Here is a 72,089-nt window from a genome sequence, read left to right as displayed (position 1 = left end):
GATTAACTGATAATAAAAAAGATAAAGAATAATATGTACATCTCTGGTTCTTTGTACGAAAAAATAAATAATGAGAGGAATCGATATGTATGGTTTTAATCGAAAACGGCAACCAAAACACCAATAGAAATTTTATGTGACTATCCTAGTTATTATTTTAAGAAGTCAAATAAATATTTTATAAATTCTCTTGTTAGTAGTGATGCTCCATTTTAAAATTTTTACCTTTAATATTGCGTCAAATACTTATACAGCAACATACTCTCAGTATGATCTCACAGGTGCGGTCTGAAAATGGTAGATTGTACGCAAACCTTACCCCTATCTTGTGTGAGATAGAGAAGTTATTTTTAATAGACAATCAGCTAAAGAAAAGCATTAACAAAATATATTTGAAAAATATAAGAGTAAAGGAAGGCAATATGCTGAAATTACTGAAGAAAAAAAAAATATTAATAGCAAAAATAGTAAGATAACCAAAGAAAAGAAAACAACCGTAGTAATAGAAATGAAGAATATGACTATAAAAGATTAATAATAATAATAATAAATACGAATAAGGAGAAGAGAGAGCAGATGTGTTCTAAACTAGAACCACGTCCTCCCGCAGAAAAAAGAAAAATCCTTCGACTATGTACTAACCTTTTTGCCCAACCATCGTCGTTCATGCTTTCCTATCTATGATCATGTCCTCTCACTGCGGAAGATGTAAGTCTAATCATTTCTCCCAAATTCTTCATAATATTGCGTAAAATATACTACCATTTTAATTATGTGAAAGGACTAATTTCTACATGGGGACAGTATTACTACTATTAAGAAGCGAGAACAGAGAGGAGCTTCTGGTCAATGTGAGTTTACCAAAACACCACAAAATTCAGTTTATTTCAATTTTACCCCTCAGACTCTCAGATGCTTCAGAGACAGAAAGGGCTTTGAAAAATTAGAAAAACTGCGCTATTCTCTTACCACCGCTTTCCTTTATCTTCGTCTGCGACTGCAGTGGCGACTCAGCTACACCAACTCAAGGTAACAATAGAATAAGACAATTTTGGCAAAATCAAAAACTATTGAACTTTTGGATTTATATTGAAAATTTGTCGCAAGCTTAAGGATTTTAGGATTTTAACCTATTGAATTAAAAGTATTCTCTTTTATTCGATTTCAATATTGCGACGAGCTTGAATTTGACAGATTTGTGGTATGCCTTTTGGAGTAATAAGTTTTTTCTCCATTTCCAATTTGAGGTAAACAATTAGTACTACTTTTTTTTTTTATTTCAGCTTAAATGACAGGTTTTTTGGAGCAGAATTTAGTATACATTGGAAAATTAGCGAAAAATCTTCAGTTACCTGAGTTCTAAAAAGGAGTTAGGGTTGTGGGTTAGGGATTTCTCATGGAAATTTTTTAGAACAAAATGGGATGTTGACTTTCTCCAGCTCTGTTATGAAAAACTTTTTTGAAAAAAAATACTTTTTTTTGGGGTGTAAACTTTTTCTTTTTGTAAACTGGGTTTATTAAGATTTTTAACTTCTGCAGGGTCTTTTGACGGCATAGTGGTGGATAACCTGAGATGGACTCCACTGATTTTCACATTAGAAAGCCCCTTGGAAGAAGAAAATCCGGTCATGTATAAAATACAATGATAAAGAGTATAATAGATGACTAAACTTATAATTAGTTTAGCTACTCAACTAATCATGCTTTGTTAATTCAAGATATTATTCATCTATTGTTGTTTAATGGAGATGCCACACCATTCTTATTGCAGGTACATTTTAGAAAGAAAACTATTTATCCTTTTATTCTTTGAAGTTTAGATTTATTGGTGAGTTTGAACTTTGAAGTTTGTGTGGAGGTAGTTCAATATGTACTGTATTTACAGGAGACGGTACAGAAGTATAAGGCATATCAACCTTGGGGAGCTTGTAGCCTACAAAATTTATGCCATGGGTAAATTCTATACCTACATTTATAACTTCTCTATTGTAATTAATATTGACTCTTCTAAAACAAATTTACTCTTGCTTCAGTTTGTTAAAATATTACAGTTTTACATCAATTAGGAATGATTTGATTAGGTATTTTCATTGTGTAATTATACGCCTACTAAAATTGTACATACTGAATACTTTAAATCCCAACCAAGCTTGGCGGAAATAATCAAGATTTTCAGTGCAATTCTTCAGGGGGAGTTCACGATAGGAAGCGACAGATTTAGCATTCAGAGTACTTACTCTTAAGGGTGAGTAAATTACATTAATTTTAGAGTTTGCAGAATTAAATAAATAGTGTGTAGCCTCTGTATATCTGACAAGTTTATTAGGTGTCTACTGAAGGCATTTGCTTGCTTTTCTTTTGTTAGTCGTTGCATATGTTGCTTTGATGTTTTAAAGGCTATAGTTCTAAGGTAGTGTTCTGTCATAGAATGATGTTGCATGAAGAAATGTGGTAATATCTTGAGTCCCTTATGTATGCCTTTTTTTGTTATGTTAAAGCTTGTGTATCTCTCATTTTATCAGTAATTTGATATTTTTAACAATTGCCATGACTGCTTTATATAATGCTTAAGCCAGCAGGTTGAGTATCATACTGTGAAATCAAAGCTTTCCTTATTTACTTCTTGGGGCCCGGGAGAACTGTGAATCAATTCTTAGCTCACTGGTCTAGCTCACTTTTCTTAATAAACAGGCAGCTTTATATTAATATTGGAGTACCAAAATATCACTACATACTGGAGATAGTAAAATACAACAGCTTGAGAAAATATTTATAAAGAAAAATAGTTTGAAAATAAGAAATTAGTTCGACAAATCTGCTGCAGAATTTATTCATCTATAAAGGCAGAGGGCTTCAGTGCATCACTGCGTCAAATTTGATCCTGGAAAAGTTGAAAAGTTGGAATCTTCGCTCGAGACTAGACACAGGCATGCTTATCGGTCAATTAACTTTGGAGAAGCCTCAAGAGAGGCAAGGACTTGCAGCATTGGAAAATAGTAATGAGGACTTGTGTTAGTCTACTTTGGAGCAGCAATTCGGTGATCCCCCAAAATGATCCTCCGAAACATTACCATGGCAACATACTCAGCTTGTCAAGAGAATGAAAAGAACTCTAGCAGTTACAAATTTGTAATTGAAAGTCTGAAAGTTGGCCATGATGATTGTTAAGGAGCTAATTTTGATAAACCTTGTATTGTATCTCTTATTTGAAGAAAATAACTCTCTTGGTTTGGTCAGTTGAAATGGACTGCATGATCTTATATGCATTAGGCTTGAGAATAATTGATGCAACAAGGATTTCTACTGGATGATCAATGTTAATGCCTTCAAGATCGCAAGAACAGAGCTAAATTATCCAATCTACTGTAATTATTTATGTTGGGCACCTAGTGGATAATATAAACTATAAAGCTTGTCCTCGTTTTTTTTGTTTTTTTTGTTTTTTTTGTTTTCCTAATTTCATCATGGGGATATAAAAAGTTTTTTAAGGAGAGTGATTTTGAATGGAATACGTGACACTAAAGGGCCCATTTTTTGACACTCGTGTACTTTCAGTGGCAGCTCATCTACTCAATTATTCTTCTACCATACTTTTTTTTTTTAAAAAAAAATTTGTAATTATTTTATTGTTTATCCTTCCCATTTCCAAGGCTGAAAAATTCATTGGTCATGCACTGACTACCCCATCACTCAAATCTGGGGGCCAATACGCTATCATTTTATCCTAACGTGAAATAATTGTTTTCTTTAATTACAAGATATTACCTATTTAAAAATATATTTAATCGTAAAAGCCTGATATCGTATAAATGTGTTTACAAAAATAGATCGAAGATAATTCGTTAATATTTTAAAAACTTTAAATTGACAAATTCATAAAATACAATTGTTACGGAACTGATAAAACTACACTAACATAGATATAGTGCTAATAGTTTTTTGCTGCCTTGAACATGTTAAACTAGTTCGTTTAAATAAAAAAAATTATTTTCCGTGAATACTTTTGGACCAAAAACTCAAACATGAATTTACAAACTCTAAACAAACACTAATAAATTTGTAATCATGATTCATGCCTTTTGTTTCCTCTAATTATTCTCTATTGCTTTTGCTTTATTCTCCCACTTGCTAATGGCACTATTTTAAATTAAGAAAATTCTTTTTGGCCCATTGAAAATTCACGTGTATAAACTAAAATAGGCTCATCTCTCGACTCTCGAGGCTCAACTTGGCACTAAATGCTACGTCCACATAAATGAGTAGGGGAGGAGTTAGGCGGCCGGACTAGGGTTCAACCGAACCTTTTTTGTTCGAAAATTACATAAGATTAATTTTTTTTCCAGGTACATAGATTAAATATTGAATCTTTTTAATTTTTTTTACGTATTTACTTTTTTTATTTTTTGAATTTTTTTTAGTGAAGATTCCGCACCTGCCAGGATAAATGAAGCAAGCAAGGAATATGCACAGAGCAGTACAGAATGAATTATTGGTTTTGGTTTGTAGAGAATTAAGCCGTATTTCGATTTTCAGTTACTGCTGTATATCTTTTTCTTATTTTCTCTTTGGCAGTTTTTACGCCCTCCATTAGATTAAAAATCCACTTATTCATCATTTATTTCTTCAGCTCTAACATTAATCACGTGAAAAAACACAACATTTTTCATTAATTTTAATTGCTCATTTTGGATGTTCCGTCGATTGGACAAAATATATGCTTAGTTTTTTTAAAGTTTAAGAATCATATACCATATGCTTAAGATATTACATACAATAAGGATAAAAATAAACCTATCTTCAAACTTAACCATTTGAGTTCAAAACTTAACCTATCTTTACTCACACGGACAAAAAGATTAAAGAAACCAAAACCACAGGCGCCAAAGGCGACAGAGATGGTCAGACTGTGACACTGAGACTCTTGACTCCTACAGATCACTAATCACTAACAATACCCCACACCTCTCTTTAAAATAGATAACAATTAAATTTGAACGCGATTTTAAGAATATGTTGATAGATTCAACACAAGTAATCAAGAATATTAGATAAGCGAATTAAAGATAAAATAAATAACCAAACCAATCGTGACATTGAGTCCGGGCTCGGATTTAAGCTTAGCAATAGTTCTGTTCTCGACCAGACCCTCGATACAAAGCCAAATATATATGAAGAACTATAATTAAAATAAGAACCTTTTTAACAACTTAGAAACAGACCAACAAGTTTGTATTGTTTTGATATACGTGTTACAATGTGTGTATTGAATAGAAAAACTTCCCCTTTATATATTAGGGGAGTTTTACCCATAGTACAATTCTAAAAAAGGTAAAAATATTCCTTGTACGTCAATTACTGATACATTGCCGACATCAGGCGAAATTTACGCCGTGATATCCTGTTGGGTGCGGATTCTCCATTAGCCGTGCGCAACCGTTTGTAATCATTTCCGAGATCTTGGAGCTCGTTTTGGGTTCGGTGGGTGTCGCCTTACAAGGCCCGGTGACGAGCACCCCGTTCTGGTCTCGATCCAAAGAGTTCTCAAATTCAGTTTCTATCTCATACATTCATGCTCCTTTTTCGTTTGACTTACCATGAACTTGGGGCGTGTGCCAACCCCGAGTTCACCCATATACAACATCACATAAATTTTATCATGGGATTTATAGCCCATTTGGATGTGCTTACTTTAAGTAACTTTTAAGTCAAAATAGCTTTTAAGCCATAAGTTAGAAATTCTAACTTTTGACTTTTGGCTTATTTTTGTCATTTTAGCTTTAAAACAAGTGCTTAAAAGTATATTTTTACTTTATCCAAACATTACAAAATGGCTGATAAATGATTTTGGCTTAAAAACACTTAAAATAAGCCAATCCAAACAGCCTCTTAGCCTCCAGATGAAAGAGAACTACATTTTCATAATTCAAACTCGAGAGGTCTCTAATTAAAAGTGAAAGGAATCTTTATCATTTCATTCTCTTCTCATACCCTTTGATGATATTTTTAAAAACTTTTATTGAACGTGTATACACTCATGACGTAAATGAATTTTTAGAATACCAAAATCATTTAAAAGATACTCGAATTAACTAATGGTAACTACTGGTAACAAGTAGAATAAGTAACTTGAAAATAAAACAATCTACTATAACAGATTAAATTAAACTATTGATAAGGGAAGTTGATTTTCTCTGTTTAGTGTACAATAAGTTAAATAATTAACCACGTCAACCTCCATTTTAGTCATTGACCAAAGTTCAAACTAACCATGGTTAGTAAAATAGCTCTTTTCCTTATTCCCCTATTTGTCTCACTTCTTTTTTCTTCCTTACTCTTTGTTTCCACCTTATTATTTCGTCCCTTCTCTGCTAAACAGCTGGTCCAGCCAATTATAATTCGTACTATTTTGTAGTATTATATATTATAGTTTCTTTTCTAATAAAATTGTTTTCCATGTTGGCAGCAAGAGGGAAAAAAAAATTGAATGAATAGATAAGCCAAGAAAAAAGAAAAAGGAAAAATTTGCTAGGTAGCTTCTAATATTTCATATATTTATATACTGTAATTGACTCTTGTTTTCTATTTCAACTGAAGTCTCTTTCTCTCTCTATGGTTTTGTATGTATGAAAAGATAGAAAGTTCTGCTTTTGTGTGGATTGATTCATAGCACCACAAAGAGCTAAGCTACATATGATTTATTTCTTATGATTATTGGCTCTAGCTTCTCAGAAAAGTAAGTTATTCATTTCTTTACTTTTTATTTAATTTTTTGCTATTGGTATGTTGTGTCTTCATGTTTTTTAACATTGGGTATTGGGGGGGGAGGGGGGGGGGTGTTGTAATTTGTGGTATGTAGATATATGCAAAGCACCAGACACCTTAAAGATTTGATTTTTATTTCTGGGTAGTTGTGAAATTTGGATTTTGCTATCATATATTATAAGGTTATATAGATATATGCAAAAGAGAGCACTAGATACCTTAAAAGTTTGAATATTTCTCCCTTGGTAGTTTTCAAGATTAGAAGTGGAGTATTGGCGTCACGGGTAAATTGATGCCCGTGACCACGAGGTTACTAGTTAGAGCCGGTAAAATAGCCTCTCGCAGAAAGTCATGTTAAGATTGCGTACAATAGACTTTTGTGATCCGGCTCTTTTTCGGATCCGTGCATAGCAAAAACCTAGTGAACCGAGCTTTGGTAGTTTTCAAGATTGGATTTTGATATCATATGTTTATATAGATATATTTATGCAAAAGAGAGCACCAGAAACATTAAAGATTGGATTTTTATTTTTTGGGTAATTTTAAGAATTGGATTTTGTTTATCATATAAGTTTTTTTAAAGACTGAAATAGCTTAGTGGGTTGTGAAAAGATTGATGGGAAAGAAGAAAATTTTGAAGAAGACAAAGGAGTTATCAGTAGCAATAGCAGAATCATCAGCAATGAGTGGAGACTCTCAACAACAACAACAACAGATTACTCCTAGAAAAAGAGGAAGACCAAGGAAAATTATTGTAAAAGATGAAGAAGAGGCTACTGGAGAAATAAAGAAACTCAAAATAAATGAAGGTGAAGAATTAGAAAATAAAGAAGCAGCAGAAGGAGAAAAGAAAGAAGCAGAAGAACAATCTGAAGAGGAAAAAAATTTACAGCCACAAAAGCAGCAACCTGTAGCAAAGAGCAGAGCTAGAAGAAAAAGCAAGCCAAGAAAAAGCTGCTAAAAATCACTTTCAAAAATCTCCTTTTTCTTTGTAGGTAATTTTTGAAACAAAGGGAAGTATCAACGCCGAACGTTCTCCGGAAACAACCTTTCTATCTTTACGAGGTAGGGAGGGGTAAGGTCTGCATGCATACTACCCTTAGATTTTATTTGTGGGAATACACCGGGTATGTTGTTGTCTTAAATGAAAGTATCAAAGATGAACAAGTTTATTCATCTATTGGTTTTGTTCCTTTCCTGTTAGTTTTTTGGTTTTAGTATGTCCATTTTAATTGTGAGAAACATTTTGTTAGGAAGGGCAATGGTTAGCTATTATACTCTGGATTGAATTGTGATATTGACTGTAATGACTTTTGTGTAAAGTGTGCTCAATTCAAGAAAGTTGGATAAACACTCTGTATCGACAAAATTTCATGCAGTTTGGCACTTTTGATTAGGATGTGCTCTTCTTTGAAAAAGAATGAGAAAAGAAAAGAAAAAAAGGCAAAATAAGTTGCATGATCAGGATTATCAAGAGTTTAATTTTTATATATATTTCGTGAATAAAAGAATTTTTACACTATACCATTTATAATAAGTGGAGTAACAAGCTGAAAGCGAGACAGGTAATTTGTTATAGATTTGCGCAACTTTTTTTTTACCATCAGCATATATATACTATATAGTAAATCATTTTGGTATATTATACATAGCTTGCACTCTAGTACTTATTTAGCTAATTCTTAATTAAAGAAGATGTTAAAAACTTTGTCCGTTACAATTTATGTGATGTATGTTTTTCGACAAAAAATAATTTTTTCTAAGCACCAAGTCAAACAGTACCACATAAAGTAAGACGGAGGGAGTAAGAACTTTCCTTTTATTGGTTGCAGCTTTTGCTAACGAGCAATTTGTGGGGATTTTGTCAAAAAAATGTAATGCTTTGTTTTTTATTTGATTTGTGGCTCCTTTTCGTTTTGGCAGACGTGAAGCATTTTCCTTCTCTGCATTCTGCAGTGATAAGCTGATCATTTATTGTGTCTGCAATATGAGGCTGTCTCAATTCTCATGTAGCGATATGGTTTCATTCATATTTTTACACAGAATCAGACTTAATCAAATGTGAATTTTTTCTGCATCCAAATTTTTTTCTAAAGTTATTCTAGTCTCTTTTGTTTAGTCTATTTTATGTGATATTGTAGTATTAACTGTATTATACGTACCAATGAAGTTTACAATGAGTGCTAAGGGGTCGTTTGGTACGATGAATAAGTAAAAATAATCTTTGGATAAAAATTTAATACTGCCTTATTCTTTGTTTGGTTACTAATCTTGAGATAAGTTAATCCAGGATTAAAAATAGTACCGGGATAACTTATACTTGCCAGAGGGTGGAATAGTAATCGCACGATAAAGTATCCTAGAATAAAGTAATAAAATTGACAATTCATGATTAATACAACATATCAAATGGTCAAATAAGAAATAATACCAGAATAACTAATTACAATATAACTAATCTCAACATAACTAATCCCAGCATAACTTGTCTTCAAACCAATCGATCCCTAAATTCTTTTCCTGTCAATATTGATGAAGGTGCTAACCAGCCTTGCCTCTGAGTATCAAGTGTTCATAGGAGGATAGAATAGATTATACATGTCTGAAATTTCTGATTTATACTTTCATCTCATATCATATCTTATCTTGCTTATTTCTTGATCAATTGATGTCAATAACCTGTCCCCATTCATATTTTTTAAATGGTTTATTTTCTATACAATTTTTTTTTTTAATGGTAAGCATTTCAATTTCCATAAGACTGGTTAGAATATTTTTGCTTTTGCAATACTAAAACAAGGGAATATATTTCTCTAAATTTCATTTGGTAAAACAAGTTATTTATGTGAAATGATAATGGTTACTCCTTTATCTAACATTTTATAGGAAATCATCAATAAACACAAAGTTATAACCTTAAAGAGTAATACCGATGTTATCCAACTGCATAGAACGAAAGCAAAAAATGAAAAACCGAACCATATTTATTTTGGTATGATATTGGTATAACATTTTTAAGACTGAACCCAAAATACCAAACGACCGATGACCACCACTAATACAAGCTGGCTCTTTCAAGGAGAAATGCAAGGAAAGCAAAATCTAACTCTGTGAAACAAAATTGTAAGCCATCAGAGGTAAAGAAAACTGCTTTGCACTTTCAAGAACCATTTTCTTTACGAGATGATTTGTGGTGTCGCTCTTTTTTATAACGCAATTGCTCTGGATCAAACCCGCCTTCCTCAGCTCCATAGACGGCCCAAGATGGTGTAGGCGCCATGTAATCCTTACTAGTAAAGGGTTTTCCAGACGCGACCTGTGGCACCATAGGTTTAAAAAACATTGATTACGCAAAAGGAAATGGGAATGTTATAGCTATAACCCATGTACTGAAAAGCTTGAACAAGAGAAGTAACCAACCAGGTCATGGAACTTCTCGTAGTCTATCCACGTGTACCACTGACCGTCTATCTTAAACTTATCGACTTTAGCCAGAAGAACACAGCAAGAATGCACGTGTTCACAAGCAACCTCATACCCTCCATTACTCTTTTTAGCCAAGGCCTCAGAGAATTCCTTCACATCAGAGTGCCAAGGGACATTCTCCATTGTCAACTTTGATGTAGCCGACCTGTGTAAAATCCTCCTGATTACTTAACTGAATTCACATGCACTGAGTTCTATAATCAAATCAACCTAGCAGAAGAGGGGGAAAAGAAAAAAAGAAAAGAGGGAGAACTTACGATCCACAGTAAGTGACACCTTTGATTTCAATGAAATCAGGTTTTCCGATGCTGAATAGGTTAAAATATGCATCCACTTCTTCTGCATTCCACCCTTTAACAAGTGTCAAACGATACACAGTTCTTTGCTCCTTCTCCTTGAGAGCTTTCAAGGAATCCTAACAAAATCAGAATAACAGAAAATAAATATTGAGCCAGTCTGAATTGTCGCACACAAATAAGAAAAAACAGAAAATATGGTTTGTTTCCTGTGGCAGCCGAGTCTTTTTAAGCACTGATGTAAAAGTAAGCATTTTAAACTTTCCACTCACTGGTATATCACAAACTACAGTTTGATGCAGATTGCTATGGTTTACTAGAGTGCAGCTGACAACTTTAACTGTGTTTTCGGACTCTGCTTTCTCCTTCCTTTTCGATAGGGTCTGTTTTCCCCTTCCTTTTCGACATCCGTTAACTTAATGGATATTCCTCACATTTCTAGTTTAAATCAGACAAATATATGATACTTACAAGAAAACGCTCCCAGAAGTCTCCAAATAGTGGTCTGTCAATTGCTTTTAAGCTGTCCTTTGTACCAGCATCTACGCTAACATACAACTGTACATTTAAAGATGAAGCGAGATTTAGATATGGAACTCGGATGTTGACATACTTGAGAGATCGATAAAGAAGGACAATAGTACAGCCTTGCAGACCTGTGTGATTGGTTTCAACAACTTAATCTTGTCAGGGAACTGCGCATTAGTTACTAGAAAAGTCGAAATCCGCCTCTTGTGCAGCTCATCTACAAGTGAATTTATTTCTGGATACATAATAGGCTCGCCAACCAGTGACAAGGCGCAATGCCTAGGAGAAAGACCCTCAGACAAACGCTCAGCTTTAACACCTGCAAGGGTGGAATATTCTGGTCAATATCTAAGACGTCCTGAACAGAAAAGTTGATAAAATTATTAATTTAAAGATAATAGCTGATATGGTTCTAAAAGTTTTCAGCTTACTTCATATTTGGAGGGCCAAACAAGCAAAAAGGGTGGAAGGTAGAGGTGGAGTCAATATTTGAAGCTTATTCAGCTCCTTCTAAGTTATTGGATTCTAAATTAATAATTTGTACATATTCAATGAATATTTTTTGACAAGAATGGGTTGCTCTAGTGGTGAGCACCCTCCACTTCCAATCAAGAGGTTGTGAGTTCGAGTCACCCCAAGAGCAAGGTGGGGAGTTCTTGGAGGGAGGGAGCCGAGGGTCTATCGGAAACAGCCTCTCTACCCCAGGGTAGGGATAAGGTCTGCGTACACACTACCCTCCCCAGACCCCACTAGTGGGATTATACTGGGTTGTTGTTGTTGTTGTATTCAATGAATATTTAAAACAAATACAGGATTTGGACTAAAACTACTGGGTTCGGCTGAACCCGCAACCGAAGCTCTAGCTCCGCCTCTGGTGGAAGGGCATCTGTTTTATCGAGGCAGATTAAGCAATTGAGAAAATTCTGTATCCACTTCTACATTTCATGTCCTTAGGGAGTAGGGTAAGTTAAGGAAGATGCAGATGAGGAAGCAAATGGAGAACCAGCAGTTAACTGTATCAGTTTTACCATTTTTTATTTGGAAATAAGAAGGCCTTGCAAAAAAAACACAACTCAACCAAGGTACAATTTCTTGGGTGGACACAACAAATTGAACCAACAGTCATGTTAAATACAATCACCAAAGGATTTCAACCAAACACATTATTTCTCATATGGCTTTACTCAACTTTCCAACATATAAGTGCATGTGCACCAAAAAACAAACCTGGAACGCCTTTCATCTGTTTTATCATTTTGGTATGCAAATCTATAGCTGTGTCCACAATCTCAATGGGGTCATCCATCTTCCACCTCCAGCTCTTCCCAACAGGGTTTGTGTGATGTCTCCAACAAAAAACACATTTGTTCGCACATGCTAAACTAGGAGTTGCTTCCATGCACCTATGCAACAGGCAAAAATGCAAATTCAGCTTTAGAATCAGCATACAGGATAGGAAGTCGATAGATATTGAGCTTACTATATGGGGCACAACATGTCAGTGCAATCGAAACTGATCATGTTTTGTACTTTTTGTTTCTCTTTTGAGGGTTCACTCAGCTACTTCACAGTAGATTTTCTACTGAGGCCCTGTTTGGGACAATTTAAACTGTCATATCATTTTATAGTATATCCAATCAAGTTACATGCTTTATATGCACAATTCATTTTCCATTCTACTCCTATTCCATATAACAGACTTGTCTAACAACACTTTTTTTTGGGATAAGCACATGCAAACATAATCGCAAAATTTCATTCTCTTATTCACTGCATGCTTCATCAATGCTATAGTAAAGATGATCACATCCACCTGTGACCACAGAGCTGCAACTTGGACACAACGAGAATATTGTTGAAAGCTAAAATGCAATCCAGTCAACCGATGACCAAAGAACCAGTACACAACTCATAGATAGAATATAGTAAAAATGTACACGCTATAAACAATCACCTGTGACTCTCAATGCCATAAAACGAGTGCTTATAGCAACCTCCACGCCCTCTAAGTTGTGATTTTGTCCATCTACAAAGTTTCACACCACTATGTGAACCAATTATTTTATAGCCCTGCAATTTCATCACAAAATAAACTATATTAACTTAAATTATCCATCAGAATAATTAAACTAATTAATTTGATAACGACAGAAGTTAGTTATTTGACCACAATACCTGTTTCACCAAACTCGCCCTAATAACTGGAGTTACCATTTCTTTCTCTCCATTCACAATATCACCATTCAACTTCCCATTAACTAATTTATCTCCAACTCCTTTCTTTCTCGAAGGCCCTTTACCCGCAATATCCTCAAGATCAAGAATTTCTGACCCCTCGTCATTTTCTTCGAATTCATCATCATCATCATCATCATCATCATCATCATCGCCCTCACTCACAACTTCATCTTCATTACCATCACCAACTCCATTCACCATATACCCTCCATTTTGCCCTAAATTACTCCAAACCCCAACAACCCTCTTGCTCCACTTACCAAACACCTCATCCAAATTACCTTCATCCACATCACCCTCACCCACCTCTAAAACCTCAACCCCACCAAGTTGCCTCAATTTCTTCGAAAAATCACGCGCCACGGCATTAAATGTTTCACCATAAGAACCACTACCAACTCCAAAGATTGCAAATTTACACTTACTAAGCAATAAAGAACCAACCCTAAAATCATCAACACTCTCATTTAACCAATCAATAAAAAACCCAGCATTTGAAGGGGGTTTCCCGTTTTCCCAAGTGGAAGCTATAATTAATACAAAGCTTTCTTTGTGCAAATCCTCAGGCTCGTAATCTTTTGGGTCAACGAGGTCAAAGTCAAACCCATTGAGGTTTAATAAACTGTGAAGATTTTTTGCTAGGGTTTTAGAAGTGCCAGTTTGGGATATGAAAAAGAGTTTGCCTTTAGGGGTTTTAGGGTTAGGGTTTAAGGATATGAGGCGTTTGAAGAGATGACGGCGGGATTTGTAGAAGAAGTAGACTGTGGTGGCGGAGAGGAGCGTGAGGATGGCGAGGCGCGTGGGGTAAGAAGACAGGGATGGGGACATGGCGGGTATTTTCTGTTTTGTTCTAACAACGTAAAGTAAAAAAGGAGCTTTGATCTGTCCGATGTTACATCTCTGTGTATCAATGGCGGCACATGTTTTTGAGGAAAAAACGCTCTCTTTTGAGCTTCCCTTTCTTTTTTTTGGATGAATAAATAAAATATTTTCTTCTTTAATGGTTATCGAAATTAATTACCAAGCAGGAATACAGTTTAATAAACAAAAAAAAAAAAAAAAAAAAAATTACCGGGTTAGTAATTTAGCTATCTATTTTCAAGAGTAACCTATTGAAACATAGTAATCCTAGTTCTCTCTCTTTTGTTTTATTATCATAATCATATACCCTATGTTTCAATTTAGATAATATATTTTTCTTATTAGTCTGTTAAAAAAAATAATATATTTTTATAATTGAAAATAATTCAACTTTAAACTCTTCATTTTATCCTTGATGAGAAGTTTTTCTAACCACATAAATGTCGCCCCACAAAATTTTTAACTCTTAAGCTTTTAAGACCACAAGTTTCAAAATTCTTCATTTTTTTCTTAAATTCCGTGCCGAGTCAAATTAGCTTATCTAGATTGAAACGGAGTAAGTATTTGCATCATGAATTTGAGATGTTTAGTTAAGGACGAAAGAATCTCATTCCTCCCACATTTTTCTTTCTTCCTATTCACGTGTCAGGTTCATCCGCTATTTTTACTCTTTTCTTAAAGCAACTCCAACCTTGCCTCAAAAATGGGGAAATTTCACTCCAAACCTCCCCCATTTTTTGTCCCCAAAATGGGGAGTGAATAGTGTCTCCCCAAATTTGAGGATACACTATTCATCTCCTCATTTACTATTCTTCATTAAAATATTATTATTTTTATTATTTAATCTTTTAATTTATCTTTTTATATATACTTAATTATGTTTATATAATATATTTACCTAATTAATTTTTTATTTTAACTTTGACATATAATTTTAAAAAATTAACTATCGTGCATCTATTTTTTTAATGTAAAATTGGTAGTTAATTTTATTATGAGTTATAATTGTATGAAAAAGATATAACCATCACAAAAAATGAAAGGTGCAAATATAAAATATTTGATGTTGCTACATGATATAATGACTATATGTATTATACTGTACAACATGATAGTCCAGAATGAGCGTGATCTTAATGCACCAATTCGAGATGATTTGGAAGGTCCACCTCCAACAGTAGAAATGACAGTAGATGAAAATCAACGATTTCAAGAATTTTTAGCTCGACATAGAAGAATTAAGGACAAAGATGCTCATTTTGCACTTCGTAATGCATTAATAGATCATTTATGGGAGAATACTAGAGGTTGAAGTTGAATATTTATGTAGTATTTCGAATGAATTTTATCGTTATGTAATATGTATTTAATTAATCTTGTATCGCAATGATTTCACTTTTATTTAAATTATTAGTTAATCTATAATAATTGCTTACAAATTATATTATTTAAAATTTTATGGAATTGTTTTAATGGAAATTACAAATTAATGAAAATAAAAGATGGAATTTGTTTAATGAAAATTAAAAAATAAAATTGAAATGAAAGATAATAATATAATATAGAAGAGAGAGAAGAATATAAAAAGAATATTCTCTTTTAGGAGAAAAAATGGGGGAATGGTTGGAGTAAGTTGTCCCCAAAATGGGGGTAAAAGTTGGAGATGCCCTCAGGAGAATTGAACTCAATTAAATATTTTTTTGACATAATAAATTTGAGATTCCTTTCCCCAACTAATTCTTGAAAAGATATTAAATTTCATTTTAAACAAAACGAATATAAATTTTTAATTTAATAACTTTACTTGGAAATAGTTATTTCAAAATTATCAATATTTTTTTTGCAAATTGGAAATTTGTTGAGTTTTTGACTAAAATTATCCCTTATCTATAAAAACATGTCTATTTTTGTCCTCCAAATATAACTTAGAGCATTTTTAATCTCTTAACTTTGCTAAAGTAGAGCATCTTTGGTTTCACTAATAGACTCATGTTAAAAACTAACTGGTGATTCCCCTCTAGGTTATGCCTTCTTCATTTTCTTCCTGCCTTATTCGTTTCTTAGGATATGGTTAAACAAATTTGACCTTTATATCAATAGTCAAATAAACCATTCAAGCGTATGATTGGTTCATATAAATAGCAGTTAATTCAGGTGCATAACTTGTTAGAATCCATAATCAAGCAAACCATTAGTTGATACAGCAAAAGAAAAACCAGAGTTATATTCTTGTTCCCGTCAATAAAGCTTTCTCCAGATGGGCTTAGGGCTTTTGGTAAAGGGTTTATTTGGGGAAAATCAAGAATAGATTTGGGGGAATCAGGAATGGAGTTAGTCTTGCACCGTGGGTTCAGTGTTTTACAGTCACGTGAGAGCACCGTTAGTTTTCAACATGGGTCTGTTAGTAAGACCAAAGATGCTCTATTTTAGCAAAATTAAAGGATTAAAGATGCTCAGAGTTATATTTGGGGAATAACGAACACTTGGCCAGTAACCTCTGACTCCTTAAAATGACCAAATTTTCTTTAAACCTTTGTCAATGACTGCTAATACCTATACCGACATTCTTGGTAGAGGATTCATTTCATGCAAATTCTCAGGTGATCAACTAATCATTTATTCGTTAACAATGCAACAAAATAAGTAAAGAAACCACATCATAGTATAAGGTTCATATAATACTCTAACAACAGACATGAGGTTGGAACAAAAACATACTTAAAATTTATGCACAAATGTTCGATTCAATCAATGGTAAGAGCAAAAATAGATTACTCGCGCACCAGTTGCTACAAGACACTGTTACTTTTCCAGTATGTAAAGAGTGAGGCCAAGAAATTGGTACAAGAAATTACCATGTTAGCAATAATGACATTGTGTTACTCAACGAGGTATAGACAATCTCGAACAGATAAACAGCAGATCTTGCAAAGAATGATTGTAAGACTGGAACCATATGTGGTATCCTTCTTTGCTTATCCAAATAATCAAATGAATTGCCTCGATACTTCTGCAGGGAAGATCTGGAAAATGGAAAGCGAAAGACTAGCTCCATTAATCAAGGTCTCCACATGGTTTTTTGTGCACAAAGGATGCCTTCCTTATCTTTCGCGAATGTCATTCGTATCTCCCAATGCAAGCTTCTCAATATACTCTCTAGCGGATCAAGTATTTCGACCTTGTCACGTATAATTGCCCAACCACCGGGCCGCAATATGCGGTCCATCTCAACCACAATCACTATGGGATGCTTGCACCTGCAATGAAAGATCATGAGATCAAACCACGTCAGCTCTGCAGAAAAATTTAGTCTGGAAATGGAAAGTTTCGAGCTTTATTCCCACTTCTGCTTTCAGAGAAGGTTGTAACTTCAGATGCAGAAGTAATTCTAAAAGCTTGAAATGTTTATTTACCATTATCATACTTTAGCAAGCTAACACAAAGTTAAACCTATAGAAATTATGTAACTGAATAGTATAACTGATTTAATTTCTTGAGTGTTCCAAAATAGCAAGTGCGTAGAACATCAAGAAAAATGACAAGCAGAATCATATTCTATGGTTAGACTCTGCAAAATCCTATGGCATTCGAGGAAATATCCAGTACAATTAGTGTATGGCGGGATTCCGAAAAAGATTTTGGGTGTGATTCCTCTTCTCTCCTACAGATACTCGATGAGAGAATAAATAAAGGAGTCAAGGGAACAACAACAATTTTGAATAATACTTATCCTAGCTAGTCACCTTTACTCATCTACAATTGACAACGTATCCCTTTCCCTAAAAGCAAATGGATCTCTCTAAATAGTAGAACTTCATTCAGGTGAACATGGAAAACTAGTTCAGTAATACACCTTGAAATTTAGTGACGGCAGACCAAAAGTTTTCTCCTGGGGCAGAGCAAAAGGAGATCCATTGAAATTAGACATAATCAGCAATTACCACTTTTTTTCTGCATCAGGGATAATTACCATATAGTACGTTGCACTACTGAACCCATCTCGAGAAAAAAATATTATGATAATGAGGATGGATGGCTTTGAAAATGGGGAGGGCGCCATGCGATGCAGCCCCCTTGCATCTGCTTGAGTGTGAATCTCCTATCGCGTTAGTTATGATGACTAGGAATGAAATAGTCCATAAGCCTCGTGGATTTAATCCAAACATCAAGAAGTAAGTCGTCTTTAGTATTGCCAACAAACGTTCAATAGAGTAAACAAAATAGTGTCCGGCGAAAATTATAAGCCTTTATGCCAAATATAACCATGTATGCCGAGGCCATTAACAATCATTTCACAGTTTAACTGAAATGACCTACTGCGAACCACATTGATGTCCCAATGATACAGCTAAAGGAACAACTACTTGTGCACTAGGATTGGTGAAAAGAGGAAGGATCCATATAAATAAGTGGAAAACTGAACCAAGTGAGCAAATAAAGGGTAAAATGTCATGCTAACCTGTTCTTAAGCCTTGAGAAGAGATGATCTGCATGTAGAAGGTCATATGATCTTGGATAAGTACCAAAAGCCTCGCACCAATCGTGGTACGCGCCAACAAGTCCTCGTTCAAAGACTATAGGAAGGGTATTTGGTGCATGTACAGGGATCACATTCATCACCCACACCTTCTGCTGCGCAAGCGCAGCTGCGAATCTGTGTATTTTTACTCAGTTGTTAGCATTCTTGTTGTGGCACTAGAATGCAGTGTAATATTACAATCAGAACAAGTGGAAAACCAAAAGCATATTATTGGATAGGAAATGTTTCTTCCTCTTTCATCAGATGAATCAAGCCAGAAGACTTACCCTCCATTGATGGCTTTCATATCCATAACATTCCGAATGTTGGACCAATCAATACCCAAGCCAACTAGATAAGAATTGTTAACAATAGCGTTCCAGTGCTCACTGTCCGCGATCAATTTCTCTCTATTGTTCATCCAGTCTGGAAAAGTTTCAAGTCTCTTTGGCCATTCCTCAGGCCATTCTGTTCCTCGTTGTTCTATGGATTCAGGAATTGTATGCAAGCAAGATTTTATTGGCACATACCTGTTCCGGGCAAATCAATTAAAATTTAACATTTGAGAGTATTAAGAAAGACGTACAGGAACAGTGACGAGTTGTGCACTTATTTTGCCAAGATCACTCGTCTATATGCAGTAGTGGAAGTATGTGAGAAGGAAAGTAACATTGACCAAAGAGCGCAAAAGAGAGACAAGTATTGCAACACAGGCTTTTGCAGCTCACCAGGAAGCATCTGGGTTCTCGTTCGCTTTGCATAGAGGTGGAACTTTTTTCCTTCTCAATTGATACATGTCATTTGCATGTGGTTTTTGGTACAACTTAATCCTGATATCACTGATTTCATCAGTTTTATCAGCAAGGATATTCCAACAAATTGAAGCTGTCAGTGTTGACATAGCTGGAGAAGAAGGTAAATATTATGAGAATGAGTCCTCCACAAAATGGGCTATCTTAAATACATGCTTAGAAAAAGTAGAGCACGCAAAATTGAAAAACTTACAAGGATGAACTATACCATAGATCACACAATGAAGGTTCATCTTTCAAGTTTCACACACGGAAAAAAGAATATCAGAAAGTTATTATTAGCAAGACAAGAAGCTTGAGATTGAATGTGAAAATGGAGGGGAGGATTTCATGCTTCGACAAAAGTATCCCGTGACAGTGGAGGGCAAGTGTCCACTGCAAAATGGGTTTTCTGTAGGAAAATACGGTGAGCTAAGGGCATGGTCACCATTCAAGAAGGAAGGTATTTACTAGTTGGACTAAAACGTGCAAAAATGTAATTAAATAGCCTTTAACTAACCCAGAAAAAAAAAACAGAAAAGAAAAAGCTGTTCTCCCTGACATAAATAGAGGACAAACCTTCTTCAACTTCAATGCTACTGTGCTTTGAAGACAAAATAAAATAACCTCCAGGCCTCAAAATTCTGTTCATCTCTATAAGATGCTTTCCCCCTGAAAGTAAACTAAGTTAAACCACCGGATATTATGGATAGAAGAAACAGAAACAGGAAAAAAAAGAAGCTCTAGCCTAATAACTTTAACACTAACCATTAGAATGCCAAGAAGCACGGCAGTCACTACAGTGAATAGCATCAAAGACGCCACTAGGAAAGGGAAGCCTCCGAGTTCCGAATGGGGTAACTACTGCTGGAAACCCACGCCCAAGCGCAACTTGTGCTAGGTCCACTAGGTCATCTTTTAAGCCTAGAGTAAGTGTTAATACACCTTTCTCAAGTACAGAAGCCGAAAAGCTTGAATCTTTACATCCAATATCCAGCACTACACGGATGTTCTTCCCCCATTCAATGTCTGGTACCATCTACCAATCTCCAATATCAGTTCACATATCAAACACAAGTAGAGATTTTGCAATTAAAATTTCAACTGACATCTAAATTAGTAAATAATCATACAACAGATAACAATATTATCTCAAACCACCCAGAAATACACCTTGATTCTGAATCTAGCAACTTCAACAGAAGAAAAATAATTAACAAAGATTTAATTACACATGGTCAAGGGAAGTTATCTTTATCTTCCCAATTAAGGGAAAAACATCATAACAAGAGAGTAAAGCACCAAACTCCTCTTTTTCAACTGTAGTATGAAATTCCATAGACAATGTGGACTCTGTCACTTCAATCATAAGCATGGATTTTGTTGTATAAGATAATCATGAGATCTTTGAGCACCAGAACTACTACAGATACATGAGTCGACAAAATGCTCACCTCTTCTATGAAATCTAGATAATGTTGAATTCCACCTTTGGGCATAGATTGGTTCAATGGAAAAGTGAGATATTCGCCAGACTCCACCACCCAGTTTTCTGTCTTAACAAACGCCGCTAATTTCGGGTGTGCCACATTTTTATATAGTATCTGTAAATATTATGAACTTAACACAAGCAAGAAAGAAAGAAAGAAAGAAAGAAAGAAAGAATTAAGCAGTATTTAATGAAGATGGGCTTGAGTTCTCATACCTTTGACTTACTTTCAGGCCAGCTTACTGGAGTCTCATAACCGTCAGGAGGAAGGGGAACAAGACACATTTGAGGTGCTTTAGGACAACTTCTTTCGTGATGCCGAAAATTACGCAACTTTCCACTGACACTTTCAATGTCAATGCAAGGAATGTAATTGTGCTTGCTTCTAGTACTACAGAAATTCCAAGTATAATGTGCTTTGGGATCAAATATTGGTCCTAAATTCTTCTTCATTTTCTTCTCAGTATCTCTAGATTTCTCATCCTCATCTTCCACTTTCTCAGCAACCTCTTGATCCAACTGCTCAGAATTAGTCAATTCACCATTACCTTCCCTTTCCTCATTATCATCTCCTCCTCCTTCTTCATCTTCTTTATTAGTTTCTGTTTCCTCTTTCTCTTTACCATTTCCTACTTCTTCTTCTTCTCCTTCTTGTTTATAATTTTTTGATTTTTCTTTAACATTCTCTTTACCCTTAACTACTTCTTTTTCTTCTTCTTGTTTCTTGTTTTCTATTTTCTCTTCCTCATTCTCTTTCTCCAACTCCTCAGTTTCAGATCCTTCCAAAAATTGATCTTTTACCTCATCAACTTTTTTGGGTAATTTCAGATCCTCACCCTTTCTTTTTCTGTCAACTCCACTTTTCTCATTTTTATGCCAACTACTACCAGATTTTGAAGGCAAAGAACCATCAAGTTTTTTCTTTTTTTCACCTGAACTTGATCTATGTTTCAATTTCTTATCTTCTTTATTAACTACATGACCTTTATGGGGTTCTGATTTTTTGGTAGAAGGAACTAAAGAAGTGACCTTTTTTCTATTTGCAGCTGAAATGGGTTCTCTAATATCATCAAAGTTTTCTCTTTGATAAGTTATTGAATAAGAAGAAGGTGAAAAAACAGACCAAATGAAAACAAAACAAAGACCCAAGATTACTACTGCAGCTAACTTTACACCTAGTCCATAAGATTGATATGAACCCCTTACCTTACGCCCAAATCTTGTTAAAGTTGTGTGCTGCTTCCTCATTGAAGTCGATGGAAATTCAGAGACATTCCCAGAATTTTAGCATATTTGCAGGAGTTGAAAAAACAAGAAAAGAAACAATCTTTTTCTGACCCAAACAAATCTTGGAAGCTGAAGAGAGAAATGATAGTGAAGTTCTAACTAGAAACTGCAGTTAAGTGAAGTAAAAGCAAGATTCATTAGTAGATAAAAAAATGTTTTTCTTTTGTTTGGAATTAGAAGAGCAGTCATTTTTGGGAACAGTCAGTATCTTGGTAAAAGGATAAGTTTAAACATAGAGTAATATTACCCTAGTTCACAATGTAATTAATGTTTATCATGCTGAAAAAAGATGGTCTTTAACTCTTTATATGGAATTGTTACTATTTGTTGGTTCTGTTATTATGTAGTATGGGATTGTCATTTACTTAGTTAAAGAACAAAATCTTTTTGGGTTTCAATATTTTTGCTAGTTAAAAAGAGAGGGGGAGGGAGTTTTATTAGTTTGTCGGAGTCCCACATGTGACGACATATTGCCAAATCGAGAGTGTCGTTCAAATTATTATTTCTTCCGTTTAGTTTTATTTGTTCACTGTATTAAATATATATTCTTGCTTTTATTTGTCTCCTAAATAAAAAATAATAATTTTTTTTTCTGTTTTACCCTTATCATTAATTATTCATTTTCAAACTTATTTTTCAAGACTTTTTGAAAGGCTATTATTAGGGTATGAGTGTATGGTAAAATACATACTATATTTATTATTTTTTAAGGGGCGTGAAAGATTCAAAGTGGACAAGTAAAAGTGAACGGAGGGAGTATTTTTTTTGTTGATGTCAGTTTAAGGAGTTAATTTTTTTTTTTTATACAAATTTTAAAAGGGTAAAAGATGATAATTTACTACGTATTTTTTACATAAAATTTTAGTACATAAATTTCGGGAAGAGATGAAGACAATGTATAAATTTAAACTTAGAAATATTGTCTCTTGTAAAAAAAAATCCCCGTTATTTTTTAGGAGTTGTTTTGGTATGATGGATAAGCAAAAATAATCTTAGTATAAAAATTTAGTACCGTTTTATCCCTTGTTTGGTTACTAATTCTGAGATAAGTTATTCCAGGATTAAAAATAGTGTCGGGATAATTTATACCTAGCGGAAGGTGGAATAGTAATACCAGAATAAGTTATCCCAGGATAAAACAGTAAAATTGACAATCTCGAGATTAATACAACATACCAAACAATCAATAAGAAATAATACCAGGATATAATCTCAATATAACTAATCACATCATAATTAATCTCAGTATAACTTGTCTTCAAACCAAACGACACCTTAGGATAAAAAAAATACAGTAATAAAAACCTGTAAATCATTTTGCTTTAAAGTAGCGTAGAATCGAGTATATTGACCTTAAATGACTCGTTTTCCGAGCTAGGTTAATATAGTTTATAAGAAATTGCTGTCAAAAGATGCAAATTTTGAATGAATTTTGACTTGTTCTATTAATGTCAAAGCTACCAAGTACCAGCCATTATTTCTCTTATACAGAGTTAAATTAATCATTTCATCAACATCTCTGGCTACAATGTGAAATTTTCTGCAAAACCAACTTTAAATTTTAAATAAAGAAAAAGAGAATAACAAGCTTTTAAGGTTTAGAGATCCAAGAGGTAGGCATTTACCACTTCCTTCCTTTTCTTATTTTGGATGTATAGGTAGGCATATGTCACTATGTCTAACTAATGTATTCTGGCAACAGTTTCCCCTTAAATGAAGTCATTCTAAAAATTTAATCACATTAATAGAAATAAACAAGAAGTCATTAATAAGCTGTTTATTTTAGATATAGTAGATAGAAACAACACAAACCAACTTTCACACAACTCTCAAGATTCATTCATCTTTTACTACTCTCAAGATTCATTCATCTTGTACTAAGCTTACGCTATGCGTGAGGTCCAGAGAAAGGCCTGACCATAAGGGTCGATTGTATGCAAGTCTTACCCTGCATTTCTGCAAGAGGTTGTTTCCACATCTCGAACCTGTACCTCCTGGTCACATGACAACAATCTTACCAGTTACGCCAAGGCTCCCCTTCAAAGGCATCTCTTCCAAGTGCAGATTAATTTGTATTGGATCATAAATTATCACATTATTGTAAACAAGCGCCTAATGATATTGTGAGGAATTCAACTTCTAAAAAAGTTCATCAAATGACACACACATGGAAACTGATTAGGTTCTCAGTAATTGAACTTTGTATGTCTCAAAACTCTAGCAGTACACTGCATTACAATCCAAATCAATTTTCTTGTTGAATTGGCAGCCTCTTCCTCTGTATAGGACTATACTATACCTCAGCGTTCGCGCTCTATAGGACCAATCTAATCTAAGTTAAAATAATCATACAAAAATACAGGAACAAGGAACTGCTATAGTAGATTTTTCTTAACAAGTTTACATTGGAAACTATACATGTAACATGTTGCTATACTTGAGGTAGCTATTGAGAGATAGTGATTGAACAATCAGAGGGTCTCTAACAGCTGAGTTGTAGAATTCTGCTCCGAAAAGTCTAGTGAAGAATTCATGTTCACTTTTATCCTGCAAAGAGTAAGTTGATAACAAGTGATGTACAACTAAATGGTGGCTCGAAATAGAACGAAAGAGTGTGAAGCTGGCACTGCCAAATCAAACCTGTTGTGGATGTTAACATATTCGTCGGTTTCATCCAATATCTCCTCCTGGCATAAAGAATGAAATAAGAGAAATCAGTAAAAATGAGAAAGTAGTATAGACATAGGTCGTGCCAGAATCTTTAAATCTTGTGGAAGTGCATAATCATGTGACAAAGTTCAGATGTGAAGTGCGATACTTTGGAAAAAACATTCATAAGTTCACGTCTCGGGGGTGAATCGATGAATACAATAGCACGAAAAGGACAAAATTACTAATGGAAGTCAGAATATTGTGCACCTGAAGAAGCTCCTCAATAACATCTTCCATGGTAATAACACCAACAACTTCTTGATCGGGAGGGATCTCAGGGATTGGAGTGTTTTCCAAATCCAAGATACAAAATGAGCAACCTCTGTGTCTCTTCTTGAAAGCAGGAGTAGGGGGAGGAGATTTCTTTGTGACTTGGTCATCGTCAGCCTTATGAAATCCGGTCTTAGTATCATGCAAGTTAGATTTTGATGCTGCATTATCAGCATCTGCAATAAGATGCAACATGACAGGTTATCAGTTCATACAACACTTAAAGTAACTGAGTCAAATCAATGTCAGCAATGTAATGGGATATTTAACCCAAAAACTAGGATAAGTAGCTACAGAGTAGAAAAAAGATTTGTTCAAATACCTTTATCATTTACTGGCGTATCTTTCATCTCGTTCAGATCTTTATATACAACAGCAATGTGGCTATGGCCCTTCTGAAACTCATTCAGAATGTCATACAGAGGCATGTTTTCAGAAACCCTGAAAATACCAATGCTGCGCAATTAGCTTAGAATAAACGTTGCATGCTAAATATTATCCGCTTGAGCTGTAAATTTTTCCCTCCTCAAATATGAACTCATATTACACTTTGCAGAATCCAAACTGCAGATCTATGAAAAGGTTGGGATTAATCTAGGAAACACTTTACAATAAGTAAATCCTTAGAAATTCACTAGAGGATAGCTATGCAAAGTTTTCTTGTGTAGAGAAAACACAGTAGGATAATTGGATCAGTCAGTAGGCTATAACGAAGTTCGATAGAATTTAACAATAAATTGCAAAAGAAAGCTTAACATTTTTAAGTATAAAACCAAGACGCATGAACTATAAAGACGACGATCAACTGCTTCCCCTACTCTGGCTACATGCAGGTGAGTTCTACAAGTGCAAGGGCCATCGTGGAATTCTGCTAAACAAGTTGCTAACCCACAGCACCCTCAGTCAGTTTTTTCAGTAAACTTCAAATTACTGTATTTGGACGAACGAATTACATGATTATATCAGACCACCAGAGCTGGATGACTTAAAGACTACAATAAGTATAATTATTGCAACTGAAGCAACAAGGATGTCAACCATCAAAAGTATAAGGTTATATAAGGAAGAAACCAAGGGACATTAATGGACTTTGGATAACATAGATGCAATTATATTTCAGAAAGCTTTGTTTAATTTTGCTTTTTTTCTTTTCTGAGTGTCTCCTATTTCCTTTGAAACAAATAAGTATTATTTAGATTAATAGCTGGAGGCTTAGTTGATTGATTGATTATAATATATAAACATATACATTTAGGAAACGGTAAAACTGCTGCACTTATCCTTGCCTTGGAATTTTTCTAATCATCATTTTCCTCAGGGGAACCGACTCTCCGGGGTGAACTGCCAAAAGATTTTTAACCTGCCCATGAAATATTTGAAGACGGGTACAAAGAGCAAGCACAATACCAGTTAGTTACCGACCCACACACTTGTGCAGAAGTAACGAAGAAAAGAAAATAAGAACTCATGATAAATGATCTTGAGAATTAAACTTCAACTCAATAAGTGAAACCCACAAGGTAAAAGTTGAGTTCTGCATGGAAAAGACATAATTACCAAAATTAGTCCAATAATATTTGTCGGCTTTCTGTAGTAAACAGGAACTCTACTATGCCCCATTGTCATTATAGCATTTAGTGTTTCCCTGCATGAGATCATAGGAGAGAGAGCGGGGGGTATTAGAACATAACAAGTTTGTGAAAGCTTGAAATCAGATCAAACAGCAAGTTATAAACCCACAAGTTAAGTGTTCCATCCAGATCAAGAGAAAAAGCCTTTGATATTGGAGTCATAGCATCGTTTGCAGTTTTTTCGGTCAACTCAAGTGCTCCAGCAATTATTGTTGTTTCATCATGTGTCAAATCCCCTCCTTTTCCAGCCTGTCATAGCAATAGGAAGCAAACAAGCTGAGACATACAATAATAAAAGGAACAAAGAGAATTTGAAAAAGGGGTTCAGCTCTAGCACCTAATCTTGGTGAGCTGAACTTGTTCGTTTAAGCAGCGACAGTATTCATGCATATATACGAATATTGCATGTTTAAAGTATATTTAAAAGTTGAGGAGTAGAGACTACTGATTACCTCATTGCCATGGAAATCCATAAATGTTTTTAGCTCAGCTCTTCGCAGAAGGGCAGCATGCCCCTTACCTAACATCCAATCCAAGACCTAGAAACAAAACCAAGGATGCATCTATAAGATCCTTTAACTAGAGAAAGCAGCATGAACAAATTTTCTCAATTTGATGCATTGAGGTCTTGGCGTTGGTTTCGTTTATCTTAACAAATAAAGCAATAGATATTCTATATATCCAATTATTAGCATGAGAAGTTTCTCTTTTATGGTAAAGATTAAAAAGAGATAGAGAGAGAGGGGATGCAGTTAACTCTGATATTATTACTATAACCAAGTAGAGCAGAATAGCAAATATATTGAACTCCTCTCTTTAAATTTATGATGCATTCTTTCCATTTTACTGCAAAAGCTACAGAAAAGGAACAGCTCATACACTTAATTTGAGTCCAGAACTATCTAATGGCTGGAGAAAACTTTACTATATTAGTGGATTCATGAAGTTTTATTTCTTAACCCCGTTATTTAATCTGTATCATAAGTACACATCGGCAACCAAAACATACGACTGGTGAAGCATTTCTCTCATCAAATAATACCACATTATAAGTGACATGGAAACTTAAAAACTCTACATGAGCCAATTATAGGATGTGATTGCGCTTTATACCTTACTAATTGGATAAGCAATGGGAAAGAATAACCAGAGAAGAAGCTGAACAAAGGGGGCTACTGTGGCTCCAACTGTCAATCCATAGCGAGTACAGATTGCTTGAGGAATTATCTGCAATTGTAAAAGCAACAACGCCTAGTTACAGAACAAGACACGAGCAAAGGCCATAGCTAACAAGCTGAAAGATTAAGTTGATGAATAGAATAGACCACCTCTCCGAACATGAGAATCAATGTCACAGATACCAGTATTGCTGCCCATGAAGGTACAAGCTTGTCCAAGAATATAGGAAGAGACTACAAAGTGAAAGGAGAAAAGTAATAAATTAAGTCAGCACGGGTAATAAAAGGAGAACTGCAGCCAAATAAGTAATGTTACACAAACCTCCATTGCTAAAGAGTTGCCGATCAAGAGTGTGCAAAGCAAAAGGTGTTGATTTTTTACCACTGGAAGTATTTTAGCTGTCAAAGAAATAAAGAACTTTAAAAAAGCCGATTCAAGCAGACATACATACAACTCATATTGTGAGAATATAAAACTGCTCCTCTTCTAACTTATCCCAGTGCAAGCCATATTTCGATATAGGCGATTTATTGCTTGAATTATAGAATCATGATACAAGAAGTGGCTTAACTTTCTTTTTTGTCCATTCCAGGTATTACAAGAAGCATGTGCCTCCTTCTCCTACTCTTTCAAATATTCAATTACCTTCGTTCGGGTACATAGTCGACACATAATTTCCTTACTTTACGCTTTGCACGGTTAGTTACCACATCAAGGTTACTGCTAGATAATTCATTCAGTTTCTTAGTCCAAATTTACTCTCTTTTACTAACAACAACAACAACAACAAACTCAGGGTAATCCCACCGGTGGGGTACGGGAGGGAAGGTAACGTGTACGCAGACCTTACTCGTTGTTTCACTCTCTTTTACTAACTCGTGATTTATAGACACCTTGCTTAAGTCAAGATTCAACCTTTTTTCACTTTCTTTAGAAACAATTAGTTCTGGGATAGCCAATTCTATACCTTAACTTACCCAGCTGAACGATTGAAACAAGAAGAAAAAAAAGAAAGAAAAAAGAAGCTTGAATACAGCATAAAATTAGTAAGAGAAAAGAGAACTCTAAGAATTGATCATATAGAAAAGTTCACAACTTTATAACAAAGGTAGCAGGTAAAGATTAGCCAATCAAAACTACTGACCATCAATATAGCTAGCAGATAGATAAATAAAAACCCAAATCAGCAAACTTTAGCACTTTCTAATAAAAACCCAAATCAGCAAACTTAAACATATTCTTCATAAAAATATATAGAGAGAGAAAAGAGAGTAAATTTACAAGCATGAAGACGATCTTGGGGACGGCCAGATTTGCTAAGAACTTCAAGGTCGACAAGTCCAAGAGACATAAGACCAAGTGTAAGACCTGCCATTAAACCAGCAAACAACACCAATCCTATCACTGCTAAAATATACAGAGAAAATTTCGTTCCACAACACGCCACATCAGCTGCCATATTTTACAAATACTCTATCCTCAAGTTCAAAGAAAGTCTTGAAATTTGCTAAAGTTTTGATTTTGTTTGGATTTTTGTAACTAAACCTCGATTTGATCAGACCCCAAATCGTCTGTTACCTAACTTAGAAAGTATTTATACTGATTTTTCTTTCTGTGTATCCTTGTTGTGTGAGCTGTTTTTTCCCATTCAAGAACTGTCTTTTTCCTCCCCCTCCACCCTCCCCACGTCCCTATATTTATACTGGTCCCTTAAAATAATTTTTTCAAACCAAGCTGTTGTGTTTGATGATAATGTAAAAGGCCATAACTCATAAGGAAGAGGAATGGTCAAAAAAAGATTTTTTGGCATAGGTGTATGTCCAATGTGATGGAAGAGCACTTATTCCCAGAATATTACTTTACTAATCAGTGAGTTACATTGTTTCTTCCGATGCTAAGAGGATTTTGCTTGGGTTATTTTTGTAACGGTAGAATTACGGGTTTATATTCTTGACGCACATGTTCTTTGTGAAGATGAGTGCACTGAAAAACTTTAAGATGTCACTCGTGCAATTGACATTATTTTTGTTACACTTTATTTTGTCTCACAACAAAATAAATTAATACATACTTCACACATCCTCACGTTAATCTTTTAGTTAATCATAATAAACTAATATAATTTAATGTAAATGTGCGGATAAATTTTTTTATACATACTTCGTTACATTTTTTCTTATAAATGTTGAGACCATTTTTTGCATTTGAAGCTCTTTGATTTTGGCATTCATATTCAGTAGTAGTATACAGTTTTCATTTTACAATTAATGATATGCTCGTATCAGGACTAAGGTAACATGTCAAAACATACTACAATCTTAAATGTACTTTTAGTATGAAATACATATGTTTAATTTGAAGTCCTCTTATACTCTATAAAACATAATAATCTATCTAGACAACGACACACGAAAATCTGGAAATCGTCATGAATTCTTATTTTATGACTTTAAAATTCAAAAAACGAGGAATGGTCATGGCGAACTGATGATTATTGTTCATTAGATCGTTTTTTATGGGTCTAGAAAATTTTAGAAGATTCATGGCCGGTCGCCCGAATTCATGCAGATAGTGTGGACTATAGCATACGAAAATCTGTCAATCGTCATAAATTCCTGTTTTATGACCCTAAAATGTCAAAAAACGAGGAACAGTCACGGCGAAGCGATGATTATTGTTCATTACGTCGTTTTTTATGGGCCCACAAAATTTAAGGAGATTCGAGGCCGGTCACCCGAATTCATCCAGATGGCGTGGACTATAGCATACAAAACTTTCGAAATCGTCATGCATTCTTGTTTTATGGCCCTAAAATGACAAAAAACGAGGAACAATCATGGTGAACAAATGACTATTGTTCATTACATCTTTTTATGGGCCCGCAAAATTTTAGGAGATTTAGGGTCGGTCGCCCGAATTCATATAGATGGCGTGGACTAAGCACACAAAATCTGGGAATCGTCCTCAATTCCTGCTTTATGGCCCTAAAACGCCAAAAAATGAGGAAAGGTCATGGCGAAGCGATGGCTATTATTCATTAGGTAATTTTTGATGGGCCCGAAAATTTTTAGGAGACTCGGTGTTGGTCGTTTGAATCCATGCAGATGGCATGGACTATAACACATAAAAATTTGAGAATCGTCCCGCATTCCTGTTTTATGGCCCTAAAATGTCAAAAAATGAGGAACAGTAATGGCAAAGTGATGGTTATTGTTCATTAGGTCTTTTTTTTTTGGACCCGTAAAAATTTAGTAGATTCGGGGCCGGTCGCCAGAATTCATGCAGATTGTGTGGACTATAGCACATAAAAATTTGGGAATAGTCATGAATTCTTATTTTGTGGCTCCAAAATGCCAAAAAACGAGGAATGATCATGGCGAGGTGATGACTATTATTCATTAGGTCGTTTTTATGGGCCCGCAAAAATTTAGGAGATCCGGGATCGATCGACCGAATTCAAGCAGATGGTGTGGACTATAGCACACGAAAATGTGGAAATCGTCCTAAATTTCCATTTTATGGTTCTAAAATGTCAATAAATGAGGAACGATTATGGAGAAGCAATGACTATTATTCATTAGGTCATTTTTAGGGCCCATAAAATTTTAGGAGATTCGGGGCCGGTCACCCGAATTCAAGTAGATGGCATGGACTATAGCACACGAAAATCTAGGAATCGTCCTAAATTTCGTTTATGACCCTAAAACGCCAAAAACGAGGAATGGCCATGAAGAAACGATAACTATTGTCAATTTGGTCATTTTTAAGAGATTCGGGTCTGGTCGCCCGACTTCATGCAGATAGCGTGGACTACAACATGCAAAACTTTGGGAATCATCCTGAATAGGTGCTTTATAGCTCTAAAACGCCAAAATTGAGGAACAGTCATGGAAAAATAATGAATATTGTTCATTAGGACATTTTTATGGGCCCAAAAAATTTGAGATTTAGGGTCGGTCGCTCGAATTCATACAGATGGCGTGGACTATAACACACAAAAATCTAGGAATCGTCTTGAATTCCTGTTTTATGGCCCTAAAACGCTAATAAACGAGTAACGGTAATGACGAAGCGGTGGCAATTATTCATTAGGTCATTTTTATGGGCCCGCAAAATTTTAGGAGATCATGGTCGGTCGCCAGAATTCATGCAGATGGCGTGGAGTATAGCACACGAAAATGTGGGACCGTCTTGAATTCCTGTTTTATGGCCCTAAAACACCAAAAAAGAGGAACAATCACGGCGAAGCAATGACTAATTTTCATTACGTCATTTTTATGGGCCCGCAAAGTTTTAGGAGATTCGAGGTTAGTCGCCCAAATTCATGTAGATGATGTGGACATAGCATACTAAATCTAAAAATCGTCCTGAATTCCTGTTTTATGGTCCTAAAATGCCAAAACATAAGGAACGATCTTGGCGAATCGATGACTATTGTTCATTAAGTTTTCTTATGGCCCCACAAAGTTTAAGAAGATTCAGAGCCGGTAGCCCAAATTCATGCAGACGGCGTGGACTATAGCACATGAAAATGTGGGAATCGTCCTTAATTCTTGTTTTATTTGCCCTAAAATACCAAAAAACGAGGAACAGTCATGGCGAAGCGGTGACTATTGTTCATTAGTTTATTTTTTATGGGCCCATAAAATTTAAGGAGATTGGGGGTCGATCGCTCGAATTCATGTAGATGGTGTGAACTATAGCAAACTAAAATTTGGGAATCGTCATGAATTCCTATTTTATGGCCCTAAAATGCTAAAAAATGAGGAACGGTTATGGCGAAGAGATGACTATTGTTCATTAGGTCATTTTTTTATGGGTCCGCAAAATTTTAGGAGATTCAGGATCGATCGCTCGAATTCATGCAGATGGCATGGACTATAGCACACCAAAATATGTGAATTGTTTTGAATTCCTGTTTTATGGCCCTAAACACAAAAAAATGATAAACGGTCATAAAAAGCGACCAGATTAGAGTTGATGAAGTTGAGGGGGCTATGCGTAAGATGAGCAGGCAAAGGGACCAGGCTAGATGAAACCCCGGTGGAGTTTTGGAAGAGTGCGGGCAAGGCAGGCTTGGAGTGGCTCACTAGGTTATTTAATGCCATTTTTAGAAAAAAAAAAGATGCTTGAAGAGTGGAGGTGGAGCACGATGGTTTCTGTATATAAGAACAAGGGTGATATCCAAAATTGCAATAACTATTGGGGTATCAAACTGCTTAGCCATACTATGAAAGTTTGGGAGAGAGTGGTAGAGCTAAGGGTGAGGAGAAATGTGTCTATTTTCGAGAATCAGTTTGGGTTTATGCCGGAAGGTTCAACTATAGAAGCCATACACCTCTTTAGGAGATTGATGGAGCAATATAGGGAGAGAAAGAAGGACTTGCATATGGTGTTCATCGACTTAGAAAAGGTGTACGATAAAGTTCCGATGGAGGTTTTGTAGAGATATTTAGAGGCTAGAGGTGTACATGTTGCCTACGTTAGGTTGATTAAGGACATGTATGATGGAGTAAAGACCCGAGTGAGGATGGTGGGTGGGGACTCAGATAACTTTTCTGGTTATGATGGGGTTGCATCAGAGGCCTGCACTCAACCCTTTTTTGTTTGCTCTAGTGATGGACGTACTGACGCGCCATATCCAAGGGGAGGTATCGTGGTGCATGCTATTTGCAGATGATATTGTATTGATTGACGAGACGCGAGACGGTATCAACGCGCAATTAGAGGTATGGAGGCAGACCCTGGAATCTAAAGGTTTCAAGTTGAGCAGGACCAAGACAAAATACTTGGAGTGTAAGTTCAGTGGCGAGACTCAAGGAGGGGAAGGGGAGGTGAGGCTGGACTCGCAGGTCATCCCTAGGAGAGGGAGTTTTAAGTACCTTGGGTCTATTATTCAGGGGGATGGGGAGATTGATGAAGATGTCACATATCGTATTAGGGCGGGATCGATGAAATGGAGACTCGCTTAAGGTGTTTTGTGCGATAAGAAGGTGCTACCAAAACTTAAGGGTAAGTTCTACAGAGTGGTAGTCAGACCAATAATGTTGTGTGGGGCTGAGTATTGGCCAGTCAAGATCACTCATGTCCAGAAGATGAATGTAGTAGAGATGAGGATGTTGAGATGGATGTGCGGGCACACCAGGTTAGATATGATCAGAAATGAGGTTATTCGCGACAAGGTGGGTGTGGCCCCTATTGAGGACAAGATGCGGGAAGCGCGGCTTAGGTGGTTTGGTCATGTGAGGATGAGGAGCACAGACGCCCCGGTGAGGAGGTGTGAGAGGTTGACATTGGAGGGCCTACAGAGAGGTAGGCCAAAGAAGAGGTGGGGAGAGGTGATTAGGCAAGACATGGCTTAGCTTCAGCTGACCGATAACATGACCCTTGATATGAAGGTATGGAGGTCGAGGATTAGGGTAGTAGAGTAGGTAGTCTAGAGTGTTCATAACAGTAGTATTGGCACACAGTCTTGCTTTCTGTTGGTAGTAGGTTTTTATACCTAACCGTTATTTTCTTTCATTGTTGATCACCTTACTGTCTTGTTATTTTTATTCTACTTTTATATGGCTTTTTGGTACTGTCCCTTCTTTTCTATATTTTCATTAATGTGTTACTTATACTTTCCTGAGCCGAGGGTCTATTGGAAATAAACTCTCTATCCTCACAAGGTAGGGGTAAGGTCTGCGTACACACTACCTTCCCCTGACCCCACAATGTGAGATAATACTGGGTATGTTATTGTTGTTGTTGATCATAAGAAACGATGACTATTATTTGTTAGGTCATTTTTTATGGGCTTGCAATTTTTTTAGGAGATTCAGGGTCGTTCGCCTGAATTCATGCATATAGCTTTGACTATAACATTGGAAAATCTAGGAATCGTCTTGAATTCCTTTTTTATGGTACTAAAACGCCACAAAAAAAGGAACGGTCATGGCTAATCGATGACTATTGTTTATTAGGTCATTTTTACGGGCTCGCAAAATTTTAGGATATTCGGGGTAGGTCGCCCGAATTCATGCATATAGTGTGGACTAGAACACGAAAATCTAGGAATCGTCATGAATTTATATTTTATGGCCCTAAAATGCCTAAAACATAAGGAACGATCAAGGAAAAATAATGACTATTATTCATTTGGTCGTTTTTTACGAATCCGCAGAATTTAAGGCGATTTGGGGCCAGTCGCCCAAATTCATGCAAATGACGTATACTATAGCACACGAAAATTTGGGAATCGTCATGAATTCCTGTTTTATGGCTCTAAAACGCCAAAAAATAGGGATTATTTATGAAAAAGCGATTACTATTATTTATTAGGTCGTTTTTATGGGCCCGCACAGTTTTAGGATATTTGGGGTCGGTCGCCCGAATTCATGCAGATGACGTGGATTATAGCATACTAAATCTTGGAATCATGTTGAATTCCTGTTTTATGGCCCTAAAATATCAAAAAAAATAGGAACGGTCGTGACAGAGCGATGACTATTGGTCATTAACTCATTTTTATGGGCCCACATAATTTTAGAAGATCCGGGGTCGTTCGTCCGAACACATGCAGGTGACGTGGACTATAGCACAGAAAAATCTAGAAATCATACTGAATTCCTTTTTTATGGCTCTAAAATGCTAAAAACGAGGAACGGCCATGGCGAAGCGATGACTATTATTCATTAGTTCATTTTTATGAACCTGTATAATTTTAGGAGATTTAGGGTCGTTCGCCAGAATTCATGCAGATGGCGTGGACTACAACACATAAAAATTTAGGAATCGTCCTGAATATCCTTTTTATGGCCCTAAAATGCCAATAAACGAGAAACGGTCATGGTGAAACGATAACTATTGTTCATTGGGTTATTTTTGATGGGCCCGCAAGATTCGGGGTCGTTCGCTTGAATTCATGCAGATGGCGTGGACTATAACACAAGAAAATCTAGGAATCGTCTTGAATTCCTTTTTTATGGCCCTAATACGCCAAAAAATGAGGAACGATCCTGGCAAATTGATGATTATTGTTCATTAGGTCATTTTATGGGCTCGCAAAATTTTAGGAGATTCGGGGCATGCCGCCCGAATTCATGCATATGACATGGACTATAGCACACGAAAATGTGGGAATCATCATGAATTTTTGTTTTATGGCCCTAAAATGCCAAAAAATAAGGAACGGTCATAGAAAAGCGATGGCCATCAGGTCATTTTTATGGACCCGCAAAATTTAAGGAGATTTAGGTTCAGTTGCCCAAATTCATGCAAATGACATGAACTATAGCACACGAAAATCTGGTAATTATCCTGAATTCCTGTTTTATTGCCCTAAGCGCTAAAAATGAGGATTGTTTATGGAGAGGCGATTACTATTATTCATTAGGTCATTTTTTATGGGCCCATAAAATTTAAGAATATTTGGGGCCGGTCGCCCGAATTCATGCAGATATCGTGGATTATAGCACACGAAAATCAAGGAATCGTCATGTTTTCCTATTTTGTGGCCCTAAAACGCAAAAACACGAGGAAAGGTAATGACGAAGCGATGACTATTATTTCATAGGTCATTTTTGTAGGGTCCACAAAATTTTAGGAGATTCGAGGTCGGTCACCCCAATCCATGCAGATGACGTGGACTATAGCACACAAAAACCTGTGAATCGTCTTGAATTCCTGTTTTATGGCCCTAAAACGCCAAAAAACGAGGAACAATCATGGAAAATCGATGACTATTATTCATTAGGTCATTTTTTATGGGCTCGTAAAATTTTAGGAGATTTAGGGACGTTAACCAGAATTCATGCAGATGGCGTGGACTACAACACATAAAAATTTAGGAATCGTCCCGAATTCCCCTTTTATGGCCTTAAAATGACAAAAAATGAGGAACGATCATAGCGAAACGATGATTATTGTTCATTAAATCATTTTATGGGCACGTAAAATTTTGGAAATTCGGAGTCGGGTGCCCGAATTCATGCAGATGGTGTGTACTATAGCACACGAAAATCTGGGAATCATCATAAATTCCTGTTTTATGGCCCTAAAATATCAAAAAGGAGGAATGTCCATGGCGATGATTATTCATTAGGTTGTTTTGAATGGGCCCGCAAGTTTTAGGAGATTCGGGGTCGGTTGTCCGAATTCATGCAGATGATGTAGACTATAGCATATTAAATGTGGGAATCGTCTTGAATTCCTGTTTTATGGTCCTACAAAGCCAAAAAATAAGGAACGTTCATGGCGAAGCGATGACTATTGTTCATTAGATTATTTTTATGGGCCCACAAATTTTAAGTCAGAGCCGATCACTCTAATTCATATAGATGGCGTGGACGATAGCACATGAAAATCTAGGAATCGTCCTAAATTCCTGTTTTAAGGCTCTAATACGCCAAAAAATAAGGAACGGTGATGTCGAAGCGACGACTATTTTTCATTGGTTCATTTTTATGGGCCCACAAAATATAAGGAAATTCGGGGTCGGTCGCAAATTCATACAGATGGTGTGGACTATAGCACATGTTAATCTGGGAATCATCCTAAATTGTTGTTGTATGGCCCTAAAATGCCAAAAAGTAAGGAGCGGTCATGGCGAAGCTATGACTATTGTTTATTAGGTCGTTTTTATGGGCCCGTAAAATTTTAGGAGATTTGAGGTTGGTCGCCCGAATTCATGCAGATGACGTGGATTATTACACGCGAAAATTTGGGAATCGTCCTAAATTCCTATTTTATGGTCCTAAAACGCTAAAAAACGAGGAACGATCATGGCGATTCGATGACTGTTGTTTATTAAGTTATTTTTGACGGGCTCGCAAATTTTAAGAGATTCGCGCCCGGTCACCCGTATTCATGCAGGTGGCGTAAACTATAGCGTACGAAAATCTGGGAATCATCCTGAATTTCTATTTTATGGCCCTAAAATGCCAAAAATGAGGAACGGTCATGACGATGACTATTATTCATTGGGCCTGCAAAATTTAGGATATTCGGGACTGGTCGATTGAATTCATGCAGATGGCGTGGACTATAACATATAAAAATCTGGAAATCGTGCCGAATTTCTGTTTTATGGCCCTAAAACACCAAAAAAATAAAGAACGATCATGGCGAAGTGATGACTAATGTTTGTTAGGTCATATTTTATGGGCCGACAAAATTTAAGGAGATTTGGGACTGGTCGCCTGAAATCATGCAGATGACGTGGACTATAACACACGAAAATCTAGAAATTATTTTGAATTCCTGTTTTATGGCCCTAAAATGCCAAAAATAAGGAACGGTCATGGCGAAGTGATGATTATTATTCATTAGGTCATTTTTTATGGGTCCGCAAAATTTTAGAAGATTCGAGGCCGAATACAAAAATTCATGCAGATAACGTGGGTTATAGGACACGAAAATATAAAAATCGTCTTAAATTCCTGTTTTATAGTTAAAGGCAAGATGGCTTGGTAAGTAGACATCAACTATAAGTTCATTCTCTTTTTTTTTTCCCTCTCCTTTTTAATCACGATTTTGTTAGATCATACTACAAGTTAAGTAGAAGGCTAGATTATATCCCTGGTGTAGTTAGGAATACGTTTTGGGGACTGTACAAGTAAAGCTGACCAAGTTGAGCCTCAAAACTCACAAAATATTCTTCCCGCGACTAACAACGGAACCAAAATTTCCATTAAGGGAGTCAATAAAAAGAAGTAAATCAAGAAAGAAGCTAAAAGGTATATATATATATATATATATATATATATATATATATATATATATATATATATATATATATATATATAAAATTTTCTGATAAAATAATGTCGATCCTTGAATTATATAGAATGTCACTTCTTATATACATGCGGCTCCACCACTGCAACTCAAACTTTGTCCATTCTGAGAGAAAATACGTTCTCCCATATATTGATTTATTCAATATTTCCCTACTATTTTACTAAAATCTATGAGAAAACTTAATAACTTTACAAAATTTAGCCATAATAAGAAATAAAAAGTTGTTATGTTAATTACATGTAGTTTTATATGTAATTGAAGCACATTCCTACTCATCATTTTAGAATAAAATAAATATAAAATTATTTTCAGTAGTTAATTTTACGAGAAACCCGATAAGGAATCCGCCCACCTATGATTCCAGAAGTATTTCTTGTAAATTTAAACGTGCAAGAGAAAATAATCTTTTCGTTTAAGTATTGGTAAGTGTGGATTTAAACATTTATTAGTACCTTCTTGTTTTAGTTTTAGTCTAAAAGTGTTGATTTTTGTCTCCAAATCTAATGAAATTGTTTGAATTGCAGGTGCACTGGAGAATGTGATCTCAATAAAAAAATATATCTCAAAGAGGAGATGTTCCAACTAAGATCAGCAGAGAGGAAGTGTGCAAAGAACAGTGTGGTCCGCAGAATTCTATATGTGGCTGCAAAAACAAATGCAGCCCGCAGAAAATGAAATGCGGCCGCAGACGAAGATCTGGAGCTTAGGGGAATTTCGGCAGAAGTGCTATCCGCAAACCAAAAAGCACGGTCACACTTGGTCCGCAAAACAGGTTCGCACTAACGATCCTGAAAGATTGGAGAAGATGCAACCGAACAAAGTCTGAAGCCTCTTCAAAGTGCGTCCTCAGAACTCATCCAACTGAAAGCACTCGCATCAATAACCTAGCAAAGTGCGGACCATATATATAGTGCGGCCGCAAAATCCTCCGAAGGGTATTTTTGTTAGGAATTTAGAAGCACTATAAATAGACGTGAAACACCTTTTTAGGACATCTCTTTGTATTGTAGCATCGACTGGTAGTTATTTTTCTTCTTTTCATTTTTCTATGTCCATTGCTATGCGTAGCTAGATTTTATAATGGTTGTGCTCCAACCCTACTGTGTAATATGTGTTTAATATTAATGCTTGCTATTGATTGAGTTAATGTTATTTAGCCTTGTTTATGCTTTATAGTTAGAATTAATGGTTGCAAAGATTGATTCATTCCTATTTGACTTTGTTCTTACTTGAGAAAGAGGAATTTAGTCTAGAAAAATTTGCTAACAAGAAATTGAACTAGTTAAAGTATCGATTAGTTTAATTAAAGGATTTGAACTAGAGATGGGGATAATCTAACTTGGACTGGTATTCAATTGTTTTGATTGTTACTTATTTGGACTTGAGAGAGCCAATTTAGGCATAATCACTCTTTAACCGAGAGGTATTGAGTGAGTACGTGTGTATTGCAAGTCATAACAAACTCCGATCTATCAAGCAAGCATAGATTTACTCTACCCATTAGGTTTACACCTAGGTTAAGGTTACAACCCTAGGCTTTTCTCTATTTGATAAAACTTCAAAAACATTTCAAACATTACTTGTTCATTAGTTAGTCAAATTTCTTAGTAGTTTAATTTAGAAGAATTGGTTCCCACTTTTGTTTGGAAGCTAAATCTAGTTATTTCGAGTTTCTCTCTTAAGTATTTACCTCAACACCTATTTTAAACTCCGGGTGGATTCGACCCCGACTCGCATTGGGTCTTTTATTATAACGATCGTTTCATATTCCTTAACTGAGGTGTGAATTGGACGTGATCAAGTATATAACTCTTTATTATTGGAAGTGTGAAAAAGGAATGAGGTGGACCTAAAATCATATTGCACCAAGTTGTCTCGAAAAATCTATAGATTCTTGGAATCGATGAAGACTTAGCTAAAGGTATGATACTATGGAAGAGAAAAATCCATATAGATTTTAAAGTGTTCTAGGATGTATCAGACCCTTGTCTAGTAGAGTCTTTCTTATCGTTGGGAAGTCGACCACGTCTATAAGTATTTATTTACTTATTTTTGATTTGTCTATCATGTGCAGTGCAAAAATCAAGAAAAAGAAAATCAGCAGATAAGTGTTTTAATTTTCGAGTTTCTTCATCCTTTTTTTCTTAATGAAGTATGTTTATTCATTTTGATTCAAGTATAGTGTGTTTAATCTGCTGATATTTGCTACAGTAAACTCCTGCTACCGCTAAGTAGCTTCTGTTTTCGTTGATTTGTTACGTTTTAGATCACAAATTAAAGACAAATTATTCGTATAGATGAGTTGTTTGCCACGTACACGTCTATATATGTACCAAGAGCTTCCCAAATGCGCTTTACGTCTTGAATTGTTCCTTTTGTTCGTTACAAAATATATTCGTTGCTTTATAATTAGGAATTTAGGGGCTTAGAATGTCAATATACATGTATATTATAATGCTCAAACTTTTATTTCTGAAATACTACGTCTAGATAGTTATATCAATTTTTGTACAATATTGTGCATTTGTCTCAATAACTTGAACTATAGTTTTTTCCACTGTGTTTTGTGTGTGTGTTTATAAGTGAGTACAGTTATAAATATGAGCTCATGGAGGGAGTGCATATCATGCCAATGCAAAAGTGTTAAACTTTTCATGAAATACACATGATATTGAGAAAAAGACTAGTGAATTCATAGACTAAATATGTATATAACGTTCCAAGAACCTTATCCAAGTCAAAATCTAACTCCAAACAATGGAGCTATCTCACCGTGCACAAAAAAACAGATAACCTATCAAAGACACAAAAAAGGTTCGCATCTAGCAACCAAAGGCAACAAATGAGTACTTGATCATAAGCCAGAAAAATATTGGACCACCTTTCTCTCTTAATAGACCACATGTGGTGGATAATTGCGCCTACCTATTTTTTAATAGGCGTATGCGGTAACGAAACCAAAAATTCTACCAAGAGGATTCACAAAAAAATAATAATGTAAAACCAATATCTAAAAAGATCACTTTATGTAGAGGGGATTCAATCATATGCAAAAGAAAATTGATTTTATCGTACGTGCACAATACAATTTTTAGAAGAAAGGGATTGAATTGGACCTCCTTCTATACTTTAGCTCTGTTATTGGGCATATGGTTAGTATACATATGCATATTATCTCTATTATTTATGAATAGGCGATTGGCCCTAAATTAGTGGTCGTGCTTTTGCACTTACTGCTCAAAAATCTACATCCACCCTTGATGATATTGTTAGGTTTGTGAACAGGTCTCTGAAAGTTGATAAGAGAATATCACACTATATTATGATGCCTTTCGGAAAATCATGTGAGCTTAGTCAAAGCTAACGATATTACACCATATTAAGAGTATATTTGAGTTGTTTTAGCCCAATAACTTGTATCAGAATATAGAGATGGTGCAAAAAAGCCGGCTTATTGTCTTTACTCATTTGCAAGCTGGTATGCTAGCTGTCTTTACCCATTTACTGTCCCGTAGCTTGGAGGCGCACACACAAGAAGAAGTTCATGGCTATCTAGATACGAAAAGCTCGTGGCTTCCTAAATAAGCCTATAAGTTTTGGTGATGGATTATGGTATACTTAGAGAGGAAGATTATTGGATGTGTGAATAAAGTTTTTCCATTTGCAAGTTTATAAGAAAAAGAAGCTATAAATAAGGTGTAATGATACTATTAATAATGTGAAGCTTTTTGGAGAAAACCGTATAAGCTTAGTCGAAAGCGGACAATATTACACTATTATATTAAGAGTATCTTTCAGCCGTCTTAGACCAACATGTTGGATCGAGTATATTTTGTTTTTTTAATTTAAAAAATTCCTAACTCGTTAAAGATACTGTTAAGAGGGGGAAAGAACCAATTAGTAGTACAAAGGCCTGAAAATTGATGGTAGTCGTGGCCTGCTTCTTTACCTTCCTTTACTTAACACAGAGAATAGCTGGACACGATTGAACTATTTTTCTCAGACGTTGGTTGTGTGTGGCTGTCTTTCCTTATCCCTAATAACAACTTTTCTCCTCTCAACACTACTCTTTGTTTCTATTATATACATTGCATGGCTTATCTCTTTAGTTCTTCCCTTCTATTAGTCACTAAAAATCAGCATAACAATGTCTAATCAAGAAAATGGTAGCTTGCCAGATTTTATACTACCTGATTCTTTGTACACTCAAACCATCAGAGAAATTCATTCAAAAATAGAGCAAAATTGGGATTCTTTGAGACAATCGGCACGTCAAACTGCAGCAGGAAGGGCACTATGGAAACATGTGATCAATGATCCATTAGCAGAGTTACTTGCAGGAGAGACATACCTGAAGAAGTTGTATGAGAAGATTAAGAAAGACATCCTCAACAGCGCTAGAGAGGTTTCTGGAGTTATCATTGCTGTTAGGACACTATGGTTTGACAAAAGAATTGAAGCAGCTCTTAATTCCTTTGATGGAGGAGGAGCACAAGTTGTCATTCTTGGAGCAGGTAAGTGATGTTTCAACATGATCTCTTGCGCTGTATAGACCTTGTGACATTTTAGATATAGAGATGTATACTTCTTGCAACTCCATGCCAATTGACTAGTTTTCATTTAGTAATTAGTAGCCAGTGGCAGGGACAAGAGGTGTCCTCCGACACAGCTTCACAACATCAAATTGGGACCGGATGTAAAGCCTTAAAATAACCAGTCCTAAATCCAAATAAACTTACAAGTCTGAAATGTGACAATACACTGATATCGCTTATGCAAAATCCTGCATACACCCCTGTTAGTAGCCAGTCACTGAACTGATCAATTGTCACTCACCCCATTACAGGAAATTAATATGTCAGTGATTCTCCAAAAGTTCTCATCCTCCTAGATCCATATACCAGCTAACGTTAACAAGATGCAACATATTCCAGCTCTGAATCTACAAAATACTAGCCATCAATTGGCAACACACTAATCTTGTCCGATGAAAAAAATTTAATCTTTCATTTAGTAGTCTTTTCATTAGGAGCAACTATGACTATGTTTAGATAAAAGAGTTCTAGAAAAAATAAGTAAACAACTAGGTAATTTGACACATCCATTAATATTAGATAAACAGAATGTTATTTAATTCCTACGAGTTATGGCCTCAATATGGAGATTGAACACTGAATGGACATAGATTGTCCACAACAAGAGGGTATGCATATTTCCCCTAGTATTTTCATTGCTCACCCCTCAGAAGCCATTCGATTTCATTTAGCAAAAATGTTATAGAGCAAACCAGTGATGTCTGTTCTTTTTCTGCAGGTATGGATACAAGGGCATATCGCTTGAGTTGCTTGAAAGACAGTAATATTTTTGAAGTTGATTTTCCCGAAGTTCTGCAAATAAAAACCACTATTTTAGAGGCAGCAGCAGAGGCAACAAACGAGCAAAACATGATGGTAAAATCATTGAACAGAGTGGCAGCTGACCTGAGAGAAAAGGACTGGCTTGAAAAGCTTCAAGAATCAGGCTTAAAGCTAAATAAGAACACAGTGTGGGTATTAGAGGGCATTCTCTACTATCTCTCGCACTCAAATGCAATGGAAGTACTGAAGATTATCGCAAATAACCGTGCCTTTGCTCATACAGTACTCTTAGCTGACTTCATGAACAAGCAATCAACCACAATGTCCAGCTCAAATTTCCATTTCTATAGTGACTATCCTGATCAGTTATTGCCATCACTAGGATTTTCTGATGTTAAACTTTCTCAAATTGGTGACCCAGATGCCCATTTTGGGCTGTTGCATGACCCACTAAATTTGTTCAACAAGTTGCGCAACTTGCCCAGGTCAGTTCAAACCCACCCAGATGATGGAACACCATGTTGTAGGTTGTATTTGCTTCAGGCTTCTGGAGAGCCACCAAATCAAACTATTTTGTGAATATTCTAATAATAGTTCACCAATAAAGTCTAACTTGCTGTTAAGATTAGAAGCACTCCTCATTGATTGTAACTGTCATCTTACCAATTAGCTATATGTGTGACCATGTCATTTAAGCTGTGATTAGTACACTTTATATGTTTTCAAGATCTAGGTGGTTCTTAAAAGGGGTTCATGATATCATGTTTCAAGCACCCTATTTCCCCTCCAACTTCTAACTCTTGCAAGAGTTTAAAAAGAGACAACAGCGCACTATTTGCCCAATCTCACATAAAGTTTGTTCTATTTCTCGAACAACATAGAATCCTTTAAAGAAGCAACTGCTATACATTGAAACATTATGTATAAAACATAAAATGAAAACATCCTTTGGCAGTATGACCAATTGGCGATTAAGAAACAGAGAAGCTCCATAAGAGTGAGCAATTTACCACCTGAAAAACACTTTCTTTGTGCAGTATTGAACTTAGTGACTACTGCCAAACTTGCAATTACCCAGTAGACAGTTAGTGATTCCAGTTCTTTGTACTATTGCTAAAAGTTGAATGTTTCATCCTGTCAGTGGAGGCAAGTTACATACTATTTGCAAATACAATTGAAGAACAGTTAGTCAGCCCTGATAAGCAAATAAGCATCAGAAGAGTATATCATACAAATCATAATTCAGTTGGAAAAGTTGATAGCCCATGTGGAAAGTGGATATATTCCATCAATGCAGTTAAGAGATTCAAATTAAATGCTAATCACTCATTTGTATAGAGTAAATCTCAAGAGTGGCTATTGTCAACTATGACAAAAACTCAGCATAACTCATAGAGTTCACTTTATGTACAAATAGCCAGTTTCTACAGATTTTACTTCTGAAATCGTCGAGCTGACTCTGACATTGAAATGTCCATGGACATGGACAATTCATTATCTTTATAAATTGTTGAAGATGAAACTCTCATATATAACAATTCTCTTTTCTTACCCTATGTACTCAATTCTCTCAGTTCTGTTTGGTGCGCTTAAAAAAGCATAATCCAACTCTCATGATACATATTCTTATCCTATGTACTCAAGTCTCTCAGTTCTGTTGGCGCATAAATAAGCATAATCCAATCCCTCTGTACATACTACTTGGTAGGTATAGGCATTCCTGAAGTTTTGCTTGCATATCATTTCCTGGACTTCACAAGAATCATCTTTACTATATCACGTTGGAAATCTAGTCCCTAAGAGGTCAATGCAGCTTAGATAACTATCATATCAATCTATTGAAGATTTGAGCAAGTTCGGCAAGAAATTCAATAGTCTAATGGTACCACTAACAAATGTTGGACAGTTTTGCCGACACAACCAAGAAGCAAATATATCTAATATTACTGTTTTTTAATAATTATGAATATAGTGCTGGAAAGGGAGAAACTGTAAAGGTATACAATGACAGGCAGTTTTGGACATAAATATGGCTTTCTACAGTGAGCACTATGTGCTCCAAGAAAGTAGAGAAAAAGTCGGAAAATTTTGTGAGAAAAAAGTTACTAATCCCATTGAATACCAAGATTTCTTTCTTCCATACAATACACATTAGCTCCAAGAGAACAACCTTCCAAGCTCTGTTATTTAGTCTTTTACTGCCATTATATAGTTACCACAAAGCCATTATCACATAGACCATCTAATTGGCTAATTGTATCATGAGGCAAGAACTAATATGAACTCAGTCCACTATATGAAGTGGGCAGAATATCTAGTAAAGTTGATGCAGGTTATGTACCTTGTAGAGCAAAGAGCATCAAACTTGTAATACCATCACTTCTTCACATAGAAAAACAATAGCAAAGTTGATTTTATGCATCATAATTTGCTTGTTCGTAATTTCAATGAAAGTGAAGATATGTCTGCTCACTATAACTGATAGCAACTGAGGTAATGTGCATTTAACAGGAGAAAATCAAAACAATGAAAGAATAAACTTGAACATTAAATGGATGTACAACCTATTTTACAATTTTTCTTTTTGCCCTTCCAAACCTAAATGAAAAGCATCTCCAAATTGGCAAATGCAGAATTCATCCTGTTCCTTCTTTGACTTGAATAAGGATTCATCAAACTTCTAGGCATTCCTTGACACCTTGCTCAAGCTTGTCCAGACAAGTGACTGTATCCATGAGAGCATTTGCGACCTTTTGCCTGTAAAAAAGTAAAGCAGGTCCATGCCATAAGACAGGGACAAAGTAAGCATGAAATATTTAACTTTGTTATCAAGTTTGTCAGTCAAATATAAATGAAAAAATTTACTTGAAAAAAACCAACTCAAGTTTTGAGAAGAAACATATACCTATTAGAAGCAACTTGCACATCAATTTCATTTGCCATGTCACTGAGAGAAGCAAAAGACCTGCACAACCATGAAATACAGAAATATTGTGTCACAAAATTTCTGTCAAATCTCTCCAGTCTAAACAAACATGTGCATACATGTCTCATCGTAATAACTCAAGACTAGCTTTTAACGTCTTCAGAGCACGTTAAATATGGCAAACAGGCAGTAAATGTACACATCCTTCGTATCCTTATAGAAACTAAATAGTAAGTAATAAGGATAGTTCCATGGAAACACATAATATGAAATTTCCCCAGCAAGATGTTTTAGCCGCCAGCAGGTACTGAGAGTAAGATAAGCTGCCAAGCTACTAGAACAAAAACATATTCCAGAACATCTGCTAATAAACAGCTAATACAACTTCCACCATGAAATGCACACAGATCAACCCGCTTCTTGAAGACAAAATACGTTTTACAGGCTACCTTATGAGATCAATAAGCTTGGTCTCAGCTGCTAACTTTACCGGGTCCTTGTCAGCAAGCAAAGAAGAAGCATTTTTCACAACCAACCGGAAAGTGCAGACCTGAGAATTAGGAATCTTCCATATCAGCCACGAAGAACATACAATACAACACAGGTCAAAAAGGTATATCAACTTAAAAAAAAGAGTGAGCAATATCACTCTTTTCTTGCATTATTATTCACTTTGTTTCCATGGTTTTTGTCTCCCTATCTTCCACATTACTCTTAACAGTTGCATTACAACAAAACACAATCTAGAAGAGAGACATATTGTTTCACGTAATAGAAATTATTAACATGTCCACACCATTAATGCACTTTAATCAATCAACCATAGCTCAACCCCAAACTAGTTGAGATCGGCCATATGAATTATCTGCAGGGACAGATGTAGCTTATCAGTTACTGGTTTGATCGAATCCATTATTTTCAACATGGAACGTGGATTGTTGATTTTCTCACTGTATGAAGCTCTATCTCACAGTTTATCCATGGAAGTAGAGAGAGGATATTTGGGAGAGAAGCTCACAGCTGTATTGATCTTAACGGAATACACATGTACATCCCTATTTATAATTAAATCCCCTAACTAACCAACTAATGGACAGCTCACATCCAGCTGTCAACTAACTATTAACAACTTAACTGCTCAATCAACTACTAATCTCAATACTCCCCCTCAAGCTGGAGGGTGTAAAATGTTGAGCACTTCTAGCTTGCCTAACAAGTATATGTGCTGAACTTTCCCAAGCCCTTTTGTCAGCAAGTCTGCCTGTTGTTCTTTAGTCCCCACATAATGTGTTTTTAGCTTCCCTTCCTTGATCTTGTCTCTTATAAAGTGACAATCAATCTCTATGTGCTTGGTTCGTTCATGAAAAATAGGATTTGCTGCAATTTGAAGTGCTGCCTTGCTATCACAAAACATGTCTACACGTTACTTGATCTGCACTCCCAATTCTGCAAATACCCCTAAGAGCCAAACTACTTCGTAAGTTGCTCCAGCTAGGCTTTTGTATTCTGCTTCAGCTGAGCTCCTCAACACAGTTTGTTGTTTCTTTGACTTCCAAGAGATCAGGGAGTCGCCAAATTTAACTAGGAATCCTGTGACTGACCTCTTAGTATTGGGACATGCTGCCCAATCTGTATCACAGAAACTAGTGAGGCTATCTGCTGCTCCACTATTCATCATTATGTCTACATATACTAACACTACCACTACGTCACCTTTTTCTCTTTTAGTAAACATAGAATAGTCATGTAAGCTTTGACAGTGTCCTGCATCAACCAAAGCCTCTGACAGTTTTATGTTCCACTGTTTTGAATCTTGCTTTAGACCATACAAGGATTTCACTAGTTTGCACACCTTTGTCTCCCCCCGTCTCCTGAAGCCTTGAGGAAGCTCCATATAAACCTCATCAAACAAATCTCCCTGTAAAAATGCATTATACACATCCATTTGAAAAATATTCCAGTTCCTTGAGGTTGCCAATGCAATGACAGACCTGACTGTCACCATTTTAGTGACTGGTGAGAATGTTTCATGATAGTCCAACCCCTCTTTTTTGCTATAACCTTCAGCAACTAGTTTTGCTTTTAACCTCTCAACTTCACCATCAGCTTTATATTTTACCTTGTATACCCATTTTGATCCAGTTGCATTTTTGCCTTTGGGAAGATCAACTATCTCCCATGTATTATTGTCATCTAGAGCCTTGATCTCCAGTTTCATAGCTTCTATCCACCTCTCATCCTTTGAAGCTTCCTGAAATGTTTGTGGTTCTATGATTGCTGAAATGTTGGCTACTAACTTCCTGCCTTGTGTAGATAGCTTGTGATAAGAAATGTAGTTTGATAGTGGATACATGATGTCCTTTTGCTTTCATGTTGTAACGTAGTCTTCAAGCCATAGTGGTGCTTTAGTAGTTCTCCCATATCTCCTCAGGTTAGTTTCTGTTAAGCCAGCATCAGGAGCTTCACCGGCTTCATTATCAGCTGTTAATACACTGTCAAACATTTCATCCATTTCTTCAACTTCTGCATTGTCAAGGTTTTCAACACGATCAGCATCAACATCAGCTTGATTAGGAACTGTATCAGATGTACTAGGAGCTGCAGTATGCACATCTGCAGGTAAACTGGGATCTGCATTTGTTGCATCTGCACAGGAATCTGCATTTGCTGCATCTGCACTGGAATCTGCATTTGCTGCATCTGCACTGGAATCTGCATTTGCTGCATCTGCACTGTGCACATCTTGATGCACATGAGTTTGTTGATTAAGTGGTTGACTGTTCTGTTGATGAGCTACCTGAGTATCAAGAGATCTCCCCCTATCAGGGGCTGCATCAAACACAAGACAAGAATCAGAAAGGAACAAGTGAGAGGAAACTTCAGGTGACTTAGCAAAGGGAAATATGTGTTCTTTGAAGACAACATCGCGGCTCACAAAAAATCTGTTGCTGCTGAGATCCAAGAGTTTGTAACCCTTTTGAGTAGTAGAATATCCTAAAAAACTGTTGCTCTTGCCCTTGCACCAAACTTGTCATTTCTGACAATAGTGGTGGCATAGCAAAGACATCCAAACACTCGCAAATGATCAAGGGATGGTGGCTTTCGATGCAGCAGTTCATGGGGTGATTTGCCCTGTAGAACCTCAGTTGGCAACCTATTGATCAAGTAGACAACCCCTCTACATATTCTCCTCAGTATCTAGTAGGAATTTGAGCTTGAAACTTCAATGCTAGAGCAATGTCTAGAATGTGCCTGTGTTTCCTCTCAGCTACCCCATTCTGTTGAGAGGTATACACACAACTGCTTTGGTGAATTATGCCATATGAATTGAACAAGTCAGTGCATACTTTGTTAAAGAACTCTGTTCCATTGTCAGTTCTAACCACCTTAAGAACAACAGAAAACTGAGTCTTTATTAATGGGAGAAACATTTTGAGTACAGTAGCAACATCACTCTTCATTTGCAACAAGTAAACCCATGTAAATCTGGTGTGATCATCTAAGATAGTAAGAAAAAAATGCTTTCTATCATGAGTAGGTGTCCTATAAGGACCCCATACATCCATGTGAATCAGTTCCAAAGGTTTATTACTAACAGTATGACTAATAGGAAACAATAACCTGCTTTGCTTTGCTAATGGGCAAATAGAACAGTCTTTATTGATAGCTACATCTAAAATTTTATCCAGTAGGAATGACATGTGCTTCATAGTCTTGATTGAAGCATGCCCCAGTCTTCGATGCCAAAGACTACTATCTACTGTTTTTCCTTGCACCACTGCACTCTTCACTAGATCCTTCACACTGCTTTGATTGTTTCTTTGCCTTACAATGTATAGACCACCTTGCTCTTTACCAATCCCCCCCCACCTTGCCAGTGAAGAGGTCCTGAAAAATGCAAAAATAAGGAAAAAACAGGGCAACACAAGAGAGGCTTTTGGTCAGCTTGGACACAGATAACAAATTGTATTTGAAATCTGGAACATATAGCACATCTTTAGCCTTCATACTTTCAAGGAACTCATCAATTCCTATGCGTGTTATATTGGAAAAAATAAGGAAAAAACAGGGCAACACAAGAGAGGCTTTTGATCAGCTTGGACACAGATAACAAATTGTATCTGAAATCTGGAACATATAGCACATCTTTAGCCTTCATACTTTCAAGGAACTCATCAATTCCTATGTGTGTTATATTGGACTTAGCTCTATTAGGTAAGTGAGCTTCTTCTTTAGAACTCAATTCACTAACATTTGTTAAGGTAATAAGTGAAGCAGTAATGTGGTGAGAAGCACCAGAATCTACAATCCACTCAGTAGTGCCTAAGTCTGCCATAAAAGATGCGGCAATACCTGCCAAATTGGCTTGAGGTGCAACAACATCCTTGTTCCCATTCAACATACCAAGGATCTGGTTGTATTGTGCTTCTCTGAAGAAGTGTCCACCTTTTGCAGATTCACCAGCAGCCTCACCTTCCACTACCTGAGATGTCCCGTCTACCACATTGTTCCCAATTGCATTATTGACAACAAACTTCTTCTTTGCCTTAAAGTCAGCCGGATAGCCAATCAACTTATAACAGTTCTCCTTCAAATGCCCCTTCATATTGCAATACTCACATTGCATATAAGGCTTATTTCCTTTGTATGGTTGTCCACGGCCTACATGCATAGCTATGGGGTCAATCTTCCCTGTTAAAGGTGGAAAAGGTTGTGACCTTTGACTCTCATCCTCTATAATCATAGCATATGCTTGATTCAAGCTGGGTTTTATTGTCTTCATGAGTATTTGCCTGCGAGCCTGCTCATATGATTCATTTAGACTACTGAGAAATTAGAGTAATCTCTGGCGCTGCAAATGCTCAATGTAGTCCCTTGACTTAGGACAATCACAGCCAGGAGAAGGAACAAGGGCATCATACTCTGTCCAAAGTTCCTTCAATTTGGTGAAATATGTTGCTACCAGTCAGTCCCCTTCGAAATTGTGGCAATCTCCCTATGTAACTGGAAAATGCACACACGATTCACCTTATCAAAACGTTCCATCAGATCCTTCCAAACCAAATGAGCATTTGATGCGTACACAATTCCACTAAGCATGTCCGGCGATACAGTGTTCATGATCCAAAACAGGACAATTGCGTTGCAGGTTTCCCAATCCTCATGCAATTTAGTCCTAAATTGATCCTTTCTACACATACCAGTCACAAACCCTAGTTTTCGCTTATCTTGGAGTGCAATTCACATTGACCTTCGCCAAAGCCCATAATTCTCAGATCCTGTTAACTTCATCGGAATTAGGATCGAACCAGTTGTATCAGAAGGATGGACGTATAATGGATGTGTGTGATCAATTTTTTCTTCGACTTCATCATCATTCGCCATTATCGCAGAACAGAGAAATCTCGTAGTGAAGAAGGAATTGAAGAATAGCTAAACACGAAATTGATTACTGAAAAAAAACCTCGCAACGAGTGTACGATCGAGTCACCGCTCTAATACCATGTTGATTTTCTCACTGTGTGAAGCTCTATCTCACAGTTTATTCATGGAAGTAGAGAGAGGACATTTAGGAGAGAAGCTCACAGTTGTATTGATCTTAACGGAATACACATGTACATCCCTATTTATAATTAAATCCCTTAACTACCAAATAACCAACTAATGGACAGCTCACATCCAACTGTCAACTAACTATTAACAATTTAACTGCTCAATCAACTACTAATCTCAATATATGTGTGTGCACGCGCGCAAAACACTAATATTTTAACAAATGATATTACTCATAATTTTAGAAGTATAATAAATTTAATGCTAAAACTTCTAAAGGTTGAACCCATCAAGTTCAAATCATGCATGTTCCTCAGATCATGTGTATGCATGAAACTCAATTCAATTTCATATTTAAAGGATTTCTAGTTGGATCTTTTTTACATTATCCATCAACCTACTACATCCTTTTCAATTAATAATTCGGGGCCGGCTATGCTTTGCAAAATTCTCAATACACAAAGTGAAACCACTTGGTTTAGAACTAAGTATCTTAGCAATTTTAAAAATAAAATATGCAGTAGCGAGTTAAATGTGATTAAGAAGTCCATCAAAATCAGCAAGAAGCCGGTAAATTATTTTTAAATCAAAAGTCAAAGCAGAGGTCAAACCTCAACTCCAGTGTTTGATTGAAACTGAACAAAAGAATTTCTCTCTTGAGGTACACAATCCCTTGCAGCAGATCTCAACAAGCTCTGAACTTCTTCAAGTTCTTTTTCACCAAAATCAGATTCAGTTCTCGCTGTCAAATATAAAGCAATTAATCCAGTTCATGAATTGCAGAAATATGAAGGAAAAAAAACAATTTCCAAACAAACAGTATGTTAGGATGTACTGAGTAAGAGATAAGCGGAGCCGAGGATGTTTCTAGAAGCATCGATTGGAGCCAAAAGGTACTTGGCAGTCTTCTTCTTTTGATCTTTTAGCCATTCTTTTGGTCCTGCTGAGAACATTTTTGCAAAATAAGCAATTCAGTTAAAATTTAGGCTAAATTTCATTGTTTTCAGATAAATTATTCTTAATTTTAGGTTGAAGAAAACTAGTGATAAGTACATATGCCGAAGGAGAGAGCGGAGGCAGGATAAGTGAGAGGAGCAATGAGTGAGAGCCAAACGACGGCGTTCCTGCGACTGAAAAGCTTGGTTTCGAGCGACGGCAGTTGTGGCTGTACAACCGGCGGCGGTTTTAGTGGTTTCGGAGAGACTGTGGTGGTGGAGGAGGACGGGATAAGGGAGATACTCGGCGGCGTCATGGTGGTGATGATGACTCTGGAAAAGCTAGGATGAGCTGACGGTTGAGGCGTAACGGTAATGATTGTTTACCCGTCCATTTACGAGCAATTGATAAAAAAGGATCTCTATGTTTAAGGATAGGTATAAAATGGTCCCTTAAAATATACTTCTGATCATTTTTTATCCTCTAAGTTTTTCAAAGTGAACCTTAGTTTTTCTTAAATTTTATTGTCCGTTAGATTTAGATTTAACAAGAATAGTGAAAAAAAGATTTAACCTAAATCACAAAGAAAGTTTCGTCAAATCCTAACAATTGAAGCATAAAAATTGTAACATACACTAAAATAGATAAAATATGATAGAGATTGCATTTCAAAAACTGCATTAAACATAAAAGTTTGTAAAAATTGCAAATATTGCACCTCCATTCCTGTTAATTTTTTTTTTGCAGTTCCCGTTAGATCGAACAATATGAGTTTATTAAATATTTGACAGGCCAAAATATGTTCCTTTTGACAAAGTTAAAGCACTAAAACTTCTTACGAATATATCTAAGATACTATTTTCGACCTATCCAAAAAATAAGTGACAATTTTTGTCATTTTCTCATTCATTTGCTAACATATCATCGGAAAATAGAAAAATAAAAATAAAATATGGAGATGCGCGAGGTCAAACCGGGGACATATCACATATGTGATAAGTTATGTGTCATGTTATGTTTTGATAATCTAACAAACTTAATGTTAAGGACCAGATGGGGAACCTGCTCCACATCCTCAAATTGCTCAAGATCAACAAGTTTCAAGTCTGGGACATGTTCCAATACTCAGAGTTCAAAGAAATAACAGAGGAAACAGATAGACATTAGTTCCCTTGCTGACTTTACCAGTCAACTCCCCACAGCTATAAAGTGGTTGAAACTGTGCCTCAGCACACACACAACAATGCATACAGTGCACCGGTCACTTTATGGGGAATGCCCTTGTACCAAACATACTTACATCATTCGAGTGATGTCACTTCTGTAATATTAACATGAAGCAAAGGAAAAATATTACACTTGCCCATTCCAGAATTCATCAAGCTTCCTCTCAAGTGTGTTGCCAACTTGTAAGTGACATTCAAGGCGTCAAGAACAAATAACAACATAACGAAGGATATATTTTCTGCATTGAGTCATTATATGTCCTTAGTTGTGTTGTACCTTTGTCAAAGTGATTTACTTGTAATTCCTACTTAGCTTAGTTAGAAGCATTGTGTAGGAAACCTTTTGTAAAATCATAAACCTTGTGTTTGTGTCTTGGCTAGAGTTAGTCGAGTTGTAAGCTTTGTAATAGAGTTATTACAAAGTGGCTTGTAATAGAGTTATTATAAGTTAGTGAGGGATTAAGAGGTTAATTCCTAGGTTACAATAGTTTGTAATCTAAAGTTTGCTCGGTAGTGAAGTTAAAATCCTACGAGTGTAGGTCGTGGTTTTTAATCCCGCGAGCTGGGAGTTTTTCACGTAAAACTCTATTGTGTTATTTACTTACTGATGTGTGTTATGTGGGAACTAATAGAGAACCTGGTTCTCTATATAGTTTGGTAGATCCTTAGTTTCTATCAATTGGTATCAGAGCGGGTTCTTTCTATCAAGCTAACACCTAGAAAGGATCCTCATGGCTGCTCCACCAAACTTCGAAAAAGGTTAATCCACCTACAGACCACCAAGATTCAATGGCCAATACTACGGATGGTGGAAGATAAGGATGCATGATTTTATCATGGCTGAAGATTCAGAGCTCTGGATGTTATCTATGATGGTCCCTTCGTTCCTATGAAAACCATTGGGGAACCAGCAGTGACAGTTTCCAAGTCTAGGAAGGAATACAATGATACTGACCAAAAGGCTATAGAGAAGAACTTTCGAGCAAAGAAAATCCTCGTCTGTGGCATTGAGCCAGATGAATACAACAGGATTTCTGCCTGTCAATCTGCCAAAGAGATCTAGGAAACTCTCCAAACAGCACATGAAGGGACAACTCAAGTTAAGCAGTCGAAGATTGATATGTTAACCACTGAGTATGAACTCTTCAGGATGAAGGACGATGAGTCCATTCAGGACATGCACACTCGCTTCACCTCTATCATCAATGAGCTCCATTCTCTGCGAGAAATTATTCCAAGGAGCAAACTTGTTAGGAAAATACTCAGCGTATTACCTGGTTCCTGGGAAAGCAAAGTAAATACTATCACGGAGGCAAAGGATCTACAAAAGCTAACTATTGATGAACTCATTGGTAATTTAAAAACTTATGAAATGAAGAAGAAAAATGGTCATGAGAGAAGAGAGCCCAAAAGGGAGAAGAACCTGGTCCTCAAAATAGCCAACAATGAATCAAGTGGTGAGGATGCTGATATAGCTTACTTGACAAAGAGATTTCAGAAGATGGTCCGCAGAAATGGAGGTATTCCAAAGAAGGGCAGCTCCAGCAAACTAAGAGGATATGACTTATGTCATAAGTGCGGGAAGCTAGGACATTTCATCAAGGATTGTCCCCTACTCAAGCAATACCAGTACAAGCACAATACAGACAAAGCAGCCAAGCGGAACCCGATTCCTGATAAAAGATTTAAAAGAAAAGAATTCGCCGATAATTTTGTGAAACAAGCTCTTGCTGCATGGGGAGATTCTTCCATCGAATTTGGAGAAGATGATGCACAAGGTGACACCTCCATGATGGCAGTCGAAAGTGAAGTACCTGATTATGATTCTATCTTTGCCCTGATGGAAAAATCTGACGATGATGAAGATAATGATGAGGATGAGGTAAACTTTCTTGGCGTTCAAAGAAATCTAAAGTCTTACTCTTAGAAAAAGCTTATATCTTTGGGAAATGTTTTAATTGATGCCTATCACAATCTTATAAACGATAAAAATGCCTTAACTATAGAGTTGGGAGAGGTAGAAAATGAGAGAGATGATTTGGTAGTTGTAGAGGCCGACCTAAAAGAAACCATCGGGAATCTAATGAAAGAAAAAAATGTTCTGATTAAAAAGGTTGAAAACGTAGAAAATGAGAGAGATGACTTGTTAGTAGTCGTCATGGACCTAAAAGAAATAATAGAGGGATTAAAAAGGGGAAACAGTTCTGGGATTGTCCAAAAGGGAAAGGAAGTTGCAAATGAGGCACATATTAAGCTTGAAAATGAACTCCAATCTGTGAAATCTAGTCTATGTGCTGAACTTGAAAGAAACAGACAGCTTCAAGAAGATCTAGGCAGAGTTAAAAATGACCTCCAAAAATCTCTAATGTGGACCTGGTCCTCTGATACAATTCTTCCATGTATACAAGCAATAGTGGGAACATGTAGGGAGTCAGGTTCCAAAGGGAAAAGACTCCCTACAATCCACATAGCAAGTATGTTACTTTCCCTGATAACTGGCTTTGCACTCAGTGTGGCAACACTGGGCACTTTAAAGAAAACTGTAAGGCTAGGATTCAGTCCCAATAGAAAAATAAGGTGTTTTTTGAAAGCGTAACTACAACTTAGGAACCTGGTCCCTCCCTTTAAAAAGCGTATACTGCTTGCCTGGACAAAAAAAAGTTTAATTCGCCATTTTCCTCACTACAAGGGACCCATACTTATTTGGGTTCATAAGTCTAATCTTTGATTTTCTTATGCAGGGAGCAGTGAAAGGAAGCAACCAAAATGGTACATGGATAGTGACTTTCTAAGCACATGACTTCGATGATTTCCTTTTACTCGAAGCCCTACAAAGAGGGAGTGTGTCCTTTGTCAATGGCAAAAAGGAATACATTCTGAGAGTAGGAAGAATTGGAAAGTCACTCACTCACTCAATTGAAAATGTGTTGTCGCGCCCCGTTTTTCTCGCGGAAGCAAGCGGGCTTCGACGTTGTGACAACTCCCTTCCAGGATGGGAAATAGAATGCTAAAGGAGAAGAGTCGCCACCTAACGACTTTTAAGGTGCATTAGGGCACTTATTATGAAAATGACTCTGTTTTACTAATCAACGTCACCAAAGATCGGGTAAGGGCTCAAGTTACCTCAAAGAGAAGATGTTAGTCACTCCTCGAGGTCCACAACTGTGGGTCCCGGCCCAACTTAAGATTATGTGGATTACAATAAAGCTAGGTGATCAAATAGACAAAGGGAATTCAGGAGTCAAAGAACTTTATTACAACATCAGATCTTAGTGCGAGTATAGGATACAACTATTTAGATCTAATAACAACATATAAAGAGGAGGGGGGTCCTAAGTTTTTTAGCCTAAAGGATCACCCCGTACAACATAAATAATACTTCGTAACTCCCTCAAGATGGGGTGTTACTCGCATTATTCAACGGGCACTGGCTATCATCTCCTGCTACCCGATTACTATGTTAAAGTTGTTACCTAAAGCGCACTAATTCAATTATAAGTCATACCTTATGCGTGCACTACCCGTCCCATACCTATGGTCCAGGAGGGAATTGGACCTCTATTCAGGGTGGTTCTAGACTTAAACTTAGGCTTCTCAAAATGATAAAACTAGGCAACATACAAAACACATTGGACTTCAAATATGGCAATAAAAGGGGCTCAAGTTTGCCTCCGCACTTAAGCAGTAAATACACGCAAACACATATGCCAATCAGGAATCTGCAGAATCCTATAGACATGCTTTCTAGGCGATCAAAGTATGCAAGTAATTTCGGATGTAGGATATAGCTTATATACAGAATCATGTGGGTATCATTAGTTAATTGTTGAGAGTTTTAAGTTGCCAATCCTATATGTGCGATGCCTAAGTGATCTACGCAATTGGGTACAACAGAATCTGCTAGGGAAAGAGTCCCAGAATTATTCGTAAGACGTGCATGAAGCAGTATTTGAATGGTCTAGCATTAACCAATTATAATGAGCAATTATTTTCTATAGGAAGGATCTCTAATGCATAGTACTTCAGAGCTTGTTTTACTTATACTTAGTCCTATAAACAAGATTTCTAATGATCAATGTGGTACAATAGCAAATGAAGTGGTCAAAATCCTATAGGCATGATTTCTAGTGAATAACTGAAGTGAATTGCAGGAAAATTCATTTGTTCCTATAGGTAGGTTTCTAATGCAGTTGAAGGCAGTCATGCAAATTGAAAGAGTGCTCACTTCCTATAGGCATGCTGTCTATAAACACGTAGCAGTAGACATAGCATTTGAACTTATGTTTAATAGTAAACAAATAATGTGTGTATGTGCTCCCCCTAATGTCATGATCCCTACAGTGCTCATGTAATCGAACAACACATATAGCAAACATATTACCAAGTCCTATAGGCATGTTATCTACCCATTTTGCATGTTAGTATTAGAATCTACCCCATTCCCTTTTACTAACACCCTAATCATTTATACAAAGATTATTATTACAGACCCAAATTAATAATAAATTAGTAATATTACATGGCAATAGACAGGCCTATAGCAGGCCCAAATAGAATAACTCAATGCCCAGCCTTACTGGGCCTTCAAAACTTCTGGCATAGCAGACTTAGGCCTTCAACAAAGAACCACACGATCACATGTCCATAAGAGAGTTCAGACCCCTTTCAATGAGCCATAGCACCAAGTGTTGCACCACTTGGAACAACCAATATAGATATACAACATAACAAGGAAATAGAGTATTAGGGATATTTTTGGAGGTTGAGAGAATGACTAGGACCAAGCCCTAGTGTGTCAGAGTTCACAAGGGCCTCAATTAGACCCCGAGCAGTGCTCACACTAGGGAGGTCGACAATAGAACCTAGATAGCCTTGTCTTTCAGCCGGCTAAGAATGAGAATTCAGAATAGCATGAGTAGCAAATAAGGAGAGTGGATAGTGATAGAGGGACAGAAATTAAGTACTACACCAAGTTAAGCATACAGAGCAACTAAGCAGGCCAGTAAGTTCAGCAAGACAACAAAGCATAACATAGATAGTCTCATATTGAAAGAAAATGGGGAAGCAACAGGTTTGCAAGATATGCATAGATTATCATTCAACCAATTGAGACCTAAGAGGTTCGGATTAAGCTAAGCATGCATCTTAGGGTCACACTAATTAGTATTTAGACATTGTGATAAACAATGGAAGAGGCAAGATATCAAATGAACAAAAACAGACTGGAAAACATATTAACATGGAAGCAAGATCATAGTTGAGGCAAAATGGAATGTTTGTCTTAAAATCCTAAGTGATGCTAGGGATCAGGATAGCAAGGAAAACATGTTTAGAGTAAACCTCAAAGCAGTGTTCCATATAGTTGTGGCTAGTACACAAAGAACAGTCAATCAGACACAAGACTCAACACTAAATGATTCATTCAAAGTAAAGGGAGGTTTCCATAGAGTTGTAATAGTATCCAAAGCAAGGTATGAATAAATTCTATAACTAACAACATATAGTCACAACAGTCAGATTCAAATCAAAATAGGCATGCGTTGAAACTCAAAACTGAAACATATTCAGATGCTAGAGGTACATAACTGATTCCACAAGAAAACAAAGAACCAACATAGAAGTGCAGACCATAGTGAAGAACACATACCAGCCTAACACAAACTAAGGATAAAGCAGAAACTATCTCATGCATTCGGCTATGATAGGATGACGAAAGAGTATTGAGCATTATCATAACAGTGCAATATCAGGGATTCACAACTAAATCATACTCATATAATGCAAACACATATAGGCACGCAGAAAGAAAGAAATTAACATTGCAAGGGTTAAAATCACTAACCAGTAGCAAAATTATGCAAGCAAAAGAATAATAAATATCTTAATAGCAAGAACCCCAGATCTCCGATGCTTCAGAGTTCATAAGAGCCTCGAGAAGGGCTCCGAGCAGTACTTGCACCGGAGGAGGTCGTTTAATGGCCTTGGCTTTCAGCCGACCTAGAATTCAACAGTTTCACAAAATATTCAAGTGTGTAACAGAGTGAATGAGTAAGTGAAAGAGGACAATAATGAGAATAATAGCAGTGATTAGGTGATTCCCCCCGGTCTCTCCAAGGGGTTTTAGGGGAGGGGTTTATAGAGTAGCAGATTTAACACATACAATAGGGAAACATGGTAAATTAAACACAGAATAAGGAAAATATGGCATGCCAGAATCAATTAGAGTCAATTTAGGGCAAATAATACATAGAATAGGAAGTTCAGTAAATTAAATGGAGAATAAGGAAAAATAACATGCAAATAACACTTAAAATAAGGGAATACAATAGATTGAATAGAGAATAAGGAAAATATCGGTCAAACACGAGAGAGGGAAGAGTATCAATCGAAAATCAGTAAAAGAAAAAAAGAAAAGAAAGTCTCAAACTCTAGTTGGGACTGACGACTTGAATCGAATCAATAATGCAAGAATCGTTCAATATAACATGTATATAGACAAAAGATCGTCCAGATATTCACAGAATCAAAGTAAATCAGTCTGTTCTTGAGAAGTAGTTCTTGCCAAAAATAGGGCAAGAACTAAGTAACACCATAAACACGCGTATAATGATAGAGTATCACAAAATATGTAAGTAAATCATGGATTGATTCCATGTTTGAGTCGGAATCGGAGAGGATTAAGGGTTACGACGGCTAGGGTTTAATTAGAGAAGAAGAGAGATGAGAGAGGCAGAGAGAATAGGGGCAACGTCTCAGGGGAAATGGGGTTAGGGTTAATTAAAAGGGGTTAGTTTATTAGGGGTCGTTGATCATGCGAGATCAACGGCCAAGATGAGAGAATGAGATTGGGCGGGTTGTTTAAATGGGTATGGGTAGTGGGTTGCTGGGTATTTTAAAAGGGGTATTTTAGTTTTGGGCTTAAGGTAATTGGACTAAGGTTTGGGTAGATTGAGCTAAGGTCTGCGTAGTATTGGGTTTGAAAAATAGGTAAGAAATTGGGCTATTAATTAAATACCCCAAAATTTATCAAACTAATTTATGGAAAATGCTTAATAAATGAATGCAAATATTATTTATGCACTGAAATACTTAAAATAATAACTTTATATTATAAAAATATAAATTTGCTATTTTGACATAAATAATATAGAATAAAGAGCCTTTATGAATGAATACATGCCATTATTACAAAATTAGATAAATAGCTCAAAAATGCTAATGTAATTATATAAAATGAAATAAAATATTTGAAACATATATTATATGTGCAAAAATAATAATTTTAGGTAACTAAGTCATCACAAAATAATTTAAAGGGATAATTACTAAATATTTATATAATTTAAATGCAAGAAAATTAATTTAAAGCTCTAAAAATAAATTATGGAAAATTATAGAAAATGCTTGTATAGGTTTGTAAACTAAATATTGATGCAAATATGCTATTTTGAAAGTGTATATGTATTTTGGAAAATATGAGAGCATAATTGGGTATCAACAGCTGCCCCTCTTTACCCGGAAATGATGAAAGAGTTGTTGAAGGGTGGAAAGTTAGTATATGAAGAGGTAGTTCCTAAAGCACTTGTTGTTGACGTTGATGACGAGGTAGAGAAGGAACCCAGTTCCTTAGTTCGTAAGTCCTCCAAGAAACCTACTGTTCCAAAGTCTGGGAAAGAGTCATCTATGAGAGTGATGGAGGTTAGCAATGTTGAAATGGGAGAGTCTGGCAAGAAAGTGGCAGAGGAGTCTGTTGAGCAAGTGTCTGAGAAATCTGTGTCCGAGAAATCTGCAAAGAAAGAGAAGAGTGTGAGAAAATCAGTGAAACGGAAGGCTAGTGCCAATGAGGAATCTGGTTCCTCCAAGAAGGCCAAGGTGGGTGTAGCCAAGAATAGAGGAAGGGAAAATTTGAGAAACCAGAAGGTGTTGTGGGGCAGGACATTTGCCCCTGGTATTCTTGACATGGCAGGGATGCGCCAACTGGTTGATATCTATGACTTTCAATAGTGGACATATCTGTTCACAAATGAGAGTCCTAAGGTGTAAGAGGCAGAGGTGCGCAGATTCTATGCCGACTTCTTCACAGTCGAGGATGACAACATCTGCATGAAGGTGAATAGTTTTGACTTTGTGATGGATGAGGCTGTGCTGGGAACCATCTTGGGTGTGCCTACTGACGGAATATCCTCCATTGAGGGGACTTGTTCTTCAAACTTCAGAAATGCCATTTTGAAGGATGATGTAGTACAACAGGGGGAATGGTTACACAAGAAGGCCCTCATTCCAGTGTACCAGCTGTTATTCGAGATGCTGAACAAGGTCCTGCTCCCTCGTGCAAAAAGGCATTTCATTACATCACGAGCATACCTGTTCCTCATGGAAGCACTGGATGCATACTCCATTATCAATCTGCCGGGTATCATGATTGAGCACATGAAGAAAGTGGCATCTTTCAAGGATGGTAATCATGGACTGCCCTACGGGTTTCTACTCACCAAAGTATTTAATTTCTTCAAAGTCCCTTTGTGAAAGGCTACAGTAGGTACTCGCAAGCAGACCTTCTCCAAGACCACCTTAGAAGAGTGTGAGTGCATCGATAAGAAAGGAGGGGTTGGCAGCAATTCCACTATCTCTCAACTGATTGAAGCTCAGAACATTGCCAATGAAGAGATAAGGAAGTTGAAGGCAAGAAATGTTATTCTTGAGGGACAGCTTAGTACGGCCCAGATAGCACGAGGTTCCAATAGCACACAAGGCGTAGAGGTTGCCCGTCTGACCAAGGAGAATGCTGATCTCACGAAACAGGTTGATGACCTGAAGGAGAGGTTACTCACTGAGCAAGGGTCCGCCAATGCTCGAATGGATATCCTCCTTAGAACTCTTGCCTCTTCATCTCTGCCTCCCCCTTCCAGTGCTCCTTAAAATCGTTCCCTTCCCAGTGTCAAGTTCAAGTTGTTTGTCCTCTGTCTTGGTCTCCTTTGTTTGGATATGTTTAGTGGATGGTACTTCTTTTTCATTGTTTTATTTTATGAATGATCATGTAACAAAATGGTACTGCTCCCTGTTTATTTCCAAAGTTAATGAATGCCCCGTCCTTTTGCTATGCATGCTTTGCTCTTCTGCTCTATTTTTAGTCATGTTTATGTGTACACATATGTCATGAGTTAAGCCTGCTAGACTTCTTTCTGCTTATTGCTTGTTACTAATCTTTTTATGATGCCAAAAGTGGGAAAAGTAATTGAGGGGGAACAGAGGGGGAAACATGTTCAGGGGGAATACGAAATTTTTTGGTACTATGTATGGTACTCTGGTTCTTAGGGAAAATTTCAATTATAAGTTTGTCATCATCAAAAAGGGGAAAATTTATAAGTTATATGTCCTATTATATTTTGATGATCTAACAAACTTAAATGTTAAGGACCAGATGAGGAACTTTCTCCACATCCTCAAAGTGCTCAAGAGCAACAAGTCTCAAGTTTGGGACATGTTCCAACACTCAGAGTTAAAGAAACAACAGAAGAAACAGATAGACATCAGTTCCCTTGCTGACTGTACTAGTCAACTCCCCACACCTGTAAAGTGGCTGAAACTGTGCCTCAGCACACACACAACAGTGTATATAGTGCATCAGTCACTTAATGGGGAATGCCCTTGTATCAAACATGCTTACATCATTTGAGTGATGTCACTTATGTAATATTAACATGAAACAAAGGAAAAACATTATACTTGCACATTCCATAATTCATCAAGCTTCCTCTCAAGTGTGTTGCCAACTTATAAGTGACATTCAAGGCGTCAAGAACAAAGAACGACATAACGAAGGACCTGTTTCCTGCATTGAGTCATTATATGTCCTTAGTTGTGTTGTACCTTTGTCAAAATGATTTACTTGTAATTCTTACTTAGCTTAGTTAGAAGCATTGTGTAGGAAACCTTTTGTAAAATTATAAACCTTGTGTTTGTGTCTTGGCTTGATTTAGTCGAGTTGTAAGCTTTGTAATCGAGTTATTACAAAGGGGCTTGCAATAGAGTTATTACAAGTTAGTGATGAATTAAGAGGTTAATTCCTAGGTTACAATAGTTTGTAATCTAAAGTTTTCTTGCTAGTGAAGTTGAAATCCTACGAGTGTAGGTCATGATTTTTAATCCCGTGAGTTGGGAGTTTTTCACGTAAAACTCTATTGTATTATTTTACTTACTATTATGTGTGTGTTCTGTGGGAACTAATAGAGAATCTGGTTCTCTATATAATTTGGTGGACCCTTAGTTTTTATCAACATGCACACTACCATTTGAGGTACATTGAATATTGTTTTACTAAAAAAATACGGTCACCTAATTAATACTGCTAAATATAACTCCATGCAATGATGCAAAGTGTTTTTCGTGACATGAATTACTATCCCTTGATTATTTACATTGGGCCAAACATATAATTACATGGATGTTAGATCTTGAATACCATGACTTGTCTTCAGATGGTCATGAATTCATGTCCTTCAAAGGAAGCAAGTAAAGATCAAATTTATTGGGGTCTAGGTCCGTATCTTATCTTTGAGTCAGTTTATTTCTCTTGTCCACCTACTACACCAGCAACTCCATTGATGGCAACAAACTTTGTATGACTGATTTTTTTGGGGGAAATTGCCAGAGAAATTCGCAGCCGCTACTCTTAGAATGTTATTGGGTAATCTAATCACTGTGCAATAACTCGCAAACTACACATGAAATATAAATCGTACCAGGCAAGTCCGATGTGACGAGCTCTGACTGAGAAGGCTGCTGGTGAGGGGAATCAATTTCAGATCTTCCATGTGGGAAACCACTCACCCAACCAACTAAGCCAACTCTTGCGGGTCTTTGTATGATAGAATATGAATGATATTATTGAGATATTTCACTACTAACTAATCAAGACAAAGGTTTGAGTAATCCACTTAGGTGTTAGCCAAAACCTGAATTGGATGATATTTATAGTCTGCTCATCGTTGTTATGGTGTATCTACCCATGTTAAAAGTTTTTTGCAAATAGCATGGTCTTGTTAAAACTCAACTAGAAGATTAAACGAAAAGTTGAAACTGTGAACCGTTAAAATTGGGAATTGGGAGCGGAAAAACGTTACAAGTTAAGATCCAATATCAAAGTAATAAGCAAATTTGAAAGGAACCACTTGCTAAAACATCTTTCGAATCAGCAAGGCTACTCTAGTCTTAACTTCGACTAGAGATTGTTTAAATGAAAAAACTAAGGAATTAGAGGCTCACATTGACAAAAATTTATGCCAATTAAAAAAGGATTGTTACATAAATAGCGGGCAGATTCTAAAAAGTAACTAGTCCACTATGGTATTTGGCTATAGTAGTCTTAACGCTGATTTCACATAAAATCAATTGAGATAGCAAAAAATATGGGACACAAATCAAATTTGAGAATAGACTAAAGAAGTAATTCAAGAAAAGAAAATTCTCATAGCAGTAAATAAAATGCTAGAGTAGCACCAGCAGGACATCAAAAAAAAAAACACTCAAGATAGAGCAGGTAATTGTTGCCATATTACAACCATAATTAGAAATATTTAACATAAGGAGAACTTAGAAGTAATCCATATGAACACCAATAGCATACAAGCAAGCACCACTTCTCCCATGAAAACCAACAATCTTTCCTCTTGCTGCTGCAGAGCTAAAATAAGTTCCAATATCACGTCCGTAGGCGGCAATTTTTCTCATGTTTCTATAAAATGTAATCTGTTGCGTCTACGCTCCCACCAGCCTCTTCAACCACAACCGGACCATATAATCCTTCAACTCCAATCAAGAACTCATTTTCACCATCAATGTTTATCTGTAACATATTCAGAGTCATGCCAACAAAATCAAATAGTAAGAAGAATTTTTGTTGAAAAAAAATAGAAGTGGAATATTACTATAATTGAAACACTTTTTAAAAATTTGATCAAACACTAATTGCTACTCAGAAGTATTTTTCAAATTAATTAGTCAAATTTAAATTGTTTCTTACTAAAAGTATTTTTTAGAAAAGCATTTTTGAAAGATAAAACACTTCTCAAATAAGCTAATTTTAGAAGCTTGGCCAAACAGGCTATAAAAAGGAGAATTAGAAAGGAGGAGTATTAATTATGACACTCTTGAATAATTCATTATAGTTGGGAAGAAATCTAAAGGGTCGAGGGGATCAACAACCTCTGAACAAAACCAACAAAGATTTGATAGAGAGAGAGAAAAGTAGAAGAAATAGACACACAAATAAAAGCTTTGATTCATAATCCACCATTACAACATATTTAGCTAGCGTTTGGCCATAGAGTCCCAAATTTATTTTGAAAAATCTGATTTGGGTGAAGTTTGGTTTGAAGATGAAAATGTGTTTGGACATGATTTTTCAAAACATATTTCACTTTTTAGTTGAAAAAACATGAAACATGACTAATACCCCACAAGTTCTAAAAACTATCACAAATACCCAATAGTACCATTATCACAAACCATAGTCCTGAACGTAAATAAGTTTGGTACAAAATTATCATTTTTATAATGAACTATATAAATCATTAATTACAATGAAATCCCATTAGAGAATTACGGCTCCTAATTAAAAAGAAAAAGTTAACTGATATGAGTATTCAGAAAGCCATTTAGCCTACAAATCAGAAGCAAAAGTAAGATGCACAAAGGATTGAGCTGATAAGGGAGCATATTCATCAAATATTTAGTTGGTCGTAATAAATGTGGGCTCTTTTACAAACTATAAAAGTTTAGGGTAATATTTAAAAATTTTAAAAAATGTAGTGGTCATGTTTTCTGCCCAAAATCACCAATTGAGGTGATTTTGGGATTTTAGATTTGGGATTTGAGATTTTGCCAAAATGTGGGCAAAATCTATGGCCAAACATGTGTTTGCCAAATAAATTTCAAATTTATTTTAAACTCATGGCCAAACGGGTCCTTAATGAAGCTAGTTGCAGCAGGAACTACGGAAAGACAATAGTACCAGAAGTAACAGAATGTAGGAAAATAACATCACGAGAACCAAAGGTACACACTAAACCATGATCTTTTTTCTTGGTAGGTTCCGAATAGATTATTTCTCCAATAGCATAACTTATCAATAACCCATAATTGATATTCTCCTTGAGAACTAGATTCCCAACATGTTCCCTGTACGGATCAGGCCTAAAAACAACCTTAACGGATATTATATTCCCCTTGTCTCCAATCTTGGAAAGAATAACAGAGATAGCACAAGCAAAAAGAAGTCCAATAACATTAACTCATGCCACTTGTGTACTCACAACATGATCAAAAACAAGAACTCAAGAAAGTAATATTACACAAAATAGATAGTAATTGCCCATCAAAGATAAACATAAAACAGAGGATCAGCTTTACCAACAATACCAACATTACAAATTCAAACAATTAAAATGCCTAAGTCATTAACATCAACATCAAAAGGGACGAAATATAGATGGGATAGAAGAGGGATTGCGATAGGAAGCACAAGGCAGGAGAAAAGAAGGATTAAGGAGCAAAGGCCTTGAGAAGTTTGTCAAATCTTTCATTTGCAGTTCTTTGATCAATGATCATTTGCTCCTTCAGGACCTCGACCTGTTTCCTCAGCCTTGCATTCTCAGCCTTTAACCGAGAATTCTCCCCTGCCAGGGAACCACTGGAACCAGGTTCCGTGCTGTTCCGAATGAGCTTGGACTACAAGGTAGCATTCTTAGCCTGAAGCCGCTTGATCTCTGCAGTTGCTGACTCCTGTGCCTCAATCAACTGGGAGATGGTTGAATTGTTGCCTACGCCTCCTTTTTTCAGCAGACATTCACATTCTTCCAGTGTTCTCATGGTGAACATTTGCTTCGTTATCTCCATAGTAGCTTTTCCCAATGGGACATCAAAATGCTCAAAGACTTTGGTGAGAAGGAACCCATATAGAAGATCATGATTTCCATCCTCAAAGTTTGCCACCTTCATCATATGTTCAATCATGAGCCTAGGAAGGCTGGTAGAGGTGTAGGAAGCCAGTGCCTCAATAAGAACCAAGTCTGCGATGGAAGTAATGGATCTCCTCTCAGACCGAGGCAATAACACTTTGTTCACCATCTCGAACATGAGCTGATATTTTGGCTTAAGTGCTTTCTTATACACTCTCTCCCCTGACAGAGTATCCTCCCTTTTCACGATCAGCTTCTTGAAGGCAGAGGAAGCAGTTCCCTCAACTGTTCCTAGTCCATCTGTGGGCACTTCAAGTATTTCCCCAAGTGTGTCTTCATCCAGAACAAAATCATTCCCATTGACCTTCAAGCACAAAGTTTTCTCATCCACAACAAACATACCAGTATAAAAGCTTCTCACCTCATCTTCATAGACCTTTGGACTTGGGGGTGAAAAGAGATGTCTCCACTTTTGGAAGTCCACAATGTCCACTAACTCTTTCATCCTGCATGTTCAGCAATCTCAGGGTCAAAGACTCGACCCAGTAGCACCTTTTGAGTTTTGAGATTGGTCTTTCTTTCCAATTCTGACAGCTCTACCCTTACCTTTTTGGAGGAACCAGGTTCCTCGCTAGTACTCTTCCTCTTCCTGAGAGGCCTTTTCTCCTCTTTTTCCTTCACCACTTCCTTATCATCTTCACATGGTTCCACCTTTACTAAGCCTGCACGATCGTAACATACTTGATATTCCTTCATAAAACATATACTTAACTAGTAAGTATCAAATAGTAATATTGTAAAGGCATAACATATACTTAACTAGTAAGTATTATATAGTAATATAGTAAAGGCATAAATTGTAGAGAAAAAGAAAGAGAAGTCATGGCACCATTGCTATTTTTTTTGTTTCTTCATATTTCTCCGTTTCACTAGATAGAATGTGTTAAGAGAGTGACAAGACTGTATACGGTTAAAACCGGGCCCACCTGATTTTACTATTTGATCGAGACCGGGAGGTTGCATCAAAGGATAGCCTTATAACGGAACAGACTAAATCATGATGATAAGGTACCGAGTTCATAATCGAGGTACATGTCGAGATCGAGGCTAGTAACGATCGAAGCCAAATGAGATAGACATCGAGCAAGATCGAAGATAGCACAATAAGAGAAAGGCGAGATATCCGTAATTGGTCGAGGATCATAGCGTAAATCTCGAAAAATATCAAATCAGAAATGGTTAATTAGCTAATCATGTAATTTCCTTCTGTAATTGGAATTATACCATAACTTGAATTCCTCTACTATTTAAAGGGGGATTCTAATCATCTATAAGACATATTGTTCACAGACATCGAAGCAATATAATTCTCTTTCTCGTTTATACTATCATTCATCAACTTGTTATATTTCAATTGTTCTTACATCAACTAGTTCGAGGGTATCCAAACTCGAGGGCTGAGTTCTATTCTAACACTAGTTTGCTTTACTTTATAGTTCATTTCTGTTATTAATCTTCATATTTAACAATTGGTATTAAGTGAAATCACGTATCCTTAGACCCACCTTATAAGTTTAATTATTATCCAATTTTAAGGGTAAACAGTTTGGCGCCCACTGTGGGTCCAAGAATAATAGTGATTGCTTAATACTGATTTCGATAACACACACTTCTTTACACTTGTTCTCGTAAGAATCTTTGTTTTCAGGATAAATATGTCAAACTCACAAGCAACGCCTACACGTGGTGACAACGGCCTCAGATTTCACGGGGAAAATGACAATATAGCCGCACCGGGGATCGAGACGCCTCAGGCTGACCTCGAGGGAGCACCAATTACAAATCCCGTCGATGTCAGTTTACATGTCGCCCTAAATGCAAATTTGGGTGTTGATCCCGAAGGTAGCGTACGCAGGGAAGTTCGATCAGGTGGTTGAGGTACGCAGGGCGGAGAAGATGTGGAGTTAGCCTCCAATTGATATTCAAAATGTTACAGTCTCAACAAGCCGCTATATCACAACTACAAAATTTGCACTGAACACCGAGTAGGATTGAACCAGAAGTAATCCACAGGACCGAGCCTGTGCCGGAAAGGTCGAACGCCAACAAATCAGGGATTGACCCCGCCGTTATGAAAATACTCGAGGAGCTCACTAAATGGATTGAATTGGGAGAAAGTAAAATCGAGGAAAATAATAAGAAAGTAGAGACATACAACTCCCGGATTGACCAAATACTGGGGGCACCGCCGATTCTAAAGGGTATGGATTCAAAGAAATTCGTACAAAAGCCTTTCCCTCCAAGTGCGGCTCCGAAACCCATTCCGAAGATATTCCGAATGCAAGAAATTCCTAAGTATAATGGGACCACCGACCCTAATAAAAGGGAATGACTTGGAAGATGATGAGATTAAATATGTTCTACTGAAGAAATTTGGAGAAACCTTGTCGAAAGGAGCAATGATATAGTATCATAATTTGTCACCTAATTCCATCAATTCCTTCGCCATGCTTGCAGACTCCTTCATAAAGGCACATGTCGGAGCAATAAAGGTTGCGACTAGGAAGTCGAACATCTTCAAGGTGAAACAAAAAAACAATGAAATGTTGAGGGAATTCGTATCTCGGTTCGAGATAGAACGCATGGAACTACCACCGGTCACAGATGATTGGGATGTTCAAGCCTTTACTCAAGGTTTGAACGAATGAAGTTCGGTGGTATCATGACATCTAAAGGAGAATTTAATTGAATATCCAGCGGTAACCTGGGCCGATATACATAATCGGTACCAATCAAAGATCAAGGTCGAGGATGATCAATTGGGGACCCCTTCCGGTTTTGTTTATCCAAACATGCCCGTCGGAAGAACTCAAAGGGATATCGACAGAGAACCCCGGTCGAACAGAGATCGATACCAACCATACAACGCAGATCGTAGAAACAGTGGCTCAGGATGCAATCATATCTGAAATGATCGAAGGAACGATCGAGGACAGAGCTCTCGAGGGCTCATGAGCAAAAGTGGATTCGATAAACATGACGATCCCACAAAAGCAGCACGATTATCGGAATACAACTTCAGCATCGACGCATCAGGTATTGTGTCAGCCATTGGGAGAATCAAAGATACTGGATAGCCCAGACCCCTACAAACTGATCCATCCCAAAGAAACCCCAATCAAATATGCAAATACCATGGTACACATGGTCATAGAATGGAAGACTGCAGACAACTAAGGGAGGAGGTGTCCTGTCTATTCAACGAGGGTCACCTTCGAGAATTCTTGAGCGACCGATCTAAA

At 36.5% G+C, this 72,089-nt stretch overlaps 4 protein-coding genes and 2 long non-coding RNA genes across 10 annotated transcripts; 3 read left to right on the top strand and 3 right to left on the bottom strand.

Moving 5' to 3' along the window:
* The first annotated feature begins 571 nt into the window (after positions 1-571).
* On the top strand, positions 572-3,233 carry LOC107774092 (uncharacterized). 4 transcript variants are annotated; one of them, XR_012697192.1, is made up of 3 exons: positions 575-1,029; positions 1,195-1,247; positions 1,540-3,233. It is a non-coding gene; the product is annotated as an uncharacterized LOC107774092 (long non-coding RNA). The 4 variants fall into 4 exon arrangements; XR_012697191.1 differs by having other exon boundaries at positions 572-1,247; XR_012697189.1 differs by lacking the exon at positions 1,195-1,247.
* Positions 3,234-6,592: 3,359 nt separating this feature from the next.
* Positions 6,593-7,965, top strand: LOC107774093 (uncharacterized). The gene is made up of 2 exons (XR_012697188.1): positions 6,593-6,733; positions 7,375-7,965. It is a non-coding gene; the product is annotated as an uncharacterized LOC107774093 (long non-coding RNA).
* A 1,713-nt stretch (positions 7,966-9,678) lies between these two features.
* LOC107774095 (uncharacterized) lies at positions 9,679-22,501 on the bottom strand. Its single transcript, XM_075227161.1, has 17 exons — positions 21,187-22,501; positions 20,936-21,085; positions 20,250-20,520; positions 20,061-20,153; positions 19,419-19,593; positions 18,978-19,220; positions 18,631-18,825; positions 17,233-17,428; positions 17,027-17,181; positions 13,248-14,322; positions 13,027-13,142; positions 12,300-12,475; positions 11,201-11,391; positions 11,016-11,102; positions 10,506-10,663; positions 10,183-10,393; positions 9,679-10,078 (listed from the first exon to the last, which is right to left on the bottom strand). Exons 1-17 carry the CDS (start codon positions 22,216-22,218, stop codon positions 9,923-9,925), a joined length of 4,680 nt encoding a protein of 1,559 aa, XP_075083262.1. The 5' UTR covers positions 22,219-22,501; the 3' UTR covers positions 9,679-9,922.
* A 1,926-nt stretch (positions 22,502-24,427) lies between these two features.
* Positions 24,428-29,966, bottom strand: LOC107774096 (DUF21 domain-containing protein At1g47330). The gene is made up of 12 exons (XM_016593563.2): positions 29,331-29,966; positions 28,371-28,447; positions 28,199-28,282; positions 27,984-28,097; positions 27,323-27,409; positions 26,980-27,119; positions 26,797-26,884; positions 26,526-26,599; positions 25,562-25,680; positions 25,177-25,415; positions 24,898-24,944; positions 24,428-24,804 (listed from the first exon to the last, which is right to left on the bottom strand). The coding sequence occupies exons 1-12, from the start codon at positions 29,506-29,508 to the stop codon at positions 24,729-24,731; spliced, it is 1,323 nt and encodes a 440-aa protein (XP_016449049.2). The 5' UTR covers positions 29,509-29,966; the 3' UTR covers positions 24,428-24,728.
* A 12,869-nt stretch (positions 29,967-42,835) lies between these two features.
* LOC107774097 (uncharacterized) lies at positions 42,836-45,496 on the top strand. Of its 2 annotated transcripts, XM_075226146.1 has the most exons (3): positions 42,836-43,345; positions 44,145-44,673; positions 45,330-45,496. In XM_075226146.1, the coding sequence occupies exons 1-3, from the start codon at positions 42,979-42,981 to the stop codon at positions 45,364-45,366; spliced, it is 933 nt and encodes a 310-aa protein (XP_075082247.1). In that variant the 5' UTR covers positions 42,836-42,978; the 3' UTR covers positions 45,367-45,496. The 2 variants fall into 2 exon arrangements, with proteins under 2 accessions (XP_075082247.1, XP_016449050.1); XM_016593564.2 differs by lacking the exon at positions 45,330-45,496 and having other exon boundaries at positions 44,145-44,944.
* A 1,060-nt stretch (positions 45,497-46,556) lies between these two features.
* Positions 46,557-54,045, bottom strand: LOC107774098 (uncharacterized). Its single transcript, XM_016593565.2, has 6 exons — positions 53,721-54,045; positions 53,503-53,610; positions 53,279-53,409; positions 47,564-47,664; positions 47,094-47,153; positions 46,557-46,945 (listed from the first exon to the last, which is right to left on the bottom strand). Exons 1-6 carry the CDS (start codon positions 53,917-53,919, stop codon positions 46,861-46,863), a joined length of 684 nt encoding a protein of 227 aa, XP_016449051.1. The 5' UTR covers positions 53,920-54,045; the 3' UTR covers positions 46,557-46,860.
* Between the last annotated feature and the right edge of the window lie 18,044 nt (positions 54,046-72,089).

Source organism: Nicotiana tabacum, chromosome 12 (genome assembly GCF_000715075.1).
Source record: "Nicotiana tabacum cultivar K326 chromosome 12, ASM71507v2, whole genome shotgun sequence".
Taxonomy (NCBI): Eukaryota; Viridiplantae; Streptophyta; class Magnoliopsida; order Solanales; family Solanaceae; genus Nicotiana; species Nicotiana tabacum.
Note: the sequence above shows the minus strand (reverse complement) of the source record. Positions and strands in the feature narration are given on the sequence as shown.

Bases quoted from the DNA above. Each gene is read 5' to 3' on its own strand.
- LOC107774097 (XM_016593564.2), top strand. From the start codon at position 42,979: ATGTCTAATCAAGAAAATGGTAGCTTGCCAGATTTTATACTACCTGAT. The intron at 43,346-44,144 runs GTAAGTGATGTT...CTTTTTCTGCAG, and splicing joins AGTTGTCATTCTTGGAGCAG to GTATGGATACAAGGGCATAT.
- LOC107774096 (XM_016593563.2), bottom strand. From the start codon at position 29,508: ATGGCAGCTGATGTGGCGTGTTGTGGAACGAAATTTTCTCTGTATATT. The intron at 28,448-29,330 runs GTAAATTTACTC...TTTCTTTGACAG, and splicing joins CCAAGATCGTCTTCATGCTT to CTAAAATACTTCCAGTGGTA. The intron at 26,885-26,979 runs GTGGGTTTATAA...GATCTCATGCAG, and splicing joins CTGGATGGAACACTTAACTT to GGAAACACTAAATGCTATAA.
- LOC107774095 (XM_075227161.1), bottom strand. From the start codon at position 22,218: ATGAGGAAGCAGCACACAACTTTAACAAGATTTGGGCGTAAGGTAAGG. The intron at 20,521-20,935 runs GTGAGCATTTTG...GGAGATTGGTAG, and splicing joins ATCTAGATTTCATAGAAGAG to ATGGTACCAGACATTGAATG. The intron at 10,079-10,182 runs GTTGGTTACTTC...ATGGTGCCACAG, and splicing joins ACGAGAAGTTCCATGACCTG to GTCGCGTCTGGAAAACCCTT.
- LOC107774098 (XM_016593565.2), bottom strand. From the start codon at position 53,919: ATGACGCCGCCGAGTATCTCCCTTATCCCGTCCTCCTCCACCACCACA. The intron at 53,611-53,720 runs GTACTTATCACT...AAATGTTCTCAG, and splicing joins CGCTCTCTCCTTCGGCATAT to CAGGACCAAAAGAATGGCTA. The intron at 53,410-53,502 runs GTACATCCTAAC...TATATTTGACAG, and splicing joins CTCCGCTTATCTCTTACTCA to CGAGAACTGAATCTGATTTT.